This window comes from Peromyscus maniculatus, chromosome 10 (assembly GCF_049852395.1).
Source record: "Peromyscus maniculatus bairdii isolate BWxNUB_F1_BW_parent chromosome 10, HU_Pman_BW_mat_3.1, whole genome shotgun sequence".
Taxonomy (NCBI): domain Eukaryota; kingdom Metazoa; phylum Chordata; class Mammalia; order Rodentia; family Cricetidae; genus Peromyscus; species Peromyscus maniculatus.
The window spans coordinates 21,268,992-21,341,080 of NC_134861.1; the positions used below are offsets into that span (position 1 = coordinate 21,268,992).

The 72,089-nt window shown below is 44.1% G+C and overlaps 1 long non-coding RNA gene across 5 annotated transcripts; it reads right to left on the reverse strand.

The window, feature by feature from the left end:
- Window positions 1-7,532: 7,532 nt before the first annotated feature.
- On the reverse strand, window positions 7,533-42,187 carry LOC121832693 (uncharacterized). 5 transcript variants are annotated; one of them, XR_013042823.1, is made up of 6 exons: window positions 41,982-42,187; window positions 39,738-39,843; window positions 39,081-39,249; window positions 37,167-37,245; window positions 28,917-29,005; window positions 7,533-7,703 (listed from the first exon to the last, which is right to left on the reverse strand). It is a non-coding gene; the product is annotated as an uncharacterized LOC121832693 (long non-coding RNA). The 5 variants fall into 5 exon arrangements; XR_013042821.1 differs by lacking the exon at window positions 7,533-7,703 and adding an exon at window positions 15,430-19,287; XR_013042825.1 differs by lacking the exon at window positions 7,533-7,703 and adding an exon at window positions 15,430-19,287 and having other exon boundaries at window positions 39,081-39,246; window positions 41,982-42,169.
- Between the last annotated feature and the right edge of the window lie 29,902 nt (window positions 42,188-72,089).

Sequence of the window (72,089 nt, forward strand, 5' to 3'; positions counted from 1 at the left end):
ACAGGGTTTCTCTGGATAGCCCTGGCTGGCCTTGAACTCACAGAGATCCACCTGACTCTGCATCTTGATTACTGGAATTAAAGGCTTGGGCCGCCATGACCTAGCCTCATAATTTCTTTAATTTACAAATGGGGAGAGCCTCACTTTGCAGATATGTGTTAAGTCTATATACATCCTGGTCTTCAAGTTGGGTTTTTGCCTCCTGTCTCAGTCATAATATAGAATCATAGAATTTATTTGTAAAGGGAAAATGTATTTACCTTTTTTTTTCTTTTTTGAGACAGAGTTTCTCTGTGTAGCTTTGTGCCTTTCCTGAAACTTGCTTTAGAGACCAGGCTGGCCTTGAACTCACAGAGATCAGCCTGCCTCTGCCTCCTGAGTGTTGGGATTAAAGGCGTGCGCCACCACCGCCCCGCAAAATGTATTTACCAAAGATGAGACAATCATCTCTACAAATCTTAAAATAAAAATATTTGCTATATTCAAATGAGAGACTAATCTTAGTTTTAGAGTTTGGGTGAATATCTATATACATGAAATTTTTACATAAAAATTTATTTCCAAGTACTGTGATGGGGGTGGAAAGATGCCTTTGTGGTTTGGAGTACTTACTGTGCAAGCCTGTGGACCATATTTTCAGATTCCGGCCATGGCTTCTGCATTCCTGTAATTCTAGCACTGAGAGGGGTGGAGACAGGAGGATGACAGGGCCTGCTGGCTGCTGGCAAGCTTCAGGTTCAGTGAGAGCCCCTTCCTCAGAGGAAAAAGGTAGCTAGTGAAAGAGGAAAACAGCAGATGCCGGCCTCGAACCTTCAGAAATACAAGGTGTGCAGTCACACACAGAAGAACTAGTTTGTTAAGGAAAACTTTCAGAAAAAGATAGGACAAATTGGCAAAGTGTAAAGAGCTGTTACGCATAATTCATGGCAGACAGTGGTGGTTTTTATACTGTTTTCTCTACCTGTGGATCCATTCAGACCTTTTACAGAAAGGAAGCTTATCATGCTGCAACGCGTTCTGAATTTTGAAAATTCTTTTCTAAACTAAAACATTCATATTCACTGATGAAAATCTAGAAGTCTCTGGCCTCTTAAAGAAAGCAAGTCATCTCTCCACTTTCCTTCCTGTCAGAAAAAAAAAAAAATCAATGTTTTGGGTATCTGTTCTTTTAATCAGTGTTCTGTGTATAAATTCAAAGATTTAGTTGTAAATGTAGAACACGCACTACAGGCCATTTTGTAATCATTTTTATAACTTCACATGTAATAAATAGTAGGCTATGTTATCAGAGTATTTTTATAAATTCTCAGAGATAAATATTGATTTGTCATTATTTGTTGAATCTATCTCCCAGTTTAGGACCCTGGAAGATTTTCCCCAACGTGTATTGATTAGTAACAAATCCCTTGGGAGGATTCTTCAAGTATAAGCTACATGCATCTATTATTTGAATGAAATAAAAGGAGGAAGCTATGACTACTCCCTAAGTATGGAGAAGATTTTCAATTCTCAAAGGAGAAAGCAGGCAGAAGGAAGAGTCCAGGCTGAATATGGCTGGCAGACTAAACTGGACCGTGACACAAGAGAGATGGAGAGCAAGAGAGGAACCATCAACCAAGAGAGGCAGCTCCGGCCAAGAGACCAAGAGAACAGCACAGCCATAATGGTTGTTATGTAGGGATCAGGCTGGGGTAAGGGAAGCAGAAACCTAGCCCTTGGGAAGGAGAGGTTTAGAGGTAGGGCATGGAGTGAGAAGTGCTGAGTGAGACTTGTCCTAAGTTTGAGACCTGACATTCCAGACTTTTGTTGATGATAAGGGGCCAAATAATTTCTTCCATAACTGCTTCTTGCTGAAATTTGGGCATCATTGTGTGTATGGGGTGGGGCAAGAAAGGCTGGTATGATGATAAAAGGACTGGAAGAGAGAGGGGTGTGGTCTGGGGGATGTCTGTCTTGCTTGCTGCCCAGGTTCTGTGGGACCACATGGGACCGGGGAAGTGCAGGTCACTTGTGAGCTGGCTGGGATGTAAGTTCCCAGGAGCACCTGGGGCTGATGCTCTGCAGGCAGTTTCGGAGCAGTCTGCAGTTGATGGAAAACCTGCTGGGACAGTTGACTAGGGAGAGTAGGTAAGGTTAAGGAACTTGGGGGAAAATATTTATCTTGGGCATACACTGGAAACCTCCAGGCCCATGGTCCTGGTAGTTGGGGGAGGTGAGTCCCATGACCAGGGACAGGGGGGCAGATCCTACCCTCAGGAATAGACAGGTGGGGAAACTGAGGTTGCTGGTTGACAGGAGTACTTATCTGGAGTCCTTTTGGCCTATAACAGGTGCATCCAAGTCTCATGATTCCCTGAAGCTTATAAGATTTTTCTTTAAGTTTATAAAGAGATTAAAGTTTTACATATATTAGCATTACCACTGTTTGTAATCTGTACTGGAATCCACAGTGTAGAAAAAGCTGTAGACTCATATCTTTGAGTTATAGTATAAACTTGGGACCCCAAAATGATTCTGGGTTAAAAGCATTAATACTCTTTCCAGAGGGCTGGATATATAGATTGGATAGAGATATTTTTAGCACGATTGAGAAAGCACTTTTAAGTCTATACTTAGAAGACAACCAAAGGAAATTTAAAATCTTGAGCTTTGTGACTGACCAAGAGTACTCAATGCTTTCCCAGCTTATCAGAACTTTATTGGTTAATGCTAAAACTCTGAACTTTTGAAGTCTTAGTATAACAATAGAATAAAGAGGGAATGAAATCTGAAACATTTTAAAACCTGTTTTGTGACTTTATCTCTATCATAGCCAAGTCTGTCAGCAATGTAAACTGTGTCTGTCTTTCTCAGCTGGAGACCTAGTAGCTCTAAAAAAAGCAAGGCTTGATTTTACATATGAAATGAACTGAGAAGGCAACTATAGCCTTGAGGGAGGAGCTGGTACATTTGTTATTAAACTGACAAAGCTATATAGTTAGCCATCAACACCATCAGAGAGCTCAGAAGGATAAATTATAGCAGGAAGTATAATCCAAATGACCTATGTATCAAATAAAATGACAGAGACTGTCACCTGGGCAGCTACCCTAGGCTCCCATGGTCTCCATGGCTTTGTTGGGGGCAGTGGTCAGTCTTTGGCTGTCACACAGGACAGCATTAAATCTTTTACCGCTGCACAGGACAGCATCAGCCTTTGGCTGCCAGACCCAGAAGGTCTGAGAGATTTTCCTGTGGAGAAAGAACTTGGGAAAATTCACCTACCTTGTGGCCAGGTAGTATAGGGCAATCTCACAAAAGTGTCCAGGACCCCTTTGGCAGGTGAGGCATAGAGCAGTTCTTTGTCCAGTGGCCAGTGTTATCACAGTCCAGGTGGAGTCCTCAGTGCCCCAATTATCTTCTTTGGAGACCTTAGGGTTGCTGCTAGGAGCTTGCATTCCTGCCTTTCATGGGAAGCTCTTCTTCCTTCCTTCCTGTCTTCCTTCCAGCCTTCCTTCCTTCCTTCCTTTCTTTTTTCGTTTCTTTCTTTCTTAAAGTTTTATTATTTATTTATTTATTTGATATACTTTGGAGTTTTGCCTGTATGCATGTCTGTATGAGAGTGTCTGATCCTCTAGAACTGGAGTTACAGACAGTTGGGAACTGCCATGTGGGTACTGGGAATTGAATCCAGGTCCTTTTGAAGAGCAGCCAGTGCTCTTAACCATCGAGCCATCTCTCCAACCCAGCTTTTTTCATAAAACATTTTAAATGCCATATTCAGCATATCTCTGAAGAGTTTGAGGACCATATCTGTTAAGTATACCTGAGGTAAATAAACTTTACTTGCTTTTAGTTACTTGTTTTAGGCTTAACTTTGAAAACATACAGGAGGCTAAGCTTATCTCTGTAAATGAATTATGTAACAATTTATAAGTTAGTAGTTTTTATAAGATTAGGATTTTGCAGCCTTTTCCCTGTTAAGTTTGAGCCTTAAAAATGTGAGTTGAAGATTTAATTGAAGATCTGTTAGCACTAGCATCAAAAATTGTCCTTTGTTTGAGACTTAGCTTTATTATTTACTTGGAGGCTCACAGACTCTTTCTTACATGACAAGCATTGACTCCAGGAAGAAGTTTTCACACATTATTTTATTTATATTTCCTACTCTGTGAGCAAGGTGCATTTTTATAGCTGGAAACAAGGCTGAGAAGCAAGTATGTAGACTTAAGTCTCAAGGTCCACATTTTGAGATTCTCAAGACACCAAGTTCCTCTGCTGCTAGTTCTATAAACCTTCCAGAAATCTGGGCTATCCCTTGTCTTATTGCCTTATAGATGGTAGGAGAACTTTTCTTCTTAAGTTTTTAAAAATTAATGAATTAATGAGTGATAGAAAGAGACACACACAGGCAGACACACAGAAAGAGAGAGGCAGAGTCATGGAGTGCTTGTGGCCATCAGAGGAAGGGCTTAATGAAGTCTGTTTTCTTCTTCTATCATGTGGGTGGGTCTGTGGATTCTAATCACATCACCAGACTTTTCAGTAGTGATGCAATTTGACAACCTGGCTATTTAGCCAAAATAACCATGGTAGATTTCCCCACTTCCCAAACTCTTCTCTTCCACATGCTTGCAAAACCAGCATCGCATGGATAACAACAAGATCGCTGCCAGGTGGAGCACTAACTGGACCCATTGGGACTTTGGCTGCCATGGCCACTGGTTGCCTGAGTGGCTGAGCATGGTAAAATAAATCTTGAAAAAGGTTCTTTCCTAGGCAGCTCTGTGAGAGTGGGCGCTTTTCTTAAAGTGAGGGATTTCAAATGAGCAGAGATGTTTGCAATCTTGAGCTAGGGTTTTTTTTTTTTTTTTTTTTTTTTTTTTTTTTTTTTTTTTTTTTTTTTTTCAGATTTAGGAGATGAGCATTGACCCAAACAATCTTTACTATTTTTCAAGTGCAAAATGCTTGGCTATTTTTTAAGGGTTCTGATCTCTCAGACATCATAGGAATCCATAGCCTCAACTTTTCTTGGGCTTTCTGAGTAAATTGCAAGTCTTCCAAAGCTTTCTTTTCTGTCTTTTGCTTTTTAACTCTTCCTGCCTTTCCCTTCACTGGGTCATTAGATTAGCATGTATTGTCAAAATCGAAATAGACTTTTCCTCCTATGTGAAGTGTCATAGACACAGTCTTTACTGTTTATGTTCCTCTCAGCATTTTGGTTTCCTGAGCTCACATCAGTATCACCCATTAAGCTTAGCTTATGGCAGTCATGGCTTTCTGTAGCCTACAACTCCAAATTTTAACAAATGTCTCAGGCAGAATGGTTCTAGAGGCTTGCTTCTAAATCACAGTGTCAGGAATCACCACAACAAGCACCTCACTCCACAGTACCCAAATCAGTATTCATCGGGGTTCCCTAGAGGAGGAGAGCCATTAGAACAATGCACATGTCATTATAACAGGTGATTCATTCGATTAGATGACTCGGGGCTTCATGGTCCAACAGCAACTAACTCTACACTGACAGCCAAGAGCCAGGACATCTTCTCAGTCTTAGAAGCCGGACACCTCAGAACAAGGGGACGGAGGGTGCAACCTCAGTTGGATGCTGCTCCAGGACTGCAAGCTGGAGAAGATGGAGTCTTGTGTCCAGGGCCTGTTCTAAGGAACTTGCGCACACTTTGCTGCCTTCCTCTGTGTTCCCTGTACCACAGAGCTTGTCTCTTCTCCAGCTTTTTTCTCTTTGCAAACGGGGAATGTCTGACTTAGTTACACTGGTATGTAAAGGAGAAACAAGACTAGGTAATGCCTACTCACTGTTAAGTTGGAGGTTTATTTTGTTACAGCAGCTGACATTGTCTTAACCACTAATAAGTCTTCTGCTTTACACAGTTTGAAAACTATTCAAGTCTGGGCCCCCTTACTGCTGTGCATTTAAATTAGCACTGTAGATCCAATGCTACTTAGCAAAAAGCCATTTTCTTGTAAAAGGAAAATCTGTCTTTTTCTCTTCATTCATCCATTCACTCATTCATTCTATTCCTTTATTTTGCATGTCAAGGGTGGAAAGGTAAGTTTATCATTCTCTTCAGTGCCTGGCACAGTGTTAATATTGGTCTGAAAAATCTCCACTTGTTCTATTTGTGTGTGTGTGTGTGTGTGTGTGTGTGTATGTGTGTATCTGATGCTCCTGTTGCCTTCTCTCTAGTAGATACACATTCTGAAGTATCAAGTAAATTCACTTGAATTTTCATGCATCTGCATAGCATTGCTTTGTTCCTATGTCTTTAATTGACTGATACATTGCAGTTTTGCTATAGCGCTCATTCCACTGCTGTTTTCAGTTAAAAACAACAACTAATCTCAATATCATCTCTATGGCTTTCTTAGCTCTAATTTATCAATCCTGTATCTATACCTGTAATATAACATTCCATTCTGTCTCCCCCCTTCAGTTGACTCCCAGACTTCCTACAGTTCATTACTCTACCAAACAATGTCGGATGGATGGTGCCTGCCCTTTTATGAGACTGTGTGAGAACGATGCTGAGAGAAGAGTGGGGTCCCGGGGTCCCTGGACCTGTGCACACTCAGTGGAGGGGGGCTCTTGTGGTACCCTAGTCTCCTCATTAACTGGCTTTGCCATCTTTTTCAGCTTTTCCCACTCTGGTAGGTGATGAACAAGATTTGCTGTACTTCATGTATTTCTAATTAACAATGAATACCATCTCTTAAGTAACAATATAGGCATTTGAGCTGCCCCTTCTATAAATTGCATGTTTCAAAGGCAAAAAAAAATGTAGATTTAATTTCCTCATAGTTCATATGGAAAATCCCTTAGGAAGCATAAAAATACATCTTACCTTCTTACAATATTCAACTTCAATTTTAGAAATTGTTACAGGCTTTCTATGATCCAGTATATCCTCCACGAATGGACTTCGTTTTAGCATCCCATCAACATCCCTGGCAGGTGATGATGATGGGATGTGCCACATGCCCTCTGGGAGATGGCATAGGGAGTCGGGGGCATTTTGTCTTAGAAGAGTAAACATCAATGTAACAGCAGACAATCCTTTCCTTGATAAATACTCTCCTTTTTTCCTAGCTGGATTTGCAGCATCCATAGTGAGTGTGAGCTGTGGATTACTAGTGACAACCTAGGTAAAAAGGAAACACTTAGTGCTTCTAGTGCTCACTGATGTCAGAGCCTAAGAGAAACATCTTTCCTTGAAAAGAAAACTGTGCCTGGCAGTGGTGGAGCATACCTCTAATCCCAGCCCTCCGGAGGCAGAGGCTCTCTGTGAATTCAAGGCCAGCCTGGTCTACAGAGTGAGTTGCAGGGCAGCCAGGTCTACACAGGGAAACCCTGTTTTGAAAAACAAAAAAGCATCACCAAGAAACAAAGAAAAAAAGAGAAGAAAAGAAAAAAGAAAGAAAGGAAAGAAAGAGAAGGAAAGAAGGAAAAAAAAGAAAAGAAAATTTCAAGTTTCTGAATGTTTTTACACTATATATTCTCACAAGGGAATGAAAAAAACCCTATAATCAAATCCACCCCTTGCCCATATTGTAGTTGAAGGAACGAAGTTTAGAGGGATGTGAAAAATCCTCAGTGTAGAACCTTCTGGAAATCTTGCCAATGCACCATTCTTGTTCCATTTTTATTTGTTTTTTTTCATTTGTAACAACATTCATGTAACTTGCTCATGTGAAGTGAGAATCTGGAAAGGAAGAGAAGGATTAGCCACAGAGTTCTGCTAGGATGTAGCCATCCTGATCTAATGCACCATTGGCAGCCAAGCTTGAGCATGCAGGATTTCAAGGGCCGAAGCTCCCAGGCACAGCTGGCCCTCAGCTGGTCCTGTTACTAACTGCACACTGCACACTGCCTCAGTGTCTTCACAAACGCAACCTGTGCTTTTCAGGCTTCTTCTTTTTTTTTAAACTTGTAGCACAGGAAATTTTTCCTCAATGCGTGTAAGAGTCGTTTGATTCCCTAAAGAGAAAGACTTGGCAAGTCAGTTACAAGGGAAGTAGAAGCTGGAACACATGAGCACATTTTAACAATATCCAAGTGTAACTTTTATTGCCAACAGTAGACCTGTGCTGGAATTTGAAACGCAGCCCAAATGCTAACTGCAGTTGTTTTTATCTATGAGCAGAACACTGTGGCTTCATTCTCAGACGAGTCCCTTTGTTTCTATTTATTCAGTTAGTAAATGTATCTGATTTGTTTTCATTAGGAAGTAGAAAGTGTGTGTGTGTGTCTCAGGAAGAAAACTATCAGGTTTAGTTTGAATGTGACAAAATGAAGTTTTATTGAAGGGTTCGGTAAAGATAAAGCCCACATGTTACCTACCATTACAGTGAAGAGGAAGCCGGGTCTAGGCACTGAGGGAAACCCAGGACTTTGCAGTCAGTGGCAGCAGCATCTTTTCGAGGCTGATCTGAGTTACCAAATCGGCAATATTAAGCCCTTTGTGCTACGTGTTTTTAATTTTGCCCAGTGTTTTGAGTGATTTCATGGCAAGGTCTGGGGACACTTACCAACCCAAAGTTTGTCTAATTCTGCTTTTCAGTAATGGATCATTGGTTCATCAGTTAAGCCATCAGTTTGATGAGATAGGTTAAGAGAAATCTTGCTACCCATAGGTGTTTTTGGTGGTCAGCAGGTACTAACTTCAGTGGCACATAGACACCAGGAAGAAAAACTTCAGCGACAGTTGTATTAATTGTGGTCAATTATTTTTCCCTGTCTTTGGTAACAAATAAATTATGACCAAGACAATGGCATTTCCTCTATTAATTTATTTTCTTCTTATTCTTTAAGGCAATACTGTGTGACAATGTATATATTTGCAAGCCAAAACCACCAATTGATTTTAGTTTTTATCACAAAAATAGTTTCATTTTATAATAAACAGATATCATAGGATGTCATATGATATACATTTTAATATATGATACTATCCTTACTAAGGAAAACAAAAACAAAACAAAACAACAACACCAATAGTAAACTCTCTATGAAGTAGCTCTACCTATTTTGACAACAAAGCAAACAAGTACCATTCAGGGTTATCACTCACATCTGTCACATCTGGTATGCTGGAGGGACATTAATCCAAAGCTGAGGTTAACTGTGGAGCTTGGAAGGATTTTGAGTAAATAGCACAAGAAGAGAGGAAGATAAACAGGATCACCCCAGAAAACACGCCCCCCACTCCCTGTCCGGGTTCTCAGAGTACCAACACATCATCGACAGTACAATATACTGCATTAAATTTAAGATAATGAATTGTCGTTGTGGTGACTTTGCACCAGTGAAGAGTTTATCAGCCTCCACATCTCCATCTTTGGATATCTCTGTGCACACCTAATATGAAGAAAAAAATCCAGGGAGCAGACTAGAAGGAGTCTCCCTGAACCCCGCCTTTACTAAGCCTCATGTCCCCTTTTCTCATTGATTGGCAAAACCTTTTACTATCTCTTCTTAGTCCCCTATCCTTTGTTAGCTACAAAGAGCAGATTTTCCTTTGTAAATCCCCAGTAATTAAATGAGCACTTCAGCGGCTGTAGCCTTCACTGGTCTGTTTCCTAGGTTTTGCCTTTGACAGTCATATTTTGCAAAGGCCCCTGAGATGACTGGGCACCTTCCCCTACTTAACACTAAAGCAATTGGTGTCTGTGTTCACCGCATGAAGGAGGAAGAGATTCATTAAGGGTACTTCATTAAGGGGCTGAAATGGGAGCCTCGAAATGTGCCTGAACCGTTGGAGATCTAGAGGACCTGTCTATTAGAAGTGCCGCCGCCAAGACTGTTTCGGAAACTGAGCTCCAGCTCCAGTGGGCGGATTAGGAAGAGTGATGGGATTAGTGTTTAATGACTTGGGGCAGGAGACAAAGGAATTTCCACAAAGAGGCTTAGATATGGAAGAATTAACACTCTCTGTTCCAACCAGGCCTCCGATGACTTTCAGCTCTTTTCACACTCAAAAGCCAAAGGGGGGGGGGGGGATGAGCAAAGCTGGGATACTTTCCTAACTTTTATTTTCAACAAAAATAAATAAAAGAACTCTCTTCCCTCACTTGCCCTTGAGCCCTCTTAAAAATAAGCGTCTCTAGCTGTATCATTAGCCGCTATGAGCTTGTCCAGTGCTCCAAGTCCGGGCCGATGCCTCTCTGCTTCCCAGCATCAGGAAGGTGCCCCCAGATGTGGACACGGAAGCAAACGCCTGTGGTGGCTTACCCAGGCTGGGGTAGAAGTGCTTTCCTCTTCCGGGCCTGCTTATGTGGCAGGTGCAACAGGAGGGCCAGGGAGAAGCTGGCTTCATGGCAATCTCTGCCTGGCCCCACCTGGCTCGGCTCACAGATCCTAGCCAAGAGTGCTCCAGTAAAGAGGCGATTATCCTGACTGCCGTGCGGCATGGGTGCTTCAGGTCTGAAAGTGCTCTTGAAAAGGAGTCAAGTCAACTCGGGAGTAGTGTGGAGTTTATCTCTAGCATCCCTCCTGCTTGGACAAGAATACAGTATCATTATCTAAACACCAGCCAAATGTAAGTGGCTGACCCCGGGGTGGAGTAGTATTCCTGAGGCTGCTAAGTCAATAGCCTCAAAGCACCAAATGCCTGGGAGCCGAGCCTGATTCCATCCACCCGCTGCAGCCCAAGTGCAGGTGCGAGTTACTGCGCAGCCCACAGCACAAACGTCACTGCCAATGAGCCCGCTTTAAAACAGCTCAGCGTGTCCTTATTTTCAACCAAACTAAATTACTTGCAGAACAGCTGAGTATTCATTTCATGTATTAGCCGTACGAAATGGTCCTGGTGCAGTCCTCGACACCAAGGCATTGTTTAACCGGTGTGGTTTAGCGGGACAGGGGCAGCCCCCTGCCGTAATCCATTCAGGCAACACCAGCAGTCAGTGGGAAACTAAATACACGACAAGGAACGAAGGTAATGCGTTTTATAGGCAGTTGTTCATCCACATCAAACTGCAGCTTTTAAAATCCTAGGATTCGATACCACAACAGGAAGAGTAGAGCACCACAAGTCAGAGACATCAGGAGCTAGACTAAAGGGGCCACGCCCAGAATTCAGTGAAAGAACAGTGACCTGCCAGGAACCATTTGTAACCATCCGAATGGCTCTGCTGAACCAGCCTCTCAGACACCAAAGGCCCGGCTCACATTTGATCAAGTAGCTCCAGGGTTTGGATCTGTCCTCTTGCTCCTCGCCTTTCCTGCTAACACTTTGATGGCAAGATCTACCTTTCTGCAGTGCTTCGGGACTGCTTTTTCTTGTGGTGAAGTCCAAGAAAGGCATTCTGTGCTTCCCGCACCTCCCTCGGTACCCCTGGCTCCAATGTGCTCTAGCAGTCTGTACTTCATGTGTGAAAACTTTTATAGAGATTTTCAGGCATATGAAAGCTTTGAAAACTGTCCCAACTTTAAAAAAAGATCAAAGGGGAAATTGAACAGCTAGTGAGTTTCATATCATCCAGGCAGCTTTCTGGGGGTACTGCAATCAGTCTTCCCCATAAATGGTTGTGTGCATGCGTGCGTGCGTGCGTGCGTGCGTGCATGCGTATGCGGACGCCTGTGTGAATGGGTTCACCTGTGCTTGGTTACGTGGAACTGGTAGAGGCTGACAATCTCTATCCCTCTCCACAGTACTTTTAAAGGAAAGGACCTCTTAAACCTGGAGCTCACAGTTATGGCTAGACTGTCTTGCTGACATTCCTCTGGGATCTGTTCGTCTCTGCCCTTCCGGTGGTGGAGGAAGAGACCGTGAACCATGGGAACCCGGCTTTCCTGTGGGCTCTAGGGATCCAAACTCGGGTCCTTATGCTTGCACAGTAAGCGCCCCACTCACTGCGCCACCTCCCCACCCCAAGAGATCGCTTTAATTGTGGGGATTCCCATCACTATTTTTCTGAGTTGCTCTTAAAGGAAAGGGAAACTTGGGTGGCATTTTCTGGTAGAATGTCACTGTATAAGAAACGACTTCAGCACCACAGTCAAAACTGAGGAAGAATCTGTGTCTTGACGGTGTGACCCACAGGCACGGAAGAGTTGCATGGCTATGAGGGACTCGGTCTGGGGATGTGCTCTCCCGGCAAGTTCCAAACTCTTAGGCTACTGCTGGATGCTGTGCAGCTCCACTTCTTTGGATAAGAACATTAGTCAAAAGGCGAACTTGATGGTGTCTTTTTCTATGGAAGACAAAGGATCCGTATTTCCTTAAAGGACGTTAAGAGGGGCTTGAGAAATGGCTGAGTGGTTAAGAGCACTGGCTGCTCTTCCAGAGGCCCCAGGCTCAACCCCCAGCATCTATGTTGGCTCACAATCATCTGTGAATGCCAGTTCTCACAAAGCCAATACCTTCTTCTGGCCAACAAGGTCATGGCAGGCACACGGCGCACAGACATACGCACAGGTAGGCAAAATAAATAAATGCTTTTTTGGAAGTGCCTCTCCTCCCCCCTCAGTATTGTGAGAACAATCCAAGAACTTGAAAACACTCCCAGCCTTGGATGGAGGGGCCCGAAGGTTTATTGCTTATGTCCACCATTCACTTGTGTTGTTTTTCTAGAGTCTGTCGTTGTTTTGTCCTTGTATGTTTTCTCAAGCTATATTAATAGTTCTCCTTGTATCGATGAGGATCCATAACTTTTCTCTGGAGGGGTTTAGGACTTTGTGTGGAACTCTGTAAACTTGGAAATCAGAAAATCAACTCAAACTAGTTAAAGAAAAAAGGTAAACAGTCGGCCCCTGCAGTTCCCGCTGAGCTATGTGTTTTGCTTGGCTTCCCTGTCAGGCAGGTTTGACCCATGGGTGACCAGAAGGTCCTTGCGACATTGCTCTATGCTTCTGAAGGACTGTGGACCCAAGAGAGACTTAAACTCCCACATTGAGCTACAGAGCAGAGTCATGCAAGGCCCACCCTATTTCACATGTCTGGACTAACCACAAAACCTCATGTCATAGAACGCTACCGGATTGATCTGTGTGAACTGCACCGGAAACAGAAAGAAAAGTGGAGTCCTTGGTTACAATACCATCTAGTCTCATGGAGGGAGGGCAAGACAACTCCCAAATAAAAAAAGATGAGGAGTAGGTGCCTTTCCACAGAAAGTCGGGTTTTCCTCACATTTACATCATATTTAGATGTCTTAAGGACACTGTTCTGGAAGCAGTATTGTTATTTCTTGTGTTTTAACTGGGATTCCTTCCCAGTCAAAGTCAGCTGAGCTCAAGTGAAATCATTGGCAATTTCTCAGTCACCCATACTTGTGGCATTTATGTCAGTGCATGGATAAGAAGAGTGAATGTCAGAGAAAGATCTGCCAGGAGGAAAATTAAAATCCAATCCTCACATTCTCTTTGTAAACCCGAATCAAAACAAAACAAACACAGCCATACACAGCCTATCACCAAACCGGTCCATGTCACAAGGACTGAATTTCCCAAAGCCCAGGGGCAGTTCTAAGTTTCTCTGTCTTTAATTATTAAACTTTTGGCCTGGGCACCTCAGATGAAGAGAGCCGCCTTGAGAACATGGTGCCCAACAGCTTGGCGACCACCCTGGGCTCTTCCAAATGATCCCTCCCCATGCAGGAATCAGCAATTATGTGATCAAGACCTGCTTTTGGCCCTTTGCTTTTGCAAGCTCTTACCTCAAAGCCCATGTTGACTTTGAGTTGGCTATCCTCCTGCCTCAGCCTCCCAAGTGCCAGAACTTCAAGCTTGGGCCACTGATTTCCGCTGTTTATTCTTCCCCGTTCTGTGTACTCGTGCATCTCTTCCCCATTCTGTGTACTCGTGCATCTCTTCCCCGTTCTGTGTACACGTGTATTTCTTCCCCGGTCTGTGTACATGTGTATCTCTTCCCCGTTCTGTGTATCTCTTCCCCGTTCTGTGAACGCATGTATCTCTTTCCTGTTCTGTGTACGCGTGTGCATCTCTTCCCCATTCTGTGTACTCGTGTATCTCTTCCCTGTTCTGTGTATGCATGTGTCTTTCCCCCCATTCTGTGTACGTGTGTATCTCTTCCCTGTTCTGTGTATGCGTGCATCTCACTTTCTTTACCTCCATCTTTTCTGTCATTGCCTTTCATTTCCTTCTTTCCGTATGTTTTCCTCTGCCTTCTCCCCCTTCACCTCCTGCCCTTCCTCCTCCTGCTTTTCTGGTGTGAGGATTAAATCATGGCTTTGCAAATCCTTGGCGGTCATGATGTGACCCAGCTACATACCAAGTATATTTCCTCGTTCTTTGCAATGAGAACACTCACAGTCATTACTTTATTTTTCTTAGTTTGTATAACTGAGAAAAACTGACTTTCTGTGAAGAGATAGCTTGATTCTTATAGTACGATGACCACGAAAATGTAAACAAGAACTTTGTTCTTACTATTTTCTAGAAAAGCCCATATATTGTTTAAGCCTCACACAAACTCTATGAGGTGCACTCATAGATCTATGTCTCTTTTCTTTGGAGAGTTGATCATCCCTTAAATTGGTTTCTAATGTTTGAGGAATGTATTATAATATGATGAATTTTGGTGAAAATTCTCAGTAAAGGACCCAAACTTATTTAGATGTGTGTCTTAGACTCTGTTGCAGCTAGGCTGTGGGTACATGATCTATATTTAGCCAAGCAGGGGTACCTGCCTAGACTTTGAGTTGGTAGCAAGAAACAGATACAACAGGGAAGTTAAAAATTTACTACTGCCTTCAATCCCAGAACTTGGCGGGCAGAGGCAGGCAGATCTCAGAGTTAGAGGACAACCTGTCTACAGAGTGACTTCCAGGACAGCCTGGGCTATGCAGAGAAAGTCTGTCTCAAAAAGACAAAGAGGAAGAAAGAGAGAGTGGGGGGAGAGGGAGAGAGAGAGAGACAGAGAGAGAGAGACAGAGAGAGGCAGAGACAGAGAGAGAGACAGAGACAGAGAGTGAGAGAGATTGAGAATTTATTCCCCAGGTAAGCTGGGATTGACTCCACACCTTAGTTATTACTCTGAAAAGGGTTCCAAGGGATTGTGATTTGGGGCATGGTATCAAATATCAAAGACTAGCAGCACCGGCTTAGCTTTGGCTGTCATTGGCTGTGGCTCTGGCAGTACCTTTGGCTGTTGGGTTGACCCATTCCTTCTGTCACTTCTAAGTTGATTCTCCAGCCTTCTGGATGCTTTTTATAACCACAGGATGCACTATTCTTGGAGCTGAACCAAACAGGATCCTCAACCTTAACAGGATATAAGCTTCCTCATATCCTGCTAATAAACTACTACTGTCTAGCTACAGTTAGTTTATATTAGTTGAAACAAAGAACCCTTACAAGTGGAGGTATCGCTTTTCGTTTGCTTTATAGATTTGGAAAGTCATTCTAAAAGAAACAAATATTTTACATAAGGTCAAGTTAAAGTCTAATGGATCACTGGGCTTGAAAGCCCAGGTTCATCCTCCATCCTTTACATGTAGAGAAGGCTGAACTCATAAGTGACCTTAGTCTGACTATAATTCGAATGAGGTGAGTTTTCTTGATTCATTTCAGCTCTGCCTCTAACTGGCACTGTGACTTTGGTAAGTTCTGGTTTATGTGGATAATCTTTCTGTAGAGAAAAATTCAAAGTTTGGTCTACCGTTATTGTGGACTCATTATTCTGGACAGAATCATTTGGAGCCATTCCAAAAGGGAATTCCTCAAAACTTTGGATCTACTTAAAATATACATGCACATGCTTCATCTAGTTTCATCCCAAGCTCATCCTGAGATGTCAATTATATTCCAAAATGAGAACTCTATGGGATGTTATTTCTCAGTTTGGTGCCTCTAAATGACATCCAGGATGACTCCATTATGGGGTCAATTTGCTTTGGTCACCACAACCCACCCCCTCAACACAAACACAATTGCAAGTGTTTACTTTATTTCCTATTCTTTAGCTTATAGCATACTATCATCACTGAGAAAAATTCAAGAAGACTTGAGTCCACACAATAGGACATAAGGAATGATGCTGTAGTTGTTCAGAATTGAGAAAGAAATACTCTGTCATGATCACTGTATCAGTCCAAGTTTCAATGGCTGCAAATCACTGAAAAGCCAGTTGGAAATAATGTGAAAAATTTTATACCAGAATAAGGTTGGGGGTGAATGGTTACAGGGTCAATAAATTCATCGGAGCTGGATTCCGTTACTTGTTCTGGTTGGCTGGGATGTCAGTTTGTTGTTACCTCCTCAACTTGCTATGAGCTGGTATAGTTCTTATCAGGTTAGGCAGAAAATAATATCAATGATGTTCTAAAAAAAGCATGGTGTCTTAGTTACTTTTCTCTTACTGTGATAAGAAACCATAACCAAGGCAACTTACAGACAAAAGAGTTTATTTGGGGCTTACACTTTCAGAGGGTGAGAGTCCATGATGGCAGAGCAAAGGCAGATTGGCAAGAACAGCTGAGAGCTTAAATCTAATACATAAGCAGGATGCAGACAGACAGATAGACACAGAGAGAGAGACAGAGAGAGACTGGGAATAATGTAAATCTTTTGAAACCACAAAGCCAAACCCCACTGACACACATCTTCCATGAAAGCTACACATAATCTTTCCCAAACAGTCCCACCAACTAAGGACCAAGTATTCAAATATACAAGCCATTCAAACCACCACACATGAGGATTCCTGCCTTTAACCAACATAGACTAATGGGTGCCAAATGTGCCCTCTTTTTGAAATTAGGTGTGAACATGAACAGATACATGGGGCAGTTATTTTTAAGCATGGGGTAATAGACATAAGATCCCTCTGGTCCTCGGGAGATGGGAAGCACAATAAACAAGCTATGCCTCCCCCCCCACCCCAGAATGAGACATTTAAAAAATATTTTGTTTTTATTTATTTATTTTAATTATCTGTATATGTGTTTGTCTGTGTATGGTTTTGTGCGTGTGAATGTCAGATCCCTTGGTGCTGGAGGGAGCTATAGCCCAATGTGAGCCGCCCCATGTGGGTGCTGGGAACTGAACTCTGGTCCTCTACAAGAGCAGGATGTGCTCTGAACCATGGGGACACTGTTCCATCCCTGTAGGGGAACTTTCTTGCTGCAGCACCAAGAAGTGAGCTCAAACAGAAAAATGGTCTCCTGAGCTGGGGAAACAGAGAACAGCCTTCTAGGCCCCGGAGCAGCTCGAACGTCCGCATAGGGAACTAGTTAAGAAGGAGTGCTCTTGGGCACTCCAGAAGTCTGAATGTGAGCTTGGGAAACCTTCTTGGTTATGGGATGGACAGTAGAGATGGGGCTGAGGCTCCATAAGACATGGCCTAGGAAGATTGCTGTGGAGTTGCCTTTTAAAATGGCCCTATGACTTCTTGACCAATGAGAAACCACAAGCGTAGACCAAACTCAGAATTCTCTAAACAGAGAGGCTATTCCACATAAACTATGACTTCCCAACGCCATAGTGATAGGTGGTACCAGAGCTGGGATTAATCAAGGAGGCCTGCCTCTTTCTGAGTCACATTGGGACTAATTTAACTTATGGGTACATTATGGACAAAAGCCAGGCAGTCGAGGGCTGTGGGAACTCTGCCTCAGAGGACAAAGACAGAGCTTGGGTATTCGGTAAGACCCAAGAATGGTCATCTCTCTTGTCTTAGTCAGTGTTCTATTGCGTGAAGAGACACCATGACCATGGCTGCTCTTGTAAAGGAAGACATTTAATTGGGGCTGGCTTATAGTTCAGCGGTCCACTCAATTATTGTCATGGTGGGACATGGCAGCACACAGGCAGACATGGTGCTGGAGGAGCTGAGAGTTCTACATCCAGATCTACAGGCAGCAGCAAGAGACCCAGACACCTTGAACTTCTGAGACCTCAAAGCCCACCCCCAGTGACACACCTACTTTAACAAGGCCACACCTCCCAAAAGTGCCAGGCCCCATGGGCCTATGGGACCAATTCCACTCAATTGTCACATCTATGAAGGCCCCTATGAAGGAGCATTAACTCCTCAACCTGTCAGCCATGACCCTTTGGGAGTCACATATCAGATATGCGGCATATGAGATATTTATATTCAGATTCATAACAATGGCAAAATTACAGTTATGAAGTAGCAATGAAATAATTTTGTGTTTGGGAGGTCACCACAACATTAAAGGGTGGCAGTGTTAGAAAGGCTGAAAAGCATTGGTTTAGGGTAAGTGTGCTATGTACCGGGTAGGGCTTGTCAGTTAAACAAAAACTAGGGTTATCTGGGAAGAAGGAACTTCGACTGAGAAAATGTCCCCATCGTTTTGGCCTGTAAATAAGTCTGTGAAAGCCATTTCTTGATTCATGATTGACGTGGGTGATTGACTTGGGAGGGCCCCCGCCACGCCCATTGTGGGTGGTGCCACCTCTGCGCGGGTGGTCCTGGGTGGTTTAAAAAGGCAAGCTGAGCAAGCCTTGAGTAGTAGTGTCCCGCCATGGCCTCTGCTTCAGTTTATTCTTTCTCATGATGGACTGCAAGCTGTGAGTCAGAAGGGGGAAAAAACACCACCTTTCCTGCCAAAGTTGCTTTTAGTTACAGCGTTGATCCCTGAAATACAAGGCAAACTCAGACACCTGCCTTAAGAGGAGAACGAAAGTCAGGACAACAGTCTGCTTTGTTCAGAATAAACCCCAAACACAAGAAAGTTTAAAAAAAAATCAGTGGCTAATTATTTGACAAGACAAACGCACTGCATGACAAAGGAAGATGGCGTATTTTAGGAATCCTGTCGAGTAGCCTTTACGACGTCTAAGCGCAATGACGCATGCGCAGACACGTGAAGAGAAAATCAGATCCGTGTTCAAGGGGTGAAAGGCGACAGAAGGAGAAGGCAGGAGGACGCGTGCTGACTGGAAGACAGATCTTACAGAAGTCATTAGGAATACGTTGGAGGATTTAAAGGAAGAGGCCGACAAACTGCGTTCTCAGTCCGGCTTTGGCCTCTTTTTGTTGAAGCCTACTGTGGCAACACTTCCCTGGGGAGTAGAAACTCGGGGTGAGATGAGTCAGGTCCTCAGTTTGGAGTCACGTTCCCCTTGGGCCACTGCAGCTCTGCTTCCCAGGCACTTGCAGAGTGTGCGCTCGCTCTCCGGGGCCTCCAGATGGTTCCACCCAGGTCACGAGAAAGGCAAGCGTGTGGACAGATTTGACAGTGCCGTGGAGGCCTGAGAAGGTCCCAGTGCAATCTCTTGCCTGTGCTTTTGGAAGATGAGAAGTGGACACTTGCTCCTGAGGATGCTCTCAATGAATGCCTGTTAAGTCACTGAACCTGTATCAACCACAAAAATAGTTTACCTGGTCTGAATTTGTTAAAAAAAAAAAAAAGAAAAGAAAAAGGGAAGGAAGGAAGGAAGGAAGGAAGGAAGGAAGGAAGGAAGGAAGGAAGGAAGGAAGATTCATTTAATCCCAGCAGGTTCTGCAAATCAGTGACACTCCAGGCCTAGCCCCTTCCTGCAGAAAGTGGGGGAGCTTCACACAGAACCTCCACTTGGCATGTTCGCACCGACACTCACACCCCCAGTCCCTCCCCAAAAGCTCGAGAAGCAATGCCTGAATTTAAAGCAAAAAGGAGTTTGACAGAGTGTTAACTTGAGTTAGAGCTTTTTCTCCCTATGTCGTTTTAAAATTAAAACACCGTTTGCAGTTAAACAGAGTAAGGCGTTCCATTACGTGTCCATGTGCGCACGCACACAGTCACTCCCATGCTTCTGTTTCCAAGAACCCCTCCCCCCCCCCCCCCCCCGCTGTTTCTCCAACCCCTTCTGCTAAAAGTATTATCATCAAAGGTGCTGAAAGACCAAGACTAAACCACGCCATCTGCAGTACAGAGCAGGCAATCCTGACACTGTCAGGAGAAGGGAGACATAGCCTCCCCCTGCGTCTCACCTCTCTCCACGCTCTCTGAGACTCCCTTCCTCTTCTCTCCTCTCTTGTTTCCCTAACTCCACTTGGTCAGAGCTGGGCATGCCCATTAGCTGCAGGCAAATCTTGTTTGCAATGCAGGCAGCTGTAGGAAGTCTCCCCCAATGGTGCTTTCACTCTTTATGTGAGCCTAATCCAGGGGATTAACAAATGGATCTCCAGGAGACCTCCTCTGACTGTGAAAGGACAGACAAGTTGAAGCAGGAATAGTCCTCAAAAGAAAAACTCTGGTTCTGCTGGAAGCTAAGCGCACAGCACAGCCAGGCAGGAGGCAGGGTGTGTCCCGTGGAGGCTGGGTCAGGGAGGACACAGCTTTGCTGACATGATGCTTCTGTTGCTGCTGACATCACAGGTCCTCTGCGGAAGAGCCCTGCTCACAAACTATAGCTACTTCTATCTGACTTTCCCACATCCCTCCCCCCTCTCTTGTCCCCTTCAGAACCTACCCAGAATCTGTTCCTCCCATGCTGTGTAACAGGGGTTGCCAGAAGCAGAACTTGAGGTAGGATTCTTGGGTGTGTGATTCTAGTGGACAAGTGCCCAGAGGATGAGAGAAAAGCTGGGCAGCTGGAGGCATCAAGATCAGCAAGGACAGGGAATCTGCTAGGGACCTGCTTTAACTCTGGTCCCATGATCAACTCTACAGCCGGGCCTGATGTTTTTGCACTTCTGTGCCAACCATACAATGGTTCCTGGCTGAGAGAAAGACAGTGTCCCAGTGAGGCAGCAATCACTCATTGCTGGAGGTAACGTCTCCTTCTGAAGGAGGACCGCGAGGAACATCTTGGCACCTGGTACACATGGAAGAAATCCCACAGAGAAGGAACTTCAGTGGCTTTAGGTCAGCTGCAGCTCCTAATAAAGCACAAAACCTTTAGAGTACAGGGTGCTGAGGAAAAGAGAAAGCCCCCAGCTCTGCTTTCCAGGCATGCTGAGTATGCAAATTTTTATAAGCACACAGATGCATTTTCTCCCTTTATTTTGTGGAGTACGACTGTTCCTTGATATTCTATCAAACTAATTATGCATATGTATGTGTGCTTGTGTACACATGAGTATAGGTTCTTTCAGAGGCCAAAACAGGGTGTCTGATTGATCCCTTGCAGTTGGAAATACAAGCAATCATGAGCCACCCAATTGGGGTGCTAAGAGCCAAACTCTGCGTGCGTACATACTCTAAGCCACTGTGTTGGGTGGTTTTGTGTGTCAACTTGACACAAGCTGGAGTCATCAGAGGAAGGAGCCTCAGATGAAGAAATGACTCTTTGAGATCCAGCTGTAAGCCATTTTCTCATTTAGTGATCAATGGGGGAGGGACCAAGCCATGGTGGGTGGTGCCATCCTTGGGCTGCTGGTCCTGGGTTCTATTAGAAGGTCGGCTGAGCAAGCCAGGCGGAAGCAAGCCAGTAAGCAGCTCCCCTCCATGGCTTCTGCATCAGCTCCTGCCTCTGAGATCCTGTGTGTTTAAGTTCCTGTCCTGACTTCATTCAGTGATGAAGAGTGATGCTGAAGTGTGAGCCCTTTCCTCCCCAACTTGTCTTTTGGTCAAGGTGTTTCTTCACAGCAATAGAAACTCTAACTAAGACAGCCACAGAGCCATCTCTCAAGCCACTCTGTCCATTTTTAACAAGTAATAAACCTGGTCTTCCATCCTACATAATTTGAAATAAGTCTCTCCTAAAATTCCAAAGAGCATTCCATTCTTCTGGCCCTTGCTGCGGTCACTTCTTCTGAGCCAACACCTTAGGCTTGTCCCTGTTCTTATCTGCCCCAGTAATAATTATTTGCCCCTTTCACTTAACCAATATTATATTTCCCAACCCTTCATTTCCTAAATGTGAATGACAAGCTGAAAAAATGATGCAAAGGAATTAAAAACCAAAGAATAAAGCACTTAGATACCAGACTCATGAATAAGCTAAGTAATAGAATAAGTAATCTAGATCTCAGATTCCCTAAACCCATCAGCCATGCCCTTCATAGGAAGTCTCTCTCCACTAGTTGGTCTCTTTACCCTCAGCCATGTGAGCCAGAAGACCTCTTTCAAGACTCTAGAGCTCCCTGAATGTCAGCCTCATGTTTACTTCAGAAAAAAGACCGTGATATATTGAACATATTGCTCATATTTTTAATACTATTTTAAAATGTTGGCTTATTGATTTTCTTCATTTTATTTTATCTTATGACTCTCTCCATGGCTTCTGTGAAAGTTATTCTCTTTTATATTTCCATTTATGGTGGTTAGAAGTATAAGAAATATAAGACTATCTAGCTAAGCCCCATATTTTCCAGAGTCTCTTGCAGCTAGATGAGACACCCTGACAAATTAGATATGAGCAGATTTGATATGAATCACTTCTCAATCATATCAGGGGAGAAGGGGCATAGCTTAGCTTCTTCCCCTACATCTCTATTGACTGTAAGGTGGGTAGATAGATGAAAACAGCCTAAAGCTTATACTTCAAAATAGTCCTTAAACATACACCACCATCTTCTACTCCCCTCATCCCATCATGTTACCCAGGACTCGGCCTCCAAGTCCCAGTGAAAGAAAGGATGACAGTGCTCCATCAGAGGGTACTCTGGTACCCTATGCTGATGACAATCAGCCCTGGGATGCTCATGCTGGAACATGAGAGCAAAACTTCTCCATTGTCTAAGCCACTGAAGTCTGTCTCCAAACTCAGATACTGGGACTAGTTCAGCTCAGCTGTCTGTGTGTCAAAGAGCCACCCAATTGGGGTTCTGGTTGGGGGTTTTGTTCAAAGATTAAATAATTGAGTGGAAGTCCGGATAACTGACTGAAAGGGGAAGTGGCTGGGAAAGACACACAATGTTTCAAGACCAAAAAAAAAATTTTGGAAGAGTAATTGCTTCTAATATCCAGTTATAGTTCAGGTAAATGGGACATGGAAAAATGCATGCAAGAAGGGACACGCAGCTGGGCACACAGCATCCAAGAAGGAAGCCATTCATTCAGCTAGTCTTCGTGTTGTACACTTCCAAGGAAGAACAGACGGCTGTGGTTGTATGCATACCAAGAACGCCACAGTCTGTCTGGGTGGTTCTACTTGATTTGATGGTGAATCAGCATTCATTCTCTCTGCCTTATTTTTTGTGTTTGAAATTTTATTGACTTAATTTTGAGAGAAAAACTACTTCTTGGTGCTTAATATTCGAGTAAGCATGGAATCCTTTGACCCACTGCTGCATGATTTTTCAAGCTGATGTATTGTACACTTTAAAGTGTCAAAATAATTCCTGCTGTCAGCCAAGGAATTGGAGTGTCCGCAGTTAATGATTCCTCTTTCCAGGTACATTTTAGATTTTTATACCTTAAAAAAACCCAATTATTATATATCTACTTGTTATGGATATTTTTGCAAATGTCCTCAAAGCCGGCTGGTCGGTTCATCTTGGGATACGGTGAAGGTGACCGAGAGCAGGAGAGGACTTGTTAAGCTGGTCCCTTTGGTAGTGCCAGCCCCTCCCACACGCCATGGCCACACCCATGTTTCCGTCTGCATTTTGAGCTCTACTGTCCCCACAGTTTCTCTTTGGGAACACTGTTCTCCCCTCCTTGTTGGTCTTGTCTTATTTCCATTCAATTTTTTACAAGAACCACGAAGCACTGTACTTCCCAGCTCCGTTTCTGAAGTTCAGAACTTGTGCTTAGACTTAGCCCTTTGTGGTATCACGGGTTATACAGATCATATTTGCTTCAAATGCATAGTTTTCTGTCCACAGCTAGAAGTCACATTTTACCCAGCTTCTGTTTTCTGGGGCCACTGTAGGTCCTAAAAGCATAAGAGGTACTCCATGGAGAGTAGTAAGTGTTCAATTAAGTTGGCAGATTAGTTGCTAGTTAAAGCTTTTTTTTGTTGCTGTTTGTTTTTAACAGGATTTCTCTGGGTAGCCCTGGCTGTCCTGGAACTCACTTTGTAGACCAGGCTGGCCTCAAACTCAGAGATCTGCCTGCCTCTGCCTTCCGAGTGCTGGGATTAAAAGCTGGTGCCAACATCATCTGGCCAGTTAAGCTTTTAAAGCAGCTTTAACTCCTACATCTTCACATCTTATCATCGTCCTTGGTAAGTATGTATACATATGCACAAAAATGTATGTGTTCATTCTGTTCATCAGTATTCATTGTGTATCTACTGTGTATAGGTTGGTTGTGTCACAGAATCCTGTGTCCCTTCTGCTGGGTAGAAAGAGTCTAGATAGAGCTTTTAGTCAGCAGCCCTTGCTGATGCAGCAGAAGAAGCAGGTCTCCTAGGTTTTCGATGTAAAGGAGACACAGCCATCATCTGCAACAGTGATTCTGCTGAGGAGTGGAACTCGGGCTGGGCCTGTCTCTAGGAGACATCTGTCTGGAGATGCCAATTTGGGTCATCAGTCTAGTCATTTTATTTTATTTTTTTAAGGATGTGATTAGAAAAAAAAGGGCTTCAATAGTCTTCATGCCAAACAAAGTGTGTAAAAAATTCAAAAATGTTTATGAGGTGACCTTAAAGTCTTTAAATTTTTAAAACTACTTCTGTAGGTAGGATTTGGGGAAATGGAAGGAATCCTATGGCTATAATAGGAAAGTTCCCTGGCCATAATTTGGGTGTGGAAACCTCAATTCAGCTTCGTGATCATCGGAGCTGGTTGTCAGCTAGATGAAGAAAAAGGAGAATGTGGGCTGGGAAAAGACAAGAAGAGCTCAAGGTTCGTGCATAAACTTTAGACCAGGTGCAGCTGCATGCAGGACTCCCACGTTCCCCAGGCAGTCTTTAGGAAAAGGGGCAACAGCTAAAGCCAGGAAATCATGATACTGGCATTGTGCCTATGTGCATCTTGAGGACTGGTGATGTCTCCCCAGCCTCCCCAATTGATACCTGAAGCTACATCATTGGAAGAGGGTGTTTTAAGAGCTCTGCTTTATGACTGCTTGTCCTCAGACCCTTAGGTGGTATATGAGGTTGGGCACCAGGTGGTATAGAGAACTGTGGTATGGATGCTGCTCATCACCTCAGGGCATCCATTTAACTCAAGATTTTAAGAGGCAAAAAGCAATTTTAAGTTAAGATAAGCACTACAGAACAGAATATGAACCTTGCGTGGGTTCTAAAGATTGCACAAGAGATATAAAATAAGTCTGGCACCTTCTGGTTGCCCTTGGCTGTTTGGTCTTTTCACGAGGCCCCAAACCTCTCTTGTTTAGTTGGGAAGGCCTGGCATTTCTGCATGGTGCATACTGTCTTCGCTGGTGGATCAACTGGGCTTCTCATGTGTCAGCACCCAAGGTTCCCTCTGTTAGCAGCACAGTTCATTTTTCTAGCACCCAGAAAATTTAAGGATGCAAATCAGAAGCTTCTCAGCTGACACGATGCTGACAATTTCTGAGTTTTCACCAGAATGTTGCTTTGTTGGTGGTTGAGGTAATTTGGCATTGAAGGTTCTGGTTCCATTAGTTAAGTAATGTGTTCATAAAAAGGTAGCTGGGTACAGTTTCAGAAGATCTAAATTCCCCTTTGGGTCATGATTTGATTTTTGTCTGGAAACATACAGTGTCTAATAGCTTGGACTGGAATTGTTAGTTTTTTTTCCCTCATAAACTCCTCACCGAAAGCAATTATTTCCTAAGTTTTAGAGGCAAATGAACCATAGAATAGCAGCTGTAGAGCGTGTTGTAAGAAAACACCATAATTACCAAGTTAGACATGTGCTAGGACAACAGTCCTTTGCTGATCAACAGCGTCGCTCCTGAAGCAGTTATTGAAAAACATGTTAGGCAGCCAGTTCTCGGTCGTACGTGCCGGTGGCAAGGAGTGGCGGTGCCGAGTCCCCGGCAGCAGATAATCCCCAAATCACTGCTGTTTGGCCTCGGGAGGTATCATGTGTTCCTTTTTCTTTTCCCTCCTTTGGCAACAGACTCCTTTAATTAGAACCTATGCATATTATTGTCAATATTAGCTTGACTTTCTAAACAGATACTCATGGCTGGCAGGAAAGGACACCCTGGGCAACAGGAGAAATTCATTTGGGGATTAAAAATTAGTAGGAGACAATTCTGACATGGGTAATCCTCATGTGGATAATTGGGTGTTGACTGGCATTTACGGAAATGTGTTGAGGGCAGAGGACAGATGTAAATGAAGCGAGGCTCCTTCTGCTTCCCTGGGCTAGTCGATTTTTTCCTGAAGACCCAGACCTCTCCCATTTAATTCAGAGTGCCCAGCACTACTATACAGCACATCCCTACCCAGTGTCTGTTCATCTTCTAAGCACTTGAGAATCCTTCCATGAGTTAGCTCAAATGTTTCTCAGCTGTCTATCTGTTCCTGTCCACACTCTTCCAAGGACAGAAGGGAAACTGAGTCATCTAGAAATGAAGAGAATGAGTCCTGAGACTAAAGCCTGGTGAGAAAGAGAAGTCGGGTGCATCGGTTAGGGAAAGGGTCCGGACTGAGCAGGCCATTTAAAGTCTGTGAAAATGGACTTGTTTTATACCACGTTAAATGCTCTCAGTAGACGCTTTGGTGGGGAGCACTTATTTCTGTATTTATTAAGATATCAGAATGAGCAGGGACAACACCTCCTAAAAGGCCTGCAGGTGATCTGCCAGAAACTCCTGGAAGAACACTGCCTTTTCAGTGTGATGATGAGAATGGGCAGAGAGGAGTTCACCCCCGTCACACACACGGGGACCATTCATTATGAGATCTTCAGGGTCAAAGCAGACATGTACACAGATGCACACTGTGAATGGTTTACTTTATTGCTAGTTTGTGAGTGTGTGTGTGTCAGGGGGCAACTTGCTGGAGTCAGTTCTCTCCTTCCACCATGCACGTCACTAGGATTGAACTCAGGTCATCAGGCTCGGTAGCAACAGTCTTCCATCACTGAGTCTTTCCAGGCCATAAATATGCACTTATAAAATACATGCACTGTAAATTACATTTAAAAGCTATGAAATATTAAACTACAAAAAGTCAGACTTTGAAAAAAAAAGTGCTCCTTGAACCAATTCAACAATCCTCTTTCAGTGAATTCCTTCTTCTCAAGTTAAATTTGTGTGTGTTCCAGGACCTCTGACTCTTTCAAGGGCGTGCAGTGGAAACAGTGATCTTGCAAACTCGTCAGCTGACAATATTGACATAGGAATACAGCGGTTGTATCTGGTTGTATTAGTAAACTTGTGCGTTCATTCTCTACCCATCTCCCAGGGCTTAGGTGTGTCACTCTGGGTGGCTGGCCTGATTGTAGTCTCATGTCTGTGTTTATGATTTTGACTGTTTGACTAACACAGAGAAACAGAAAATTAAAACAACTCCCCAGATAGCTGAAGTTTCAAATGAACATTTTCCCAATAATCTGAATATTTTGATTGAAACAATAATTTCCTACTTTTCACCTCACTCTGTCCATGCAGAACATAAAATAAATCGAATTTACATAAGTGCCATTATCAAAAGGGGAGAAAAAAAAAGAAAGAAAAGTTAATGTGTTCTACTTAATGATTCATCTTAAAGAGTCAAAGCAGCCCTTATCGAAATCACCCCTTGAGGCCATCTGCGTGCAGATGAGCTGTGCCCGCCCCTCTGCATCCCCATGAAATCTCCCAAATGAGGCATTTTCACATGGTAGGCCACTAGGAGCTGAAGTCATGAAAACCACAACATCTGGAACGGGAGGAAATATTTCGCTGGAAAGAACTTGACAAACTCTGAAAACAAAGTTCTAGACTTCGCTCATTTATTTTGGCTGCAAAGCCAAGCTCACTGCAAAGCTCAAAGTGGATTTGTCCAAGGCTCCTTTCAAAGACATAAAAAGCCAGCCTGGCACTAAAATGAATGCATGGGCTGCACACACAGTGGAGACAGTTATCTGATACCGAGGGAGGAGAGCCACACTAGGCCTTTGTGCTATTTATGAGATTACTATTGGAGGAAGCAGGAGCAATTAGATACCCCCTGCTCTCAGCTCAGGGGAAGGAAAAAGGTGTCAAACATAGCTTTCCAATTTGTCTCTTGATCATTTCTTTCTCGCTACATCTTAAAATCCAAATATACATATGTCCCGTGCTCCCTGGGCTCAGCAGCTTCTCTGCCTGTTTCTGTTTTACTCTTTACAGACTCGGTGGGTTTTGAATGATGATTATGAGCTTAAAAATACCTTAAAATAGATTGTAATTTAAAACAATAGACGTCTGTTATTTTATGTGATCACAGAATAACATGTGTATGTTCATGTATGTATATATACAATTTATAGATAAAAGACCATACAAGAGGCTAAAAAATTTACTTCAGTTGTGGAAACACTTGTCATTTTTTGGTCTGTTCAGTTTTTGAAGCTCCCACACTTGAGGGTGTTCCCCACAGTGTGAGAGTTTCCAGGAATCGAGGGAGGGTGTGGTGTGCAGTCGTTGCCAGCAGGCATTCCACACTGGTCAGGTGTTTGAACATGCACTGAGTGATCCAAGAAGCCGACAGTAAGGACTTCATCTTGGTGGTGGGACCAGACACCTTCATTCTCCAATGCCCATAACCAAAGGCATGCAATGTCTGCCTAGGGCTGGCAATGCCCTGGCCAGCCACAGAGAGCAGTGTCAGGCTGCAGGGGTAGCAGGGTTTCTCCCTTTGGGTCCTGTGGTGTGATTTTGGCTATGGTCTTGCCTACATAGCAGTGTGCCTTGTAGCTGCCCATCTCCCACTTTATTCTCCAGGCACATCCTCTGGGATCTACTCAGCACATTCCTTTTTCTGCTTAAGTTAAGCTGGGAAGGGGTCTGTTGCTTGAGGTGTAGAACCTAATTAGGCTTTCCCTTAATACCATCTCTCGGGATACCCACTGTTAACATTTTAACACACAGCATTCTGGCCTTTTTTGTGATTTAAAACACATGATCCATCTACCCATGGATCATCTGCCGGGGTCAGGACAGAGTCTTGACACGTGATTGAAAGAGTAGGTAGTAGTGAGGCTTACCTCCACAGTGCTTGCAGAGAAGTTTGCTCCCCACTCTTTTCAGAGGTACACACTCATATGGAATGGCCTTTGCTTTCTGGGTGCAGTGGCTGGTGAGATGAAAATACCAAGAATGAGCATGAGGGCAAGCTGACAACTGTGATGTTTGTTTCTGATAACAGTAGGAATCATGATTTCACTTGAGTGCCCACCATGGTGTACCAGGTCTTCTATTGATTACACCTGCTATTATTTTTTAAATGTTGTTGTTTTATTAAATTATATTCATAAATTTAATTATGTTTCTCACCTCCCCCAACTCCTCCCAGATTCTCCCCACCTCCCTACCCACCTAACTTAGGCTCACTTAAAAAAATGCAAAAATCATGAACATGAAAATCAAAACCAAAACCCAATGAGACCAAAAAAAAAAAAAAAAGCCAAAAAACAAATAGCATGGAGTGCGTTTTGTGTTGACCATCTACTCCTGAGCATGGGGCCTCTCTGGAGTATGGTTGATATCCTTAGTAATATTCCACTGGAGAACACTGATTTTTTCCTTTCCTAGCTGGCATCAACTGCAAATAGCTTCTTGGGTAAAGGTGGGACCTCACACTCACTTTCTCCTCTCAATATTGGGACCCTGTGATAACACAGGTTAGTTCATCTGTGCCTCAAAAATTTCCTATGTTGACAGTTGCTTTTTCACTAAATCTTTATAATGTCCCATGAAGTAGATATGCTTTTCTAATTTATAAATCAGAAAACTGAGGCTTAGCAATGTTAAATAATTGGCCTGAATTCACAAGTAGGAGAAGGAAGGTCCAGAAATTTTTTTTCTAAGCCAGGGTTTCTCTGTGTAACAGCTCTCTGGCTATCCTGAACTCCCCTGGTAGATGAGGCTGGCACTGAACTCACAGAGATCCACCTGCCTCTGCCTCCTGAGTGCTGAGCTTAAAGGCGTGTGCCACCACTTCCTGGCCAGAATTTTTATTCAGGCTGACTAACTGCAGAAATTACATTCTAACCTCATTGCCGCTGCCTCCAGGTGAGCTACCCAGGTCCTTGGGCCATCAGTAGGCTTGGCTCTGCAATCGGTGATACAATCAGTTAATATGGACCTGTTTACTGTAACCTGACTCACGGAGAAACAGGAATCAGAAGGCATGCACCTTGAGTAGGCAAAAGTCATATGCTGCTAGAAAATACAGATTACACAGCATTTTAATATAGGTCATCTTACTTAATGCTGTGGAATGACTAGAGAATAATTACAATGAAAAAAGTCAAGGTACTCAGACTAACTTAAAGAAGGAAGTGAAAAGAAAGAGGGTCAAGTCCTGAGAATGGACTTCCAAGGGAATGGATTCTTAGAGCGTTCTTCATGGTAATTTTGGTACATGATGGAGAACAGAAAAGTGGGGGGGGGATTTCACCTCAAGTTCTTGGGGGTACTCATTCTACTCAGCAGGGATAAGCTGTTTCGTGAGATATGTCTTGAACTGTGGGGATGGAGTCACCTCATTGGTTCCTGTTAAGATGATCTCATGAAAGGATTGGTTCAACAGGAGAGTTGCATGGCCTGAGCCCACAGGATTCAAAGCGTGTCTTCAAGAAGCCTGTGATGGGGAGAGAGACTGTAGGGAAGAATCTGGAGGATTCTGAGCTGGTGGTGTCGCTGTGGCTCTGACAGGCTTTGTAGAGGAAGTGTGATGGCGAGCCCTGTCTGGCACCTAGCTGGGGCCCTTCATATTAGTTATGATAAGGCTTCCTTGTATGTGTGTAAAGAGAAAGTCAGACGAGGTTGAAAATTATGGTCAGAGTTCTTACTGGTGCCCACGATTTAAAAGAAGTACAACCCAAGTTGTCGTAATTGATTGCATCAGGCTGAAAGAATTTCTTGCTAAAACAGATGGCAATGGGCATGCCTTGTCCTTTATATTTTTCCTTCCAAATTGTACCCCCCAACACAATTAAGCCTGAATAACTAAGTGCAATCAAGTGTGCTGAGCAGGGAGGGCCAGGCTGTCGCTTAGTGTGCTCCACAGTTAGGTTGCTGTTCTTTCAGACTGGAAGGTACATCTTGGGGGTGACAGAGCTGGCTTCAAAGGGAAGCCATTCAGAGAGTGACTCACGGTGCCCTTCCCTTCCCCTGACAGCAGTTTCCTCCCCTGGGAGGAGTCCAGCCAAGAAGCGGCAACCATTTGGTGGATCGGGCCAGCCGCCAAACTGGGGTATCTCGTTTTAAATGGAACATAAACCAAGACGTTCTCGAAGCAAACGTTATTTTTTTGTCAATAACCTGACAGTGTCATGCAAAGGAAACAAAAGGAGTCTTTCATGAGACTGGGTAAAAGGGTGTGTGTGTGTTAGGGACAAGTCTAGGTGAGTGTGTTCGTAAAGCAAAGAATGTATCTTTCACAGCTCCAGCTCCAGTCAGCTGCTGTGGAGAGGGGGGCCACAGTGAGTGAAGCAGGAGCTCCTGCTGCTTCACGGGAGAGCGTTATGGCCTGGATATGAAATGCCCCACAGGTTTGTATTTAGCACTTGTCTCCAAGCTTGCAGCACAGTTTTGAAGGCCGCAGGACGGTGCTTTCTCAACCTGTGGGTCGCGACCCCTTTAGCAACCCTCTAGCTCCAAAAAATGTTTGCATTATGATAATATTGTAGCATAACAGTAGCCAAAGTAGCAACAGAAATAATTTTATGGTTGGGGGTCACCACAGCATGAGGAAGGTTGAGAACCACTGCTGTAGAAGTGTATTAGAGGTAAGTAAGAGCTGCCGGAGAAAAGCAAGCCAATGGGGTCTTCGAAATTTCTATCTGCCCTGGCTCCAGTCAGCACCTCAGCTTCCTGGTTCAAGAAGAAGGTCAGGGTTAGAGTCAGGGTTAGCGTTGGCCTATGCAGGCTCTGATCTCCACGGCCTTGGCCACGCCTCCCCTTCCCTCTGGAGCTGTGAACCAAACTAACCCTTCTTCCTTCCTCCACACTTCCATCCGGTGTGCGTCCCAGACACAGGAGAAGTGGGGAAAACTGACGGGTCCTACTTTGTCCTCCGTTCAGTTAGTTAGCTAGTTAGTTAGTTAGTTAGTTCTTAGTAGCTCATGTCTTACGGTTTTTCCTGCAATAGGCAGAGGTCACCATCGGTGTTAGCAAGCAGGGTGCTTTTCCTTGAGGCCTCCTTTGTGTTTTGATGAAGACTAATGAAGGCTCTTCAGACTTCAAAGGGAGTTTCCCCTGGAGCTGAAGGGACTGCTTATGGCCCCGCTCCAGAACACAGAAAGTAGGACATGGGACATCCAAATCTGAGGTATTCAGTTACCAGCAGAAAGTCATGGGTGGTACCCTTTCCACCAGAGACCTGCTACGTGCAGCACCCAGCGGAGTGAGTAGGAAAGTTAGGATTAAGAAGTGACTTTCTGGGCTGGAGAGATGGCTCAGTGGTTAAGAGCACTGACTGCTCTTCTAGAGGCCCCGGGTTCAATTCCCAGCACCCACATGGCAGCTCACAAGTCCAGTTCTGGGGGATTGGACACCCATGGCAAAACACCAATGCACATAAAATAAAAATAAATAAATTAGAAATTCTAATCTACTTCAACCTGACCCGAGGTGGTGAGGAGGTGGTATTGCCTGTGTGGTGCTTCCTGTCCTCCGTGCCCTGCTCATCCTTGGAAGGTAAACTCATCATCCTCCACCTGACCTCTGTGCTGGACCAGCTTCTTGTCCTCTGAAACCAACATTCTACCTACTGTTTCCATACTCAGACAGCAAATATTGTTTTGAAAGTTAATATATATTAATTGTACTTATTTATGAGATATAGTATGGTATTTTGATAGTACTTGTATATATGTGTAATGACTAAATCAAATGCTGGATCATTTGGTAGTTCTTGTTCTTTTTTTTTTTTTTTTTAGGAATCTCTGCTCTATTTTCCAGAATGGGTGTGCTAACTTACAACCCTACCAACAATGTATGAGACTTCCCTGTTCTCTACATCATCGGCATATACATCATCTCAAATATTTGTCTTTTCTTGAGAGGGGAACGCTCGAAATCCTTTATAGTCACTGTTTTAAAATACAATAAAAATAAAGACTAATAGCCGATCTACCCTGCTGTAGAATTCTGGAACCCTTTCTTCCTATTTAGCCGTAGTTTTGTGCCCATTACCCATTCCTTCTCTCCCCTCTCAGTTCCTACTATGCCAAAGCTCTCTCTGTCTAGATCAGTTTATTTGCCTCCCGTATGAGTGAGGACACACAGTATCTGTTTCTCTGCAGTTGGCCTATGTGACGTAACACGTTCCCTGACTCAGCCACATTGCTGAAAATGACAGGATTTTCTTACATGGGTGAAAATATTCCATTCTGTTTATGAACACATACTCCATTCATCTGTCATTGGAAACCTAGGTTGACCCCATATCTTAGCTTTGTGAACAGTGCTACAAATAGGTGTGCAGATGTTTTTCAATATATTAATTTTCATTTCTTAAAATACACACCACCTAGCAGTGGTACTTACTGCTGAGTCATTTTGTGTTTCTATTTTTTCTTTTGTGAGAAACCTTCACTCTATTTTACAGAATGGGTGTGTTGACTTACATTCCTGCCAGCAGCGTATGAGAGTTCCCCTTTTCTTTTTCTTTGTTTTTTCTTTTGATTTATTTGACTCCTATGAGTGCTTTGCCTGCCTGCATGTCTGTGCATCAGATGCATGCTTGGTGCCTGAGGAAGTGGTGAGGCTCCCTGTGGGTGCTGGGAATCAAACCTGGTGCTTGGAGAGAACAAGTGCTCTAGCCCAGGACAGTTCCCTTTTTCTGTTCCCTCATTAGCATGTCATTTTTTTTGGCCTTAAAAAAAACATTTTCATCATATATATTCATTGCACATGGTGTTTTGTTACATAAATACATGTACAAGTACACATTGCACATTGAGCACATCCCCGCCACACTGTCCTCCTCCTCTTAGTCCCTGAGACAGTTTCACTTCCCCCTTTGTGTCATAAATACATACATATTTTTATATCTATAAAAAATATGAAAATTACAAGCGAGGGAAAACATACGATATCTGTCTTTCTGCAATTGTCTTAATTTGCCTAATAAGATTTTCTGCAGTTACATACATTTTTCCACAAATAAAATGTCAGAGTGTGTGTGTGTGTGTGTGTGTGTGTGTGTGTGTATGTGTGTGTGTGTGTGTATGTTTGTATATATGTGACCTTGTTTATCCAGTTCTCTGTTGTTGGAGACTCAGGGTGGCTCCACAATTTAGCTATTATGCACGCTGCTACAGAAAACACTTAGGTGCGAGTATGTCTGTTATGTATTGATTTGGAGTCCTTTGGGTAAGTGTCCAGGAGTTTTATAGCTGGCCCATATGGTAGATCTGTTTTCAGCCTTTTGAGGAACCTCTGTACTGATTTCTATTGTAGCTGAAGTCTCTTCAAGTATCATATTCCCACCAGCAGTATATAAGAGTTCCTTCTTGCCTATATTCTAATCAGCCTTGTTATTTGTTTTGTCTTCTTTGTCTTTACTGTTAATTTTTGAAGCTTTTTTTTTAAATTTGAAAATGGATTTTTTTTTTGTACAGTATTTTCTGATTTTGGTTTTCCCTCCCCCAGCTCCGCCAAACCCCTCCCCCAGCCCTTCCCAGCTCCTCCCCACTTTCCAAGCCACCCAAATCCACACCCTTTCCTTTCTCTCTCTCATTAGAATACAGGCATCTAAAATATAATAAAATTTAAAAAAAAGAAGAAAAAGAGCCAAAAAATGCACAAGAAATACACACAGATACTGAGACATGCATATTTGCACACACAGAAAACCCATAAAAACAAAACTGGACTCACCATAATATAAAAACAAATTATCTGTAAGATTAAAAAAAATTGCCTGAAAAAGCACTGAAGACAAAACAAAAACAAAACAAAACAAAAACAACAACAACAAAAAAGAAACACCTCCGTTTAGTTCATTTTGTGCTGGCCATCTGCAGCTGGGCATGGGGTCTACCCTTAAGTGCATTCAATGAGACTCTATTGGGAAAAAAATAAGTTTTCGTTTGCAAGAGGTTATCAACTGGAAATAGCTTCTGAGCTGGGGTGGGGGCTGTGTCTGCTTCTCCTCTCCGGGACCCCGGGGAGCTGGTCTAGCCTGTGCTGGCCCTGCACATGCTGCCCCAGTCTCTGTGAGTCCATGTGTGTCTAGAAAGTTTTGTTTCCTTGGTGTCTTCCATCCCCATTGGCTATGACAATCACTCCACCTCCTCCTCTGCAGAGTTCCCTGAGTCCTGAGGAGAGGAATGTGATGGAGACACCCTGTTTAGGACTGCTTAAATGTGTCTCACTCTCTGCACATTGTCCAGCTGCGCGTCTATTTGTTCTCCTCTATTGCAGGAGGAGGCTTCTCTGATGATGACTGAGCAAGGCACTGATCTATGGGTATAGCAGAATCTTGGTAGAAGTCATTTATCCCTATGTCCTTTTATCAAAATAGCAGTTTTTTGTTTTCTACATCATTCTATCATCAGAAACTGTGGAAGAAGATCATTCATGGACTTAATGTTCTACTGAGGGTTTCCCCTGTGTTTGTTCCAGATCAGGGCATTAGGTGGTTTTCCCTGAGCTCTGGGCCTTACACACCTGAGTAAAATTGGCCTCATCTGAGCTAGACTCAATACAGATCTCTTAAAGGGGAAAGGAATCCAATTTTGTAAAGATATTGAGATGTTAAAGGATTTATCATCAACATTCCAGAGAATAAAATTGTAGGGAGTGAGTGAAGTCCTGATTGAATGAATGTTTATCATTGGACATGAGCCAGCCTTGTCAAGAACCAAGACCTCAGCCCATGGGTGGCAAATCCTTCTGCAGATGGGTCTGGCTCAGAATTGGCAAAACCTTTGTCTGGTCTGAGTGTGAATGTTGGCTGTGTGTGCAAAAACTGGCAACGGCCACTTTCCCTTCCTAGAGGACTACAGCCTGAGCCTGTGCACCCACAAAGACCTACTACCAAGACTAACTCCCACCCCGTCCCCTGTCTGTGCTGTTCATAATCAATGTGCAAAGGTTCCAGGTTGTACAGTAGTTGGTGCCACCCCATCAGAGGGCACAAAGCCCACCTGACCCAGCTCTTCTGTATACATGTCTGTGTGTCTGTCCTTTCTTCATTCCCTCACCACCCCAGTCAGGCTTCCAGACTGAAACCAAAAGGGATTAGGTATGACATAATACCCTTCAGAAGCTAAACTCCATTAAAAAAAAGTGTAAAGTTTTTATGGAATATTACTTTATATTCACAATGCTAAAGAGTAGCTTGAACATGGTCCTGAATTAATCTTACAGTCCACATATTTCAATGTAATACCACTTGGCTCTTCAATGTATTTCTGGCTTTGGTCTGATTCCATCAGGCAAATGTTGATGCTTTTGGGTTTTTTGGTTTTTTTTTTTTTTTTTTTTTTTTTTTTTTTTTTTTTTTCAGGCTGTCTTTTTACATTTTCCCTGTCGAAGTGCCAGCAGGTAAGAATTTGCTGGTACAAAGTTTCTCTCCCCCACTCCCCATCAATCTACTGACAGCCTTTCCTGCATCTTCTTCTCTTTCTTTCTTCTATAAGCTCACGTTTCCCCCCTTTGAAGCCCCATACAAAACATGCTGTTGAGTTTAAGGATGAGGGTTATTTTGATTATAGGGTTTAATACTCGTAAACGGGAACGAAGACATCGATGAGGCAATTCACCTCATTGGAAGCTCAAGGATACAGGGTAGGTCAGTAGGTGAATGGGCTCCGAGGACCTTGATCCTTACCTCCCTAGATACATCCCCATTCTGCCTCGATAGCCCTCTTGTGGTGGTCCTCTCCAGTCTGCTTCATTACCCCTCTACCCTAGCTGCCCTGCATGTGGCCTTGCAGAACGAGGCTCTAGTGCAGGGGTGCCATTCCAGGCTCCTGGGCTCCTCTCCACACTTTGTCTCCCTCTCCACAGCCCTAGTCTTCCTGACCTCCCTTAGCCTTGCTCAGCTCCTGCGCCTGCGCAGAGCAGGGGCTTGCCGGTCTCGCCTGTGGGTGCCTATCTTTCTTAGCGTCTTCCATACTGGAACATTTCCTGCTTAGATACACTCTCCAGGGAGTGTGCACCCAGGGGAGATGGAGGGAAGGGAATTACTTGACTGTCACTGAAGTGCAGACAAGCCCGAGGAGGAAAGGGAGCCAAGGAAACGCTCTGCTGCTAGAGTGGGCTTCCTGGGACCTCACCTCCCAGCTGGAGCGTTTATTAGCAGTCTTCTTGGCCTCCTTCTGCAGTTAGTTACGCTGTCTTCTGTGGGGCTTGCTTCTTCACAGTCGTTATTTGTCAGTGGCCAGGAGGACGAGAAAAAGAAACAAACCAACAAAACAGATTTCTAAATCTCTCACATGTTTCCCCCCACGTCTACCGAAGGCTTCACTGAAATGTGAATGGCAATCCACTCCTTTAGCAAGTCTTGAACACGGGGACGGCCTTTCATTCTAACCTTCAAACGATTCTGTGCACGCTCTATGCTTTTTAATTTTAAAAGCACCACTATTGTAACTAAATTGAGACCAAGACTTGCTCATCCTCAAAAGGATGAAGCGTTCTGAGACACCAGCGCCAAGTGCTCTCATCTGGTGGCCCGAGCAGTTGTGTGCTGAGCCAAGGTTAAGTGAAGTTGGGGGAAATGGAAATGTTGACATTTCTTTAAACAATAAAAATTACAAGTGATTGCCAAAGTGCCATGAGCTGACATTTACAGAGATTGTTCACCACTTATATATATGAACTATCATAAGTAATTAGCTCATGGCAATTACCTCTCCCTTGTTATTTTGCTTTTAGAATATTTTCAAAGCTTAGGTTACTAAAATTTCAATAATCCTTGGGCCATGCTGTCATGGGTCTTTATCCAAATGATCGTGGTCTCTTGTAAACAGACCTGTGATCTGATTTCCATTGGGACAGGAGTTGTAAAAGGCCAGGGATTTGCAATGGATTTACACATATACTGTTTCAGTTAAGTTACCAAGGTCGACTTAACAGCCCCTTTCCTCGGAGTTTAGATGCATCTGCCACCCAGGGTCCCTCTATCATGTAGGAGGGCATGGGCGATGACATGAAAAGGAGCTGGAGACAGGGTGGGGGCCACAGCCCAGCCTTGGGGAAATTCCAGCATGGTCGTCCTCTTCTGCAGAGGAGCTGTCAATTAGCCAGCTCCGTGGCATCTGTGAGCCGACTCATCAAGACAGGTTCACGAGGAGGCAAGGAGCTGCCTGTGTACGTTTCTTTTGCAAGGCTTTACCCATGGTGTGCCCCTCCCCTGTCCCAACACCGCAGGAGAGAGGCTGGCTTGCTTAGACCAGTTCAAACCAAGTCCTGACACTCCATTGCAGGTTACAGTGCAGTTTCAGCATCCAGTTAGGATGATTAGTGAGAAATGTCTGAGTGCAAAAGGTACTGACCAGCTCAGTGGTCACATATGCTTGGCAAACATTTTATTTCTAACTATTATTTCAGTCTTAGATATAATTTCTCTAACAGAGCAGAAAGTGGGAGATTCAAAGTATGAACTAGAGCTATTATTCCATCTTGCATATGTGTCAGACCTGGGGATGGACACAGGTTTAATTCCAAAGAGCTTGGCTATTGTAAAATTTGGAATCTGAAAGTCAACAATAGTTCTCTGGAAATGCAAAGTGCTGCGCATGCTTAATTGCCATATTTTGTGGAACCTTCTAAATGGTATCCTTAGTATGTAGTCAAGACATGCTTTCCTAAGGACCATAGCAAGAAGTGCTGTGGGCGAATCTGCCTGTAAGTTTGCCCCACCGTTTTGCATCTATGTGAGGATTCTCCAAGTGGAGGGGAAGCAGGGGGAATTTCTCCAGCCCCCCCACCTCTCCTGTTTGCATCTCTGAGAACAAAACCTTCGTTCTTTCTAATCTTGGTTGGCAAGCAGAGCTTTGAACTCCTCGTGAGTGTGAAAAGCTGGGAGAATGGTGAAGAATTCCTCAACCCCATGGTCAAAGTTGACAGTGTGTTTTGAAACTCTGCGTGAAATTCAATCCAATCCTTCTCTTCTCGGATTACAGGATCCTTGGGGTGAAATATTGCATTTTAAAGCAAAGGTACAAAGCTAATCTATCATAGCTTACCTCCAGGTGAGATTTATTCCACACTGCCTGCAGAAAACACAGTGCCTGCTCTGCATGTGTAGACCATATTCCTCTTATTATCCAGTTGAGAAATCCCCGGCATATGCAACGCCTGAGAAATGAGCGGGCAGGCCCACAGAATGTGACACTTATGCTAATCTGCGCCCTGCTGTGGAAAAACACACACAAGGATTCCATTACCACATTCATTAGGCTGCAGCGCACTTTAGGCTGAATAGGGATTATGAACTAGAATAGGACGGAAACAGTTGATTGAGCCCACTTAGCCAAAAACCCTCTGACACTGGCCAAATATGCTGGCGTGGGATCATCGGCTCAGACTTGAAAGAGGACGTTAGTCGTTGAAAGTTTGTCCTTCCCTGTGGCTGTCATATTCATCAGCCCGTGACACATGTCATTGGTTTAGACAGTGAACACTGGAAACAGCAGTGTAGCTAAGGACTGGGTCTGGGGTCGTTGTTTGAAACATGACCCCACTCACCCCTTACACCTGTTGGATAGTGCCTGGCATTCCCTATCCACACTCCTTTTCTGATTACAGTCAGAAAATGAATTGTGTGGTGATAACACTGTATAGCTAGGAGAGAAATTAGAATCAGATGCAAAAGCCAGTTCAGCACTCAAGTCTCTCCTTGCCTTGGTCTTGGGGTCACTCTCCTCTTGCCTTGGTTTTGGGGTTGCTCTCCTTTTGCCTTGGTCTTGGGGTGACTGGACACAGTTGTCACCCATCAGCTCCATCTTCCTACAGTGGCAGAAAGGTTTGTCACTCTGAGCTAAAAATATTTTAAGAATTGTCAGAAATAATAAAGAAAGAAATACAAGTGACTGCTTGGGAGATGTTATGGAGTCTGGCTGTGGAAGCAGAGGGAAGAGATTTAAATCCACCCATGTATATCATTAAGAAGATAATAATAAAAACCGTCTGTGGAAATGTGTTTCCAGCCTTAGGTTCTGGGAAACTTTTTGTCTGGGTGTTTCTTTTCCAGCTTAGGAGTCTAACACAGTCTTCTTAAGAGAGTCTGTACCCAGAGTCTTGATTTATGTCACTGATGAGTTCCTGAAAAGCTGCAGAGAAATCAAATTTTGGTTTTGTGAACTAAATTGCATACATGCTCCCAGGCTCTTCTTTTGGCCAAGGTAAGCCTGCAAGGAATCTTCCTGGGTATGTGGAAAGTGACGGGTATAAATTTATGCCTGAAATGCAGATCACCCCTTGTTCATCACTGTTCTCATCTCTTCTAAGTTTACCTTACAAGGCTTCCCAGAAGTGGAGTCAATGAAATAATGAAACAGGAAGTGGAGGAGCCCCTGGAGCACACGCTGAGTTGAAATGACTGTGGCTTTTTACTTTTCCCCTCTTGAGAAAGTGGGACTGTCAGAAAACAGTGAGCCTCATTTTTCTATGCACACTTAAGTGATGGTATGGAAAGGCAACACTAAAACAGTTGGGGTTTCTTTTCTTCCTTCCTTCCCTCCTTCCCCACCGCTCCCGATATCCCTTTTTCTTTCTTTCTTTCTTTCTTTCTTTCTTTCTTTCTTTCTTTCTTTCTTTCTTTCTTTCTTTCTTTCTTTCTTTCTTTCTCTTCTTTGTTTTGTTTTGAGACAGAGTTTTTCTGTGTAGCCCTGGCCGTCCTGAAACTGTGCAGGCAGGCTGTCCTTGAACTCAGAGATCCACCTGCCTCTGCCTCTGCCTCCTAAAGGCTGGGATTAAAGGCCTCCACCACCATCTGGCTTCTCCCTTCCTTTCTCCTCTTGTCCACCCATCTCCAGCCATGCTTTCTATTTTTGATAGAATCTCATGGATTCCGGGCTGGCCTCGAGCTTGCTATGTACCTGAGAATGACTTTGAACTTCTGATCTTATTTCTTATCTCAGCCTTCCAAGCACTGGGATTATAGGTGTGGTCACCTTGTCTCATTTACCTTTTGAGTTTTCTATGCATAAATCCCAAGGGTGGCTTGGGATATCCATAAACAGATGGGAAGGACACAGAGCCAGCATCCCACCATCCTGTGCTGCTCTGGAAAAGGCAGAATCTACACGCAGCAGAATGGCCACTGAGAAACTGATTGCCTTTGGCTGCCACTGCTCCTGCTGTACCCAGCTCTGAAGTCTGTCCTGCTCTTGGCCCTGAAAGTGACTCTAAAACAGAACCAGACATGTGGCCAGTGGATTAAAAGAGCTGCTGGGCGGCTTTGGGGTGTTCCCCTCAACAGGCTGTGCCCACCCCGCCTTGCTTTTCTGGAGCATCCACTTAATTGAGTCTATTGCCCTGTGTCCTCCAGGTCACTGGGACACCGGGAAGCATCAAACAGGTTGGAGGAGGCTCTGTGTTCTTCCAGGGGAACATAGCCCTTTGCACCCAGATTGTAATACAATCCTTCCTCTCTAGGGCTGCGAATGCTACAGCGAAAAACTGTTTGAAAACCTCTTTTATCATTCATCGTCTCCAGACTGAAATTGTTTTTGACAACCTCTGCAGAAAACAAGCAGTGTTCTGGCTACTGGCGAGTCGGGAAAAGGGAGGAAACACATGTTCACTGTCAGCCGGAGCCCCGGAGAAGGCCCTGACAACCTTTTAACCCCCTTTCCCAGAGAAAGGACCCAAATGTTTTTTTGGAACAAAGTCACCATGTTGTCTTTAAGCATCTTTCTCGTTTAATGTGTTTTGTTTTCCCCAGGACAGCAGCCTTAAAATAACAATCCTCAGCCCTCCGTTTTTATTGTGGGTAGTAGCAGATCTGTGTTGCATCCTACCAGGGAGGACAAGGAGAAGGCGACTGCTCGTGGCCGTCGTTTATGAACTAAACTGTCTTTTCATTTCTTTTTTTAACTGTCTGACCACAGTTTAAATACCAACACACAGAGGAGTTCACTCACCTCATATAGTGATTTCTCAAAACCAGCCAAGAAGCTGCAGGAGTGAAATTTTCTGAACAGTGGGAAGGCTGCCTAGCCGACATCCTTAGCATGCTGGGCACTGAGGCAGCTGTGGAAATGGTTGTGAACTTCAAGGTCTGGAGCCAGAAATGCCCGGGTATCGCTTAAGGCACATGTTACCAAGCAGAACTATGTCTATAGTTCCTAGTTCTATAATAGAACTATTTCTATAGCAACCGGGCTGGGAGATGGGGGAGGGGTGTCTATACTAACAGAAACTGTTAGTGTGTGTGTGTGTGTGTGTGTGTGTGTGTGTGTGTGTGTGTGTTGCTTTAACAAAAAAAGGATTGTTTTAAAACACCAATACTGTGATCACAATGCTAAAAACCCAGCTCTCTGCTCCTTCTTCTGCAGCCTTGGTGCTCTTTCTCCGTCCTGCAGGCTCCAGTGGTTTGGATGACTGGGAGAAAATGAACCCCTGTGTCTCTCCCATTTTCAAGACGCCATTTATGCTTTCATACCCAAAGGGCAGGCTAATGTAAATGGGGGATGCTGGCTCAGAGAGGAAGTCCTGCGGGGACTTCCCTTGGCCCTGGAGAGGTACGAAGGGAAGACCAGAGAGAAACTGCTCGCTATACAAGCTGAGGTCTGGGTCCTTGTCCCCTTCTTATTCTACCATTGACTGCTACCTTTCTCTCTCTGCCCCCCACTTGTTTGAGGTCTCTCTCTAATTACTTTTCAAATTGATTCTAAATTAATTAGGTTTTTATTGAAGCAAAACTCGCCTAACATGAACTATTTTGTGTGGTGCTAGGAATCAAACCCAGGACTTCATGCATGCTAAGCACACCACCACTGAGCTAGCTGAGGACCGGTGGCCACTCTTTCTTTGCTCTGTTGGTTGGTTTTGGTTGGTACTGTTCTGATCCTCCTGCATCAGCCTGCTGAGCACTGGAATTATAGGTATGCACCACCATCAACTGCTGGAATTACTAATTTTAAAGTGAATGATTAAAACACAAATAACATAGTCTCAGTATTGTGCAACCACAATGCGTATCTTATTCCAAAACATTTTCATGACTCTAGAGGAAAACTTTACAGCCTGGAGCTGTTAATCACACTTCTTCTCCACAGCCCGTGTGAAGATTAACCCACTCTCTGCTCCTAAGGAGTCGCCTGTTTTGTAATGACTTGGATGGTTAGTAGAAGCAGAGTCATACCCCACTGCATCTGAGACTGCCTCTGTAGCATTAAGCAGTGCTTCTCTCCCTTCAGTGGCTTCACCCAATTCCATTGCATGCAAGTGCCATCGTTGGTCCATCCATTCACCCATCAATGGACGTTCTTCCCAGGGACATCTGTGAACATGTTTGTTTGAGCACCTATTACCAGTTCCACGAGCAGAATTGACGAGCAGAACCATCATGTGATGGTTCTCTGTTTTACTTTTTGAAGAGCAGCCAAACTTTCCCACGGTTTGTGACTGAACCATTTTATATTCCCAATATCAATGCATAGACGTTCCCATTTCTCTATAGCCTCGGTAGCATTTGTTACTTTTCATGGTAAAAAAAAATCATTCTAGTCATGTGAAACTGCATCTCACTGAGTTTTGATTTTCATTTCCCAAATGCTTAATGAGCTTCTCCCGAGCTGATTGTACAGTGTGGATGATTTTGGGGGAAATACCTTTTCAAGTCCTGTTATTGATCTGATTCTTTGCTGTTTTGTAGTTGAGTTGTAAGGGTTCCCATGTATCCTGAAGCCTGGACGCTTACCATACATGTGATTTTAAATTAGTTCCTTCCATGCTGCAGTTTGTATTTCCACCTTTCTGATAATTTCCTGTGATGGCCAAAACATTTTAGTTCTGACTCAGTCTGTTCTATGTGGATATTTTTGCTCCTACTTTTAGGATATAGCTGAGAATAAATTGCCAATTCCAAATTCATGAGGATTACTCATGTGTTTTTTCCCAAGAGTGTTTTTGTTTTTTTTTTGGTTTTTTCGAGACAAGGTTTCCTTGTGTAGCTTTGCGCCTTTCCTGGAACTCACTTTGTAGACTAGGCTGGCCTCGAACTCACAGAGATCCACCTGCCTCTGCCTCCTGAGTGCTGGGATTAAAGGCGTGTGCCACCACCGCTATAAGTTTAGGTCTTACATTTATCTACGATCCTCTTGGAATTAAAATTTTTTTCCAGGGCTGAAGAGATAGCTCAGCAGTTAAGAGCACTGACTGCTCTTCCAGAGGACCCAGGTACAATTCCCAGCACCCACATGGCAGCTCACAACTGTCTGCAACTCCTGTTCCAGGGGATCTGACACCTTCACACCAATGTACATAAAATAAAATTAAATAAATTATTAAAAATTATTTTTCTTCCCATGCTCTAAGGTAGACTCCAACTTCTTTCTGTTGAATGTGGTGATGTCACTGCCCCAGCAACCTTCGATGGACATTCCATCATTTCCCTTAGCGAATGGCAACCTTGTTGAGCATCAGTTGGCCATACATACATAGACTCTGTGTGTCTAGCCCATGTGTCTGTCGCATTACCAGACTTATTAAAACCACAGTAGCGTCTGTATTGTTTTAAATCAGGAAGGGCGAGTCTTTCAACTTCCCACCAGCTTTCTTGATGAGCTTCTGTGATTCAGACCCAGATTCCCACTAGCTCTGTTTCCCAGCATGATGCCCCCACCCTCTGTTCATGCGCTTTTGCTGGGAGTTGAACCAGGGTCTTTATGCGTGGTTTCTAGGCTCTCTACTGCTCAGATATGTCCTCAGGCCTCTCTTTACTTTTTATTTTGAGATAAGGCCTCATTAAAATTCCCAGGTGAATCTTGAACTCACTTTTGTAGCCTAGGCTAGCTTTGAACTTGTACCCCTCCTGGCCCAGCCTCTTGGCATAATTATCCTCATCCCATGCATGGACAACAAAGGCACAGACATTCTGAGAGGTGCCCTGGAAAGAAGGGTTAATATTCCCCAGAACCCTTTTCTTTAACGTAAGTAACACGTGCTCACTGTAGAAAATATGGAAAGGGAGGAACAATTACAAAAGCAGAAATAGGAATCAACAGTAATTTCACTTTTCATGAATAGACAACTGGTCTCTTTTGACCAAAGTTGCTTGCTTTCAGCTCCAAAATGTCTAGGCAGTAGCAGGCTGCTGTGTGTCTTGGCGTCGCTGCCCTGTCTATGAGTTCGTATTGGTCCTGTTCTTCTCAGTCCTGTTATTTTCTGTTCCCTTTTCTTCTTCTGTCTGCACGTCCTCCCCTCATTCTCGGGCATCCTTCTCTTTCTGCTACCCTTTAAAGTGGAAGCAGAAAGAAATGAAAAGAGGGCTCCCAGTGGGTGGCAGGACAGACATTTGGCTTCTCCCAGACTCCATGTTCTTCAGATCCCCTCCCACCCTAGTGAGAGCTCTCCCCCCTCCCTGCTCCTCCCTAGCTGGCCTATTGAGGAACGACATGGAGCCTGTACAAGATGAACTGACAGTTCTGTGCATGCGTGTTTACGAGCAACAGACGGTGGGAGCAAACACGGCCAAACCATCTTTCATCCATAACACATATTATTGATTTTTCTCTAATTAAAACAGTCACAACAGACATTGTTGTCATACCCATGTTTCTCCTCTTTTATAGTTTAAATAGAAACCAGCTTGCCTGGGGAGCACCCAGCCATGCAGCTTCTTTTATCCTCCACCCCCTTCTCTCTTCCTCTTAGTAGAGGGGCTTCTCTTCACAAGGGATCTTTGGGGTCTTTAGCACATTGGGGATGTGAAGATCTCCACTCTTGTCAGTGCCTATTACGTCTTCACTCTGTCCGTTTTCTCAGGAAAGCAAAGGGTGAATTGTGTACCCGGGCACCCGACCCCCTCCCAATCACACAGCAGAGAGCTGGGGGCATCTGTTTCTGTGATTCCTCCTTTGTTGACTGTCATTCTTGTTAACAGCTGGCCTTATGGTTTGGGATATTTCTTCATCAGGGAGACCACAGGCTTTTCTCTGCCATGCTCCTGTCCTCCGGTGGCCCACAGAGTTCCAGGGCAGTGGGAGAGGGCTGGAAGTTTTGGAAACAGCTCCACTCTTAGAACAGCAGGGTTGCAGTTAGCTCCTGGCTTCCCTGGAAAACAAATGCCCGTGAGTGAAGGAAACATCTGACCTTGATCCTCATGTGAGGCTGGAAGCAGAGGGCACTGGGTGTTCCGAGGCTGGATCCCAATGACAAACGTGTCAAAAGGAATCTTGTTTCCTTCCTGATGCCCAAGTAAATGAGATTACGGCTTTGTGTGTGTGTGTGTGTGTGTGTGTGTGTGTGTGTGTGTGTGTGTGTGTGTGTGTGTCGGGGGGGGGGGTATTGGAAGCACAGAGGACACAGCAGGCCCAGGGCCCAGGCTCCCTGCCACTGCCTAGTTTTGCGGCCTTAGATGAACACTGGCTTTCTGGGTTTTCCTCCGTAACAAGAAAAGATGGTACACACGAGCAGTTCTGGAGTCGTGTGAAGTCCCTTGCAAATGGTGGAAAGTAAGTGACGAGGTCAGAAGCTTTGGGTTCAATCATCCTATAATTTGCCAACAGTGTGTGTCATTTCTAGGTTCTGAGCATACATTATCAACAGGAAACAAAGATCTGAAAGTTTAAGAAGTTTAGATCTTATCAGGAAGTCAAACAACAGCCATATACATACATACACACACATGCATATGTACAATGTACATACATTATGTGAGTTGTATCTGTGTGTGTCATGTGTCTGTGTTTGTGTACTCACATCCATCAGGAAGGAATTAAGTAATATGAAGATAGATAGATGGTTAAGTTAGATAGTCCTAAGGAGTAAGCATTTGGAGCCATCTTTGAGACATGTAGAGATCAGAACAAATGACAGCATCACCTATTTCCACACTTGTCATACAACAGACATTTGTAAATCAAAGACAACATTGAGAACAGATGTGTAACATGTCTAGATCTCAGACAGGATGGTGTATGTGTGACTAGAAAGGAGAAACAGAGCTGGCTAGATCCACACAATCTCTTGATTTCTGCCATGTAGCCAGCTGTGATTTTCTGGGATGGTCCCCCATCTGTTATAAAGAGGAGCTTCTTTGATGAGGAGTGGTGGTATCCTTACCTGTGGGTGTAAAGATCGGATTAAAAGTGTAGTTAGAAATTACACTGGTCTAGCAAAGCGGCTGTAGTAGAGTCTCCCCTAAGACCCATGACCTCACTAGCCTTGGGAACTTGGCTGGATTTCTAGTACTAGGCATGATTGTCCTTCTGTTGCGTGGGACTCAAGCCCATTTGAACAGCTGTTGGTTGCCACCAACACAGAAGTGCCACCATTGCATCCTTGTAGATATCTTGCCTTGCTGGTCATTGTTGTGGCTCATCGCTATAAAGCTAGGTAGGGCTGTCAAGTGCTTCCCTTCCTTGGAAGCCTGCATAGTATTTTCTGGTACTATGGAAGCTAGACCTCTTTCAAGTTAGAGGCAACCTGACTAGTCAGGAGTCCCATGTCTTATTGTGCTGTGTTTTCAGCAAGAGGGACTCATCTTCAATTCTTGGGAGGCAACTAAGAGCTACATCCATCGTCTATATTGTTTTGTGAGTCATTTGAACTAATCTGACCAACTATTCAAAAGGACATTTCTTGTAACTTGCTTTTCTTGGTCTGTGCTTCTTGCGAGGAGCATTGTCATCCCAAGTGACATAACTTTGTACACACACAACACACACACAAATACATACATAACTTTGAGCATCCACATGTATATTATGCATATTATTTTCAGTAAATATAAAATGGTATGATTCCTCGAGGCTTTATCAAACAGCCTTGGTGAGTTTGTCCCCCCTTCTCCTTCTGTATTGACTTTCCTCCCCCTCCTCAGGGAGAACCCCTCCCCATTTTTCTGTTTTCCTTTCATATCACCTGTATCTTGCTATTCCTCTCTCAAGCCGCCCCACCCCAGGATCCTTTTATATTTTCCTGTTTCTGCATTTACTCCATGATATATACTCATGTCTGAAGACTAGAGCTAGGAACTGCAGATGAGAGAGAATATGACATTTGTCTTTCTGGGTCTGGGTTACCTCACTCAATATTATATTTTCTAGGTCTCTTTATTTACCTGCAAATTTAATGATTTCCTTTTCTTTATAGCTGAATGGTATATATGCACATATATATATATATATGTGCATAACACACACACACATATATATATATATACTACATGTCAGGTCCTACAACTGTGGCTCAAAGAACTTCATGGAAGAGAGAGTGGAATGAGTATAAGAGCTAAAATACCAGGAAGACTGTTTTGTGATGGACTCTTTTTAGAAATGGCTGAGAAACAAGACCTGAACAGTAACAATGCTAATAGACGTGCTAATACTGAAGGAGGAAAATCTCATGGATCCCTAGATATAGGGATCCCTATATAAAACCACCCCTAGATATAACCACAAGCAATCCACCAAGAAAGGAAGACTTAGCTTCTCAGGCCTGGGCCCCCTGGTTGGTTCTCCTAAACAAATGGGTCAGCCCTGAAAACATGTACACACAAACAACAAAGTGGACTTATCAGGTTGTATTTATATATTTGTCTGCATGTTGTGTGTATGTGTGTGTGTGTGTGTGTGTGTGTGTGTAACAATTATAATCAAAGTAAAAGAGGCTATCAATTGGGGACATGAGAGGGGCTGGAGAGAGGAAAAGGAAGAGAAAAAGTGAAGTTATTATACTTTAATTAAAATGTATTAAAAAAACTTTAAAAAGAAAAGGAGAAGGAAAGAAGGAAATTGGTCCATCCACTTGAGCAATGGTTCTCAACCTGTGGGTCACAACCCCTTTGGGGGGGAGTCAAATGACCACTTTACAGGATTGCATATAGATATCCTGCATATCAGATATTTACATTATTATTCTTAACAGTAGAAAAAGTACAGTTATGAAATAGCAATATAATTTTATGGTTGGGGGTCACCACAACATGAGGAGCTGTATTAAAGGGTCTCAGTATTAGGAAGAGGAAGGGGAGAAATAGTTGTTCCAGGGTGATGGACAAGAGCCTCATGTGTCGGCAACTACATGACACTTCTTTTTGTAAATTTCCTTTTTCAGGAATTGCCTTCTAAGAAGACTCCATACTTGGAATAAAAGGCAGTTGCTCATATTCTGTGACTATCATAAAGAGGTTTGGGCGAAAAGCATGTTCTATCATCAAGAGGTTAAGTATGCTGAAGCTTGGAAATGTCTTCAGTTAATTTCTCCTAATCTTTAGTTTTCCAAAGATGATCCCAAATAGCATAAACCCTGGAGAAAAGAAGTCAAGATCACAGTTGCTTGACCATGTCAGGGCAGCACAAATCCAGAGTTCGCAGTACTCAGGGATAGGCTCACACACCAGCCACACAAACAGTGAGAATCCAAGAGCTTTCCCAGGTGAGTGGGCTGCTAGCTCAACCAACAGGAACCAGGAGCTGCTCTAGAACCAACTGTTAATTTATAACTCGTCTATAGATTTCATCAGAGCGATTTTCTCCTTTTAGTGACCACCAAGCATGGCCCTTCTGTTTGTAGAGTTGTGGAAGTCCTGTTGAGACAAGCTGGGCTTGGAAGGCTCTCAGTTTTCTTTCTTACCAAGAAAAAGAGGTCTAGAGAAAGAAATCCAGATCTGATATAAAAGATTGTGAGGACGGCTGTGTTCAAATCAGAAAGCAAACACTTAGGTGTAGACCATACTTGGTGGTTTGGAAAACATTTTCTCATGCAAGTTCTGCTCAGTTCTCAGAAGAGTTGGAGGATGTGTCTAAGGATGTAAGTAACACATAGTACTATAAGAGACCTTTATCAGAAACACAAGAGACCAATCAGAGAGCAAAGCCAAGAAGTCCAAGATATCTATGTTCAGAAAAGGCAAATGTGTTATTTATGTAAGCCTTCTCCACTCTATTAACAGCAGCCATTGCCCTATAAATATCTCTCTGTGTTTTAACTTTGAGGCTGTCATCCATTAGTCCTAACTCAGGTGGGTGTCACATGTAGCAATAATACTAGCTGCACATTGTCTACCATGTGCCAAGTGTTGTTATACATTTTACCTCTAATATGTGTGCTGCCCTCCTAAGATAAACAGAATCTTCCAGTTTTCAGAAAGAAGGGATGGATGACCACAGAGAACGACACCAATGATCAGTGACTAAGGTAAGATGAACTTGATTGCTGTTTTGTTCTATAAAAGAGCCACCATGACACTCTACCAAGGTCAGGAAACTAAAGCACAGCGGGGCACTGTTTATCAATTATTAAATGTGCAGAAGCTTTTGAAGACAGCAGGCCAAAGTCGGGAACAGCAGAGTGAAACGTTTGTGCTTTACCTTGTCAGTGGGACTGAAAACTGACTGTCTTGTGGCAAAACAAATCGCCTTGCAACCATTATTATGTCCTGCAGTTTCCGTGGGTCACGAAGTTGGGCACAGAACAGCCAGAACAGCTTGCCTTTTGTACATTGGTAGAGTCTGGAACCATCTATAGATACTTTGGTTCACAAGCCCGTTGCTTAGGTGTCACCATGGGCCTCTCCGCCAGCCTGCTCTGCAGGACTGGCTGCCTTAGAGCGCTTCCTTCCAAATGCTTCAGTGAAGGTACAGCATGCTCACTTCATGTCCACATCTCTGCGGAGCTTTCTGAAGAGCCACCGTGCCGCAGTGACGTCTGAGGTGAAAGCGGACGCGTTGTCATCAGGCAGAAGATGCCCTTACACCTCCACTCCAACCAGCAGCTCCAGAGGAGCCATTCTGACCTGCCTGTCACCAGAGTTCCCTTTTTCCCCTTTCAGCTTTTTATGCAGGCCTTTTGACACATGCACTCTTTGGTGTCTAGCTTCTTAGCTTTAAAATTCTCCCTCTTCCTGTGACTCAGAGTGGAAGCTTATTCTTTTCCATTGCTGTGGAGTCCTACACTAAATACAGTACAAATATAACTTATCAGTCCACTCTTCTCGTTGTTTATTATTTTTAGGTTTTGTTTTGTTCACTCTAGGCTGCTTTCTCCAATCTTCAGTTGCTTAACAGTCCTTTCAGCAGTGTGCAGAGCTACCAAAATAAACACCTGAACTTCTCACTGAACCTCTTTCCGAGTGACTTTAGATAATTGAAAATTCAATTGACTGTGGTCTTGGTCCTTCTCTCCCTCCCTTTCTCTCCCTCTCCTTTTATCTCTGGATTGAATCCAGACTCTTTCACAGGTTAGACAAGTACTCCACCACTGGTTATGTCTTCAACCTAAGCATTTCTTTTATAATCATGGTTTGGCATCTGCTACTGTTACCAGCCAGATGTGTTCAGTCCTATAAAGGTCTTGATGTCAGAGAAACATGCTTTAATAACTAGACAATATTACACAGGGGGTCTGGATATTTACTAAATTCTCCACAGAGAGTTTTTTCTAATGATTATGTACTTGACCTCATGTTGGTATATATGTATGGGAAATAGGCAGACTCTCTACCCTTATAGTAATAAAGCCTTGAGAGTAAGCACAGGCAAGATCTTTCAGTGTCTAATGAAAGGTCTAAATGAAAATGTCTAGATGGCTTTGGTTATGTTAGACCCCGGTTTCCTCACATCTTAGGAGGAATGAATATGGACTTCCAGCCTGAAGTCTTTCAGCCATCCATTCTGGACAAGAATGCTAAGAGGGGGAGACTGAACTACTAGCAGCTGGCCTGGGGCGATCTCAATCCTCCATGTCTTCTTCCTTCTAAGATGGGGTGGTCCAGTTCCCAGGACTCTCAGGCCAACCATCTTGCTGAGATCAGAATCTGCCCTGAATTCCAGCTCCCTTGGCTGAGAGATGGCTATCTGAACTTTGGTCTTCATTACTGTGCTCAGTGTATGGCTGTGACCGTTCTAGCTCTTACAAGCTTCTTCCTCTAAGAGCTGCTCTATGTTTCTGGTAACTCCAGCTGCTGGCTGGGGTCTTATTCCAAAACAGATGGACCACCCAGAACCATGACAGTGTCGGCTTTCTGACTCCAGGCATCTCCACTGTCTGGATGCCACTGCTGTTCCACGTCCTCTAGCTCCAAATGCCATTAAATGTTCGCAAGTGCTGATGAAGGACTCTGCTCCTATATTTCTTTATGCTGGTGGCCACTGCTCCCATGGGACTGCTGATTCAGATTGGGTAATAATTCCAACACAGCTCTGTCTTTTTCTATTGCTGCTCGGTCCCCAACAACCGGTTGCTAAGTCCCACCATGCCTCTCATCAAAGCCCTCCAGAAATGTGACAACCATTTGTTCCTGGTTATTAATCCTGGTTTTATTGTCCTGTGATCTCATAGACCAGTGTCTGACACTTTGTCTATTCACCTCTTCCTATTTTCCCACAGCAACAGGATCTTCCAGGACAGTTCTTAAGTCTTGTTGTGAACTTTTGCCTTTGTTGACTCTTTCGAGGTCCAACAGAGTGAAGTCAGCTCATGTGGAAAGCCTGGGTCTCTTCACTCTACTAGTATCTGGCCTTGTGAACTTGGGTGGACAGTGCCTTTTGTTATGACTCCATTTCCTAATTAGAAAGACGAAGGGGTCAACTATAAGGTTTATGGCTCCTTTGTGTTCACAAGTTTGTTGACAACTTTTTCAAGCAGATTTTTCTATCTCAAATGTCCACCAGAAAATACTATCAGTGGGCTAATGCTCTCTCCAGGTTTAAATGAAATAGATCCCCAAGAAAGACTTATTCCTCCTTTAATTTTGACATTCATGCCCCTTTTATTTGTTTTTCCCTTTGTTTGCTAAGATAGCATCTTCAGACCAGGATGGCCTTGAACCTGCATATTCCTGCCTCTGCCTGGGATTATAGGCATGTATACATCTTGAGGGTTAACAATTTACTGTTAAACAGTTACCTGGCTTACGGTGGCAAATAGATGTGGTCTGTGGGCTGGCTTCGTTTTGTCTTAAACATTAACAAGGATTCGAGAGACTTCACATTTGTCTGCTCCTTCTGTGATTTCTATCCTACCAGGTCTTCATAAAGACCCTCTGTGTAAGGAAGGATAAGACCGTGCTCCCCTCATCCCCCCACCTCTCCACTGATTCTCTCTCTTCTGCCTCTTTCTTAGCTACTTTTCTGTTGCTGTGATAAAACACCATGGCCGAGGTAACTTATAGAAGGAAGGGGTTGGTTATCTTGGGCTCTGGTTCCAGAAGGATAAGAGTTCATTACTATCACAGAGGGGTAGAACAGCAACAAGCAGGTGTAATGAGAGCTAACATCTCCAACTGAAAGCAACAAGGAGACAGAGAGAGACAGAGACAGAGAGAAAGACAGAGACAGAGGGAAAGACAGAGAGACAGACAGAAACAGAAGGAGAGATACAGAGACACACACAGAGACAGAGAGAGACACACAGAGACAGACAGAGGTAAAGAGACATGCATACATACATACATACATACATACAGACAGACAGACAGACAGACACAGAGATCTGAGAGTGGTCCATAGCTTTTGAAACCTGAAAGCCTGCCCCCAGAGACAGCAAGGCCTCACTTCTAACCTACCCAAAGAGTGCAAGTATCCAGACGCCTGAGATTCCAGGGATCATTTCATTCAAACCACCACATCTCCCTCCCCTTCCTCTTTTATTTCTGCTGCTTCTAAAAGAAACAGCTATTTGATGCAGAAAAGGTATTTATATGTTCTGATAGGCTCTGGAAAGACATTTTAAAGTGCATTAGTTAGCTTTTCATTGCTTTCCCAAAACACCTGACAACTTAGTTGGAGTTAAAAAAAATTGCTCTTGGCTCCTGACTCCAGAGTGTAGTCCACAGTCTCTTGGTACCATGTGCTTGGGTAAAAGAATGTCCTGGCAGTAGAGCATGGAGTGAGGAACATCTCCACTTTGTTTACTGGAGAAAGCATTGAGAAGCAGGAATAAGCCAGGGACTAGACAAGCAAGAATACCAGTGACCTTTTACTAACTAGAACTGTGTCCTGATGTTTCTAGAACTTTCCAAAATAGTGTCACCAGCGAGGGCCCTACAGCCCGATGTATGAGCCACTGGAGGGAAATTTTATACCCCAACCATGGCAGAAGATCATCAGATATGCAGAAAGTACTTAATGGCTCAGATCATCGGAGAGATTCAAGTGGAAACCCCAATGAGATATCGTTTCCTGTTTGTTGGGATGGTTTTTATTAAGAGATGGAAGACAGCATTGGTGAGGATGTAGAGGAAAAAGGATGTAAACTAGCATAACCACAGTGGAAACCAATACAAAGGCTCTCAACAAACTACCACCAGGATTACCATATAATGCACCAATCCTGCTTCTACCTACACATGCAAAGGAATCCAAATTGGTATGTCAAAGCAGCGTCTTATATCAGGAATCCTACTTCCTTCTGGGGAAACAAGACAGTGTATTGATGAATAAACTGATAAACAAAATAAGACGTATAAACATAAAAGAGTACTATAGTGCCTTTTAAAAAAGGAAATTCTGCCATTGCCAACCACATTAATAAAAGGGGAGGGTATAAACTCAAGGAAATTAGCCAGCCACAGGAAGAGGAGTACTGTGGAATCACACTTGTATTAACTCTAAGGAAGTTAATTTTCTAGAAATAGGGTAAACCAGTTGTTCCCAGGGGTGGTGTGTAAAGGGAAAAAGAGGGATAGGAGGGGAAGAAAGATGTTGATCAAAAGATACTACCTTTCAGTCAGCCCGGAATAATTGTTTCAGTAAGCCATCGGGCTGCATGGTAGCCACAGTTAGTAGCAATGGGGATTATTGATTTCAAAATTGCTAAATAGATTTAACCTTTGTACCATAAGCTATGTATGATTAAACTGGAGGGATGATGAGTCTGCAAACTCTCTTAGAAACTTTATAATTGTCCCACATACATATCCATGATTGTTTGTCAATTAAAAATAAGTCAAAAGTAAAATTGTGGATACAGTAAGAGATTTCTTTTCCAGAACAGCATGGGAATTAGTGGTGGATCCTGGGCTAAAATCCCATATCTTCTGATGACTGGATAAATAGGCTTGGGCTTATCTCTGCTCCTCCCGCACATGGAACATTTTTGCAGCTACTGAATTTAATGCCTTCGTATTGCCATAGCTCTGCTTATATGAGTTGGGATGGTGTCACTACTGAGGGAGTGGTGAACTAAATTCTTCCCCTCCCCCAGGTGAAACAACTCCCATAGCCCAGCTTGAGTGATTTTGCAGAGTATTGCTCTCTGTCAGCGTGTGGTTCCTTGGTCATCTGCACGGGTATTTCTTAACCACTTCAGCTATGTGTAAGCCCAAACATAGCAAGGGAAGAAGAGGACAAGGCACTTTAGCAGAGACAGTGGTACGATTTTACCCGATGGCCATGAGGTACCAAGGTTGCACGACTTAGAGTTTTCCCAAGAGCTGAAAGGACTGTGTGTGTTCTCCACTCTTCCATATCAGGAAGGAGGGATTAAGTGAATGTTTTCAGTTTCACAGGAAAAGGTAATAAAAATACAAGTGTATTTTGGGTCAAGTTCAATTTCTGCTGGCCTCTTCCAAATCTCTATGAAGAAAACAAATTGGGGCACAACAGAATCTTCAACACTCAAGCAGATAAGATTCTTTCTTCCAGCCCAGGTAGTTAACCACTTTCGGATAAGGACCTAATTAGAACGACTAATATAGCAAGCCTAATAAAACAGGGAGGAAAGTTAGAGATGGTTGGGTCAGCTCTGTCAGTCATCGTAAGACCATCATTAGTTACTATTTTAACGGTTCATTTGATTAAATGCTAAGCTATTGTCTTATAATTATGTGTATTCAAGGGAAAAATACTGCAGTTCAATTAGGACTATATCTTTTACTTCGCTATGTTTAATGAAGTCTCCACATCACCATAATAAGCAGAGGAATAATGAAAATCTTCTTTTGAAACTGTGATGGGAGGATTTGCAGAGAAGTAGAGCTGGCATATGTAGCGTGGTGAGTTCCCTTACATGGCTCAACTGTTGATCAGAAAAGCAAATTATATAAGTGGATACTGCAAGGCAGAAACATGTGGACACAGCTGGAGTGTCATGTGTCACGGTTCCAGTCATTGCCAGCTGGCCGTCACACAAAGGCAGGCCAAGCCAAACAATTACTGTTATTCATAAGAGCAAATGTGCATTCCAAATACACAGTGCAGGCTTTATGAAATAACCAAGCGTTCAGATGCATCCAGACAGCCAGGCTTTTTTCATCACACGTCCCTGGGTACCAGGCCAATATGGCAAACTGACTCTGCTATTCAGAAACCCTTATCTTTACCCAATTAACCAAATCACTGTGACGCTCAAGAGTTCTTCATGCGTTTTGCTGAGCGTGTCAAACCAGCAGGCTTACTGGGCAGCAGATGCAGTTTCTGGAAGCAATATGCTTTAAAAAAAAATAAAATAAATTTTTATAAAAGGGAAGAAAAGGAAACTTTTTTTAAGCTATAAATGCCATGTTAGACTATCACCCATCGCAAGTCAGTTTAGAATCAAATGTCAACATCTGAGCATCCAGTGCTCTTCTTTCCCATCAACTCTGGGCCCCGAGATAGACACCTTCCAAGACGTTACCTTGAGAGGCTCACAGATGGTTGAGAGAGAGACAATAAGATTCACCTTCATGCTGGAAGAAAACAAATTAATTTAATGAAAGAATATCCTGGAAGAGAACCTAGCAATGGACTGAATAAAAAAAATAGAGCTATTGTTCTGACAGTTTCTACCTAATTTGTTATAATAAAGTGTAGACACAGCTCCCTGCCTGCCATGGCTTCCAATGGACAGGGTCATGAGAAATGCAAGAATGTGTGATATTACATTCCTTTCTCGCTTTGTTTCAGAATAGAAAGAATGGCGGACACAGGAGTGTCTGTTAGGAAAGTTTCATTGCCATAGAAAGTGAGTGGTTATGTCCTCAGCAATTCTTCCAAAGAAATATCAGGTTCTTTGTCTAGATGAGTACCATCCCACAGACATGTAATGCAAACCACATGTGTGACTTTGTTTTCTAATATCCACCTTCAACAAAGTAAAGGGAAACAGGTGAGTTTAATTTTGATGTGTTTTATTTAATCTTATATGTTTATGGTATCATCATTTCAACACATAATCAACACAATTGGGTTTGTTTTGTTTTGTGCAAATCCAAGACCTTGCACCACTGAGCTACACTCCCAGCCCCAACAGTTATTAAAGTAATAATACAGTTATTAATGAGGTATCTTAAGTCTTTTTTCTGTACTAAGTTGTTATTGGTTGTTTTTCTCTTTTGGGGGGCCCACCACCCAGATCCCAAATAAATCACACATGAAGGCTTATTCTTAACTATAAATGCCCAGCCTTAGCTTGGCTTGTTGCTAGCCAGCTTTCCTTAACTTAAATTACCCTCTCTACCTTTTGTCTCTGGGCTTTTCCCATTCTCTTACTTCTGTAAATCTTACCTTTACTCCGTGGCTTGCTTGTGTGGCTAGATGGTTGGCCCCTGGAGTCCTCTTCTTCTCTGGATACTCCTCTTTTCTTCTTTCTTACCCAGATTTCTCCTTCTATTTATCCTCTCTGCTGCCAGCCCCACCTACCTTTCTCCTGCCTCACTATTGGCCATTCAGTTCAGTTCTTTTTTTTTTTTTTTTGGTTTTTCGAGACAGGGTTTCTCTGTGTAGCTTTGCGCCTTTCCTGGGACTCACTTGGTAGCCCAGGCTGGCCTCGAACTCACAGAGATCCGCCTGGCTCTGCCTCCTGAGTGCTGGGATTAAAGGCGTGCGCCACCACCGCCCAGCCATTCAGTTCTTTATTGGAGGATCAAGTGTCTTAGACAGGCACAGTAACACAGCTTCACAGAGTTAAACAATGCAACATAAACAAAAGTAACACACCTTAAAATAAAATTCTCTACCGAGTCTTCAAGGTGCCTGTGTAATTTGTACTACAATATATCCCAGTTTGGATAAGCCACATTTCACATGCTTAGTAGCTACATGTGGCCCCTGGGGACTTTTCTTGACTAGACTTTTAGCATGGGGAGCTTTGAGCATGCCTGGGCACACTTGTCCCGCCAAGTGCCACAAAGGAATGTCTTAACGGAATGAGATGTCAAGTGTCTTGTTGAAAGCCCCAGCTCTCCTGTCAACTTTCTCAGTTAATTCAGCCATCAAATTGAGGGAAGACGGTCTGCTCTGCCATCTCCATTAAGTTTTCCAGGTTCAAAATGGACAGTAGATACCTGTTTTGAGGAAACGATAGTATTTATTAGTTTAAGGATAATAAGTGTTAGATTATGAAACCCTAAAAGTAGTTAGAAGTTCTGAGAACTGGGAATAAATTCCCCTTAATTCTTTCATCTGCTGTTAAATCAGGACAGGTCTTAAAACTGGGTGTGATTTTAAACACAGCTGTCCCCGTGGTCGTCTGTGAGGTCTTCAAGGGACTTCAAAGCATCAGCAGCCATGAACATACGGTCACTCCGGGGCTTGAATGTGAAATGTCCCCCACAGGTCACGGGTTGGAGTACCTGGTCTCCAGCTGACGGCATGGTCTTGCGAGGCTGGGGATCATTTGGGTCTGACCTGCTACTGTCACCACTCCTTCCTCATGACAGACATCCCTGAAACCACAAGCCAGGATAATCACTCCCATCATCCAGTTGTTTCTGTCAGGTGTCCTGTGTAAGTGAGGAGACAAAGGGCTTTTCCGCCTGTGGCTGTGCCGTGTCAGCATGGATTCCAAACTTTCCTGGAAAGTCAAGATAAACGGCTCTGGCTGCACAGTACTCAGCTGGGGCTAGGCTGCTGTAGTGCCTTGAGAGTTGCGCATCGTCCATGTGACGCTAAGTACCTGACAGTTTAGAGTGCTGCCACTGAGCCTAGCATTGGTGCTCATCTCAGACCCCATGGTGCCTTGCATTTCTCTTGCTGTGTATGGATGTGGGGAGACAGGGAAACTGCTTGCTCTTGGATTCTCTACGTTCAAGTGCACTGGCCAAGTAGAGTAGCTGCAGATCCAGACCACCCAGCCCTCTATCAAAGTCCATGAGCCTAGATCTTCCATAGTTAACAGTACTTAGCATAGATCTTCACACTTAACGGTACTTAACATTAAACATTTGCCAGGAGCTGTGCTAATGGCAAGTATTTTTGGATGCATAAATGCTACTTTCTTTCCTTTTAAAAATAAGATTTATTTATTTTTATTTTACACATGGATGTTTGGCCTGCATGGATCTAAGTGTACCGCATGCATGCTTGTGCCCTCAGAGGTCAAAAGAGGACATTGGATCCCCTGGAACTGGAGTTACAGATGATTGTGAGCTACTATGTGGGTGCTGGGAATCCAGGTTCTCTGAAAGAGCGGCAAGTTCTATTAACCTCTGAGCCATCTCTCCAGCCCAAGTACTGCTTTCTTACGTAACTTCAAAGTCATAGGCATGATGGTAATGCTTCCACACAATGGCTTACATTTGCGTTCAGATTGAGTATTATAATTCTTTGCCCTGCCCTCACCAACAGGTCCCTGAGATCATTCTAGAAGAGTGTAGCAGTTAGTACCCTGGAAAGGGAATGGAGCAGGAATTCACCTGCTGCTTTCAACATGTTAACTGAGGCACCGTGTGACTCTAACCACTCTGCTTCATATTCTGTAAAACGGGAGTAGAATTCTATGAGAAAGCCCTCACAGGGCATTTGTAAAAAGCTGAAACCATGGCAAAAAAAAGTACCTGACCCATAGAAGTTTTCACAGGTACTCTAGCCTTTCATTGCTGGGGGGAAACACCTGAAATAAACAGTTCATTATCAGAAAAGACTTACTTTGCCCTGCAGCATGCAAGAGGCTTTGGGACATGTTCTCTTCTCCCTGCTGCTTCGGGCCTGTGGTGGCCCAGGGCGTCATGGTGATGAGCTTCTGTTAGAAGAGCTTGCTGCCTTCATAAAGGCCAGGAAGGAACGACAGGCAGAAGGGGCACCACTGGCCCCCACTTCCCACCAGTGCCTCCACTGGGCCAAGCCTTCAACACGGGGACCTGTGGGGGACACTCCAGATTATAGCAGCATCTCTGAGGCACTTGCAGTTCTGGGATGCGAAGGAAAGGAAGCAGGGGAGAAAGGCGCCACCACACCGAGGGTCTCTGCACACAGAGCTCCACCTCTAGAGTAAGGGCCTTTCTGGGCCGGAGCTGGAGTCTTGGGCTTCACCTCCTTTCCATACCCTAGCACGGGCTTCACTAAAGATGGTGGTTATGGAATGGCGGGGTGGTTCCCCCCCCCCTCTCTCTCTGTGTGTGTGTGTGTGTGTGTGTGTGTGTGTGTGTGTGTGTGTGTGTGTTGCAGCAGAGGAAAAGGAGAGAAATGACGGTACTGTATGGCTGTGTTCTCATTGCCTGGGAGCCTGGGCTAGGCTAAGGGTGTGGAGAGAAGGTGGGGCTAGCCGAAGCAGCATTACTCTGGGTCTCGATGACCTTTGCAGGCTTTCTGTCTTGAGTTCTCATTCCTAGGACGTCTTCCAGGCGTACAGTCTTCTTTCTTTCCGGTCTTAGGTAGAAAGTATTTGTCTCATGGAGGGGTTCCCAAGTAAAGCTGCAAAGCCTGTTGTCAACTCTCTCTGCTCTAACATGCGTCTGTTTGTCCTTCATGGACTCCTTCATTACCTATAGGGAGATGTGTGTGTGTGTGTGTGTGTGTGTGTGTGTGTGTGTGTGTGTGACTTTTTCTTTATTACCTATCTCTTCCGTTAATATACAAGGTCCATGAAAGGTCCTTTTGTTTTTCTAATATTTCATGTAGCACAAAATATTTCTTATATCAGCAGATATATAAATAAATGAAAAAGTACTTGAAAGTTAAATTGAAATTTTTAAACTCTCCATTTCCATTAACTGCCCTCCCACCCCCTACCCCACTCACCGCCCAGGTGGTTACATCTCCAACAGATTATCTTGGCAGCAGCCTGGCTTGGTAACAGGCTGGGCATCAGGACTAGCTGTTGCAGGTTGTGCTGGGGAAGTGTTACTACTTTGAGCCGGATGTTTCATGGTGTGGTCATCTATCCATCCATCTGTCTGTCTGCCACAGCCTCCCCGAACTCTTGTATGTGCTGAGACTTCCACTGGGCAGTCTGATTTTTGGTTCACACTATTGAATACAACTGTGATAAAATGTCTGGGTTTCTGATTGCAGAGACCCACACAGCCCTATTTCAGACAGAGGATCGTGAAGTTTCTTTTGAAAATAAATAAAGAAAATCCCACTTGGATCTCCACCTCCCACATTCTCACCACCTGTTAGAAATGCTGTTAATAGGGTGCAGCCATGGAACGTCTATAACTGCCCCCTCCTTTTTCCTCTGCCCCCTCCTCCTCTTCCTCCTCCCCCCACTTCCTCCTCCTCCACTTCCCCCTCTGCTTCCTCCTCCTCTTCCTCCTCCCCTGCTTCCTCCTCCACTTCTTCCTCCCCCGACTTCCTCCTCCTCCACTTCTCCCTCTGCTTCCTTCTCCTCTTCCTCCTCCCCTGCTTCCTCCTCCTCCACTTCTTCCTCTGCTTCCTCCTCTTCCTGCCCTGCTTCCTCCTCCTCCTCCACTTTGTCTCCTCTCCTTTTCTTATTCCCTTCCCTCCCTCCCTCCCTTTTTTCTTCTTCCTCTTCCCTTCCTCCTCTTCTTTTTTTATAGAATGTCCTAGAATTTGCCTGGCTTAGGCGTTAGCCTAGACTGTTCCATATTGCCCCAGTTTTAGTGACTGTGCTGCTGATGGTCCCACAATCGCCTTCTTGTCACTCTTGATGTGAACCCTGGCTTATTAGAAGACAACCCCCCCTTCCTTGTGGGCGCCAACCAGAAACTTCCAAGGACATCAAGGAGGAGGTTCCCCGAGAAACTGTTATGGTAGGACCCAAAACCTACATCAAACAGCCTGGCACACACACACACAAACACACACACACACACACACACACACACAGTGAGCTCTCTCTGGCCACACACATACACTGTGAGCTCTCTCTGGCCACACACACACACACACACACACACACACACACACACACACACACACACTATGAGCTCTCTTCGGCCAGGCCAACATCTAAATTGCTCCAGCCACTGGCAGGCCAACCGGGCCCCATGGAAACATGAGCTAAGTGAAGACAGCCTGCCTCCAGGTGCTCCTCATTGCTACAGCTCCTGACACTCCTTGGCCACCCATCATTTTCCATTTGGTTGTGGGCAGTCTTCTTATCTTCAAAGCGTTTTTATGTGCTTGCAGAGGCAAGCCTACCCCGGACTAAAGTTCTCGGCTCTCTCTGCCCTGGAACCCGTGCCAAGGACCCAGCTGCTTGCGGCCCCTGCCATCCCGCAGCGGCCTGCATTTCCGAGTTTCCACTAGTGGGATCAAGAATTTGGAAGGCAGCTTGCTTCTTTTGGACCCTGAAGGCTCCCTTCGGAAGGGGAAGACAGAATGAGAAAACCCAGGGGATGACTGGTTTGAAAGTTTCATGAAAAAGGCCCACAAGGCTGGCCTGAATGGTGTCTTGTGCGAACGAAGAATCCCCGAGTCTGTCTGGATTTGGCCAGGGCTTGCCGCTCCTCCGTCTGGTTCCTTCTCAGGATTACCTCTGTTTACCCTGAGTGCTGGTTGTAGAAAAGAAGCTCTTGGGTTGGCAGCTCTGAGGTCATGCTGTGGCCTTGCCAGGGCCCGGGTGCTGTTACAATGAAGCAATATGGTATTTGTAACACCCCTATCAATGATGGCTTCTATCGCTGTGGGTCCGTCCCCACCTCCTGCACTCACACAGTGTCTGGTTTTTTCAGAACTCTCGAATTGGCCTTCAGAAACCACCTCCTTCCAAACAAACTGCCTGCTGACTCTGGCGGGCGCTTGTGAGGAGGGTTGTTAGCGCCCTGGATTTATGTTTCAAATATCATTTTAATTTCTCGGGCAGAATTTTTACCACAGGATGTTAACTCGCTGGTGTACTTGAATCCCACAGTGTCTCTCTCATTTTCTCTGACTTGAATGTGCACATACACACACTCTTTGTTAAGGAAAACAGGCCCGCGGTTTCTAAGAAAAGGTTCTCAGGGCCCGATTCACTGAAACACAGAACATTTTTTTTTCATGGAACTAACTCCCAAATGTCATTCTCTCTTTAGCTGATAAGTTATGCATGTGCCTTTGTGACTCAGTAGTCACAAGTTAAAAAGCCTTCTTTTTAACCCCTAGGACATCCCTTTCTGTTACGTGCAAGTGCTATGTAATCTGTCCCAGTGACGTAGTGGATCCTACACAGAGGTGCAAGCTCCTTCTACATTTATTAGAGAACATGTAGTCCCAGTTTCCTTCTCTGCTGCGGTGACCGAAAGCAAAACTTGGGAAGAAAGGCTTTATCTCATCTTACAACTCTTAGGCCACAATCCATCACTGAGAGAAGTCAGAACAGGAACTCAAGAAAGGAACTCGGAGGCAGGGACTGAAGCAGGGAGAGAGGAGGAACACTGCCTACTGCCTGGCTCAGCAGCCTTTCTTATACAGCCCAGGTCCACCTGCCTAGGGATGGTGCTGCCCACAGTGGGCTGAGTCCTCCTGCGTCAACCATTCATCAAGAAAATGCCCCACAGACATGCCCACAGGCCAGTCCCATGGAGGCAGTTCCTCAGTTGACCGTTCTCTCTTCCGGGGTGTGTCAAGTTGACAGCTGAAGCTTACCATGACACATGGGGAAGCTTTTAAGGATGAGTGCACAGAGGAACTAGACATCTAGCATGGATCATTGTGACAACTGTGTCGATATGTGTCTTTGAATTTCCGGGGCGCTGGTTGGTTCTAGATAACATGCGTTCCCTAACTATTTCTGTGATGACCATTACGGATACTTGGAAGACTATTGTCATGTCAGTCTCTGACGTTTTCATTCACCTCTCCTGGAGTCCCACTGCATTTCACTTTTGTTTCCTAGTCCAGTTGAGTCAGCGTTGGGAGACACCTTCTCTGGAAGCCTCTTTTGACCTGCCTAGGGAGAGCCTACTCTCAGACCCCACTTGGAGGTGTTTCTGATATTACATGCATCCTTCCTATTTTTTCAATACCTCTCGAACAAGTGACGTCAACTCCTCACTTGAGACAGGAAAGTGAAGGCCTTCCTCCTCTCTGCAGTGCCTTTGGTGTTCCACTGCAGTCTGCTTTTTTGCTTGTTTGCAAGCTTCTAGTATTTTGAGAAAGGGTCTCTACCGTGCAGCACCAGCTGGCTAAGAATTCACGAAGTGGCCTTGAACTGGCGGTGATCCTGGGACTGCAGGCGCATGCCACCACACTCAGACCCCATGGCTTTTGATGAGCAGCTGCTTCACAGATGAGACGCCCCATCGCCGGCACCCCCAGCAGCTTTGCTGCTCATTAGCCACTGGACCACTCTGCAAACCACGCCCACACCCCACCTTGCACATTCCAAGGGCTGATGGGCTTTCTTCAAACTCCACTCCATAGTGCTGGCACAGGAAGCGCAGAGTGGGTTAGCTGTTGTGATCAGAACAAGGAAGTTGCCGGGTGGTGGTGGCACACGCCTTTAATCCCAGCACGCGGGAGGCAGAGCCAAGCAGATCTCTGTGAGTTCGAGGCCAGCCTGGTCTACAAAGTGAGTTCCAGGAAAGGTGCAAAGCTACACAGAGAAACCCTGTCTCGAAAGAAAAAAAAAAAAAAAGGAAAAGAAAAAGGAAGTTGCGGTAGGTCCCCGAAACCCACATAGTGTAAGTAAGGAGAGAACTGACTCCCACAGGTTGTCCTCTGACCTCCACACATTCGAGGTAACTTGCAAATGCACCTCCTAACACACAATAAGCAGATGATAAGAAAAAGGAGGCAAGAACATGGCCCACCCCCACCCACTGTCTGTATCTGTCAGCAGAGAAGGACACACCCCATTCTCACTGGTATTTCTTCTCAGAAAGAAGGAATACTTTGGGAATTTGATTTTGTTATTTAACAGAAGAGTAATCTAAAAATCTGTCTTTTTGGTACATTTTCATTGTACTATGCAATTTAATGCAATTAATTATAGGATTTAATGTAATTACACTCTTGTAATTTAGTTTAATATTCCAAAGGGCTGAGATTGTCTTTTTCTTCCCACTGAGTGTCTGCCTTGCTCAAAGCATTACCCTAGGCTTTCAGGAGAAAAACTGGCTTTCTACTTTTTTTCAGAGGTTTGGAGAGCCGGAGGAAAGCCCTCGACATTCTTCTGGGTCAATTCTCTTTTTCGGTCACTCAAACTTGAGGCTGCAAGTAGCCCTGCTTCCAGTAGTCTTCTCTGATTGCTTTGCTCCAGGGAGAGAACACAGGCCAAGATCCAGAGGACACGATGACTCAGACATGCCATGACGCTTGGATCTTTCTCTGTGGCGTTTTCAGACTAGAAAAATGTTTCTCAGCTCAACTCAACTTAGTGTCCTGTGTGGCAGCCACATGAACCCATTTTCTTTTTGAAAAGGATGTTTAAAAAAAAAACCTAGACCTTGGAGTTAGAGGACCACATTGACTCTCACTGGTTTAACTGCTCAGATTTTACATCATTTAGAAAACTATGCCCCAAATAAGAGTGACTTTCTAAGATATACTGTACAACTAAGAAATCAAAGTACCTACAAAAGCTGGGGGTTCTCTGCCACAAAGATGTGAAGCCTCCCTGACTTAATAGTAGAAGCCGAATGTTTCTTCCCAAGTCAAGAATTTTGCTAGAAGCAGGAGGAGGAGGAGGAGGAGGAGGAAATTAAAATTACTCAGTCATTGTTGAAATTGAATGACATGTAAAAAGGTGACCAAGACTCAGAGCCATTGTATTGATGCCAAACAATTTTCCCTGCCCCCAAATCTTATTTGATTCTCTTGAAAAATGGGGGTTAGTATGCCCCTTAGAGTAGCTGGGGTAAATTTGAAATTTCTCTGAAGGAACGGTCATGCCTGGATTTTGTGTCCTGTTAGGTCTAAAGCTTGTACAACACTGCTTCCTGTGGTAAGAGAATCCCAGTCCTCCAGAAAATACCCAGCCCAATGAAGGTCCAGGAGCTCTGAGAACTGTGCATGGGCTCTATCATAACGATGTCATTTTAAAATCAGTATTTCTGGTAGTGTGATTAGATAGTCCAAAGTGAAAGGACTATTCATTTAAGGCAAACATGTCAGAGAAATCTAATGACTCACATTTATTTTCACATATGTATCTGTGGATTAGCTTGAGTTGAGCTGATGTATGCTGGCTTTATTTAGATGAGCGAGGCTTCTAGCTACAAATGGGTCAGGTTCTGTCCCACATGATCTGATCTACTTTGGTACAGTGTTACCCAAGGCACCCAAAGATCAAGTTTCAATGCTAAGAGCCCATTCCATGTCTCTGACCTGAGTCACACCCAACAACACCTCATTGGCCAGGGAAGCAAATTTGTCCAACCCAAAGTTGGATGCAACTCCATCTATCATGAAGCCAAATCAAGCCACAGGGCTGGAAGTGAAGGAGGTCTACAAGAGTGGATAGCCACTGGGCAACCAAATGAGTACCTAAGGTCACAGTCATTTTATGTGTAGGCCAGGAACTGAAGCTTGCTTATTTACATTATGTTGAAACTGTAAATGAACAAAGTGACAGCTTATTACTTTAAATAATTCCATTGTGAATCGTTAGTCTTTATACTCACAATAAAGGAGACAGAAGGCTACACCCTGCACCTGTGACTTACATACAGAGAGGGTGATCCGTAGATACATGCTTTCACCACAGCAATCCTCAGGCTGTAGCCGGAGTTTTCTCCAGTCCTGCCCAGTCCCACGGACCCCACAACCACTCAGAAGCTCATATTAATTAAACTGCTCGGCCATTAGCTCAGGCCAACCACTGTCTAGTTCTTACACTTAAACTCAGCCCATTTCTATTAGTTCATACCTTGCCACGTGGCTCGTGGCTTACTGGTAGCTTACATCTTGCTACTCATTGTGGTGACTGGCAGTGTCTCTCTACCTCAGCCTTCCACTTCCCAGACCTCTCCTCCTCCTTGTCCCACCTACACTATCCTTCCTGCCTGGCTACTGGCCAGTCAGTGTTTTATTTATCAATAAATCATAGCAACATATATTTACAGCATACAGGACATCCCACAGTATAAGACTTCTATGGGAAAATGCAAACCACCTGAAAATCTGGCTCCCAAATTCCCAGAAGGCCGAGGTAAAATGATGGGAGAAGTGTTAGAAATACCTAAGCGCTAAATTATTGGTTTTTGTTCTAATTAACACAATGTGAAAGTCCTTAAAAAAAATCAAACATTGCTTCCATTTTTTTTTTTAACATGGGGCCTGGTTTGGGGTTAGAGAACTCAGGATTGGATCTGGACTCATTACCAAACTTGGCCTTCATGAATTTTAGCTTGTTTCTCTATAAAAGAAGAACCACAGTATCATGTTTTTTCGTCCTTAGTGTATGCGGGATTAGACAGGAGATGACATTTGGAAAATATTCTGTGTTCTGTGAATTGCCACACAAAAGGGGATCTCAGAGCTCACTTTCAGTGTGTCTGATGGTTGTCATCCGAACGAGTACTTGTCACAAAAATTAAAGGTACAGGGTGCTTATTCTCAACATGCAGCTGGGTTTGGAAGAAGAGTGCTGGGTTTCAGATACCAAGAGAACTGGGTCTGTCAGTCCGTAGTCAGGGAGAAAAACTGATGACGGAGAACAGCTCTGGTGGCAGGTGAGAGGCTGGGAGTCTCTGGGGAGAGGTAAAGACAGGGGCCTGTTTTGTAGTATTCTAGTGTAGACAATCTAGACTCTCTCCAGATGGTGTTTCTTTGGATCTTCTTATCCCAAGTTTAAAACACATGACTGAGCAGAAGCTGGGGAGAAGTGACTAGTTATCAAGAGTGTAAGAAAATGTGCATCTGTGTGTGTCCTCCTGTTCAGCCGCTTCCCAGGGAGCAGAGTGACCTTGAGACCATTACTTAACCTGTCTGTGCTAGAGCTGCCTCGTTGTTTCAAAGGGATGGTCAGCAGTGCCCAAATGACAGGGGATATTCAGCGTCTTGTGAAAGATATTGTGCACCTGAATCCTGGTCACCTTCTGGTCACGCTGGCTTTCCTAAGGGGAAAGCAGAAATAACACAGGTGACACATTCGTGGAGCCTGAGAGTCCATCACATGACGGTGAATCAAGTTCTCAGCTCAGCTCTGCTGGGCCACCTTTAGTTATGATAAGGTCTTGACTTCATTCCCGATGAATTAAGTGAGTGTTGCTAAGGTTTGGTCCTGCTTCAGCGTCTAGATCAGCGGTTCTCAACCTGCGGGCATAGTCGTGGGAAAACACGTATTTCTGATGGTTTTATGAACCCCCAACCATAAATGTACTTTCATTGCCACTTCATAACTGTAATTTTGCTACTGAGTGGTGTCTCGGTTCCTCAGACCCTCGGAAACGTGTTTTTCTATGGTCTCGGCTCACAGGCTGAGATGTTCTAGACCAACCTGTAGAGGAGGTCACTGTCACAGCCAACAGCAGGTTCCTCCTCTGAGCCAGATTAAAGGGTGTCTGATTCAGGCTTTGCTATCAGACACACCTTGCTTTGTGTCCAGGCCCTGGTGCCTGTCAGCTGTGGACCTTGGATCTGGATTTCTTCGTCTGTAAAAGGGAAGAACACGTCTTACCTCAGGGAGCGGCTGCAGAGATGAAATGAAGCAATAATATGACCTGATTTGGACACGCTAAGTCTTCAAATAAAATGGTACCTACTGCTATTAAGAGAGATCTTCTTTGAGAAGGTCCCTTGATTTGTCTCCACTCCGAGTCTACTGTCTGCTGGTTTAGTTCCCAGGTAGATGAACGAGGACCTAAAATCACTGTTGCTTCTGTACTCTAGGGCAGCATCATGCTGACAGGGGTCCAGTCTGCCTTCAGCATCCCTGTGTCTTTGGCACCTCACCTGGTGGACAATATTAAATAATAGATACAGGAATCTTAGGACCTTTGCAAAGATTAATCCCAACAGTCTCCCTCTTAAGGGGAAAGCAGAAATAACACAGGTTTTTTGTTGTTGCTGGGTTTTTTTTGTTGTTGTTGTTTGTTTTTTGTTTTGTTTGTTTTTTTAAGCTATCTAATCATCTTTTTATAACTGGCACATATTCTTCGTACATTGTTTTCATTCACATATACAGTAAACGTTGACTACATCCTCCTACCCCAGTACTGAGTTTTCTTTAGAAGAGATGGTCGATAGCAACTGTAGGAAAACACCAACAACCTCTAGAACCTTATGACTAGTAACACAGCACAGATCTAGGGGGTGTCCTGGGAGAGGCCTGGCTTCACAGAGTGCTTTTCTGCTTACTGCCTGGTGGCTGACACACCTGCTCTTCTTCTGCTGTCTGATTGACTGCAAGTCAGGGAAATTTGAAAAAGAAAAAAAAAGTCTTCCCCATGCAAAAAAGTGAACTCCACCCCAGGTCACTGGGAGGAGGGGTGAGAAGAAGGCTCGGCTGTCTCTCCCACCATGGATGCCTTCCACCTGTCCCCTCAGGAGCCCGCCTAGGAGCTTGCCATGTCAGACGCTCATTCACCCCCTCATGAACCCTGGGGCTGCTCGCAGCGAACAAGCCTCCTGAAAAAGGAAGAAAGACTCTAGGCAGTTCTCAGGAATACTTACATGCAAGTCTTCACTTGTTGGTGAACTCAAGTGGGTGATTTTTTTTCTAGTCAATTTAGCCCCTAAAGAAGGTTGGGGGAAAGTCGAGACCCAGTAATCATACACAGAAAGGGGCTTCTCTCAAATCCTTTGTTATAGCAGCTATCTAAGGGTGAATGCCGGCTGCAACCTCACACTGAGTCTCTACACCACTCCAAACAAAGATTATCAGCTGAGGACTTCAAACCCCTATGAACCACAGACTCTCCATTTTAAAACCATGGCAACTGAGTCTGTGAGAGTCTAAACCACATGAGCAAACTGCCCTCATTCTTACTGTGGACCTAAGACCAGAGACTCAGCCTTAACCCCAGGGTCATTCAGCTGCTGACATCCCTCATGTTGTGTCCAAGAGACTGAACAGAGTTTTATCCTTAACCGATCTAGACCAATACAGGTCTGGACCTTCTAAATTTGGACGTTGTGGAACAAGGAGAAAGGGCAAGTGTAATGTGCGTTGTGTTGGTAAATTTTGCTGTTTGAGTTCACTGGGAGCTGGTCTAGGCTGCCCTCTCCACTCTCATTTCATACCAAAGCATGTTTGTCTTGAGTGTCTTCCAGAGCTGCTTGTCTGGGGATGGGCTGTCCCCTGCCCCTGTGTCAGGGAGAGGAGAGAACAGCAAAAACAGCCCCAAAGTAAACCATTGCATCCTGAGGACAGCTTGAAGGTGAACGAACCTTTTCCAACAGAGTTACTATTGCTTAATCTCATGGTATAAAAGTACCTGCAGTAGGAAAGAGAAGTTTAGACACAGGAAATGCAGACATGCGAAGTTCAGCCATGGGAAACTCATCTATGGACCCAAAGCTCAACTGGGAAGTCCAGCTGCCTATGTCAACTTCCACAGTCAATTGATGCTGGGTGAACGTCCAATTCAATGATGCTTTGTTCTCTCTCTCTCTCTCTCTCTCTCTCTCTCTCTCTCTCTCTCTCTCTCTCTCTCTCTCTCTCTCATCGATTTCTTGCTATTTATTATTTTAATTCTGGCTTGGTATATATTTCACAAACTCACTCATTTAAAACAGAATATATGGCTGTTATTGATCATCCTCCAGACCACACAGAACAAGTTTTTGGACAAAGCAAAGTACTCAGGTGAATGAGTGCCTGGACCATGAAAGAATTTCTGGCCAAGACGCCAATGAACATTCTAGGCTATATGGGAGAGTGAAGTTTGTCACTCATGTTGGTGTTTTGTTTTGTTTTGTTTTGTTTTCTGTTGCCTAAAGCTATGTTCAGTTTGGAGCATGTGTATTTTCCAGAAGCTCTGTGGAACCTTCAGTATTTCATTTTGGTGACTCTGTAGGAAAGGCGGCACTTGAGCTGGGATATGATAAGGCCAATCTGAGCTAAGATTGGTAAGTGCTTATCACCTGTGCATATCTGTCTGCCTCTCATACCTCGCACACAGAGTTGCTCATTTGTCATGTCAATACGTTCTTCTGAATAGAGCTGCTCTGTGCTCTTGGTTAGCCATGCATTATTTAATGTGTGGTACTTGTTCAGTTTAGTGTACTTACAAAGTGTTCTGGAATCACATTGGTTTACCAAATCACCATGGAGAACCCTGAAGCTGGCTCAGAGAAGGTGGGGATTTGCACAGCTGCCCAGGAATTCCTCCTGCCCAATGCAGAATTCATGCTATATATATTTAAAAAGGCTCCATGGGTCTGGAGAGATGGCTCCATGGTTAAGAGCACTGGCTGCCATTTCAGAGGACCCAGATTTGATTCCTGGAACTCACATGGTGACTTATGGCTCTCTGTAACTCCAGTCTCAAGGAATCTGATATCTCTGAGAGTACCTGCATGCACATGGTGCAGAGATGTATATGAGTGCCTAACACCCATACACATAAAATAAAAAAGGAAAAAAGTGGGGGCGGGGGAGAGTTCAGTGTTGGAGTCTATCAGAAAAAGGAATTTCATTGGGTAAACTGATTTCATTCTTGGAGAAAGGCTACCCCAGAATTTCTCTGATTCATGAAAAATATAAAAACCCTGGCTGCTCTTCCAGAGCAGCCCACATGGCAGCTCACAACTATCTGTGAGTCCAGTTCCAGGGGACCCAGCACCCATGACAAAACACTAATGCACACAAAAAATAAAGAAAAATACAAATATCCAAAAGGAACTCAAGAAAACAGTAAATCAGAATGGAACCAAGACCAAGGCACAAGTCCCAAATACTTCAAATCATTGCCTTTCAGTACAGATTGTTTTTCCAAGTGATTGTTTTCAAAATGTTAATGAAAATATTCATTATATATAAACTTTACTAAAGCAAAGAAAAAATCCATTGCAATTGATTTTTCAAGGCTAGTACATAGCTTCCAAAAC